The sequence below is a fragment of the Apium graveolens genome, chromosome 6 (assembly GCF_009905375.1).
Source record: "Apium graveolens cultivar Ventura chromosome 6, ASM990537v1, whole genome shotgun sequence".
Classification (NCBI taxonomy): domain Eukaryota; kingdom Viridiplantae; phylum Streptophyta; class Magnoliopsida; order Apiales; family Apiaceae; genus Apium; species Apium graveolens.
The window spans coordinates 273,284,544-273,356,632 of NC_133652.1; the positions used below are offsets into that span (position 1 = coordinate 273,284,544).

The 72,089-nt window shown below is 35.3% G+C and overlaps 3 non-coding genes across 3 annotated transcripts; 2 read left to right on the forward strand and 1 right to left on the reverse strand.

Annotated features, from left to right (window-relative positions):
• Nucleotides 1-1,755: 1,755 nt before the first annotated feature.
• On the reverse strand, nt 1,756-1,862 carry LOC141669263 (small nucleolar RNA R71). The gene has a single exon (XR_012553551.1). It is a non-coding gene; the product is annotated as a small nucleolar RNA R71 (small nucleolar RNA).
• Nucleotides 1,863-6,209: 4,347 nt separating this feature from the next.
• Nucleotides 6,210-6,316, forward strand: LOC141670250 (small nucleolar RNA R71). Its single transcript, XR_012554490.1, has one exon. It is a non-coding gene; the product is annotated as a small nucleolar RNA R71 (small nucleolar RNA).
• Nucleotides 6,317-21,818: 15,502 nt separating this feature from the next.
• Nucleotides 21,819-21,925, forward strand: LOC141670072 (small nucleolar RNA R71). The gene has a single exon (XR_012554321.1). It is a non-coding gene; the product is annotated as a small nucleolar RNA R71 (small nucleolar RNA).
• Nucleotides 21,926-72,089: the final 50,164 nt, after the last annotated feature.

Consider the following 72,089-nt stretch of genomic DNA (forward strand, 5'->3'; position numbering starts at 1 on the left):
TAAAATTAAAATTGGAGGACTTTTATATTGCTTAGGCTGCTATTTATATTCAAATAAGGACGTTTTCAAGGGAGAGACGTACCAGAGCACAAGGAGAGCCCTAAGAAGACCGTGTTAGCACGATTCAACGAAGACGAAGAAGATCTTGTTTTTACTTGTGAATCTTTGTTCTAAGTTATAACTTGGATGCTAGTTTTCTTATTTGTGAACCTTACTCTTGTTTCATACTTGGTTTTGTTATTTATTAAGTATAAAGACTACGTTTATTATACCATGCTTTCATCGGAACCCGCGTTGATGATGAGTGCGATTATGGGCTAATCGTTATCGTGGGGTTCTAGAGGATTTACTTATGGATTTCTTTAGTTAAATTATTTCGATGCCTTAGTGTGTAGTGATTGTATGATAACCTAGTATTGGTTGTGCTTATTCGTCTTATAAGAGTCGCAAACTTATAAGATAGCATGTTAATCTTTAATGAAGCGACTGTGAATTTAAGGATTTAGAACTTGCCATGCTAGCATAGGTTCATGTGTTATTGTTATGCATGATTCGTAGGTAATTTTAACCATCTTACTTGCCCTATGTAATCATGATAGATAACTTGTGCTTTAAACCTTTATGTTACCAAATTTTATAGATATATAGGATCTCAATATAATTGGTGTCTATTCAGCTTCTATCTCTTTTGTGGATGTCTGATAGTATGTTATTCGTGCAACGAAAGTTGGCATTTAGCAGTCTCGTGTTATCTGATTAGTGTCATCACCATTGCATGCTAAGGTCAAGAACAATAAGTCTATTAAATGAAGTATTTAATGAAGTTAGAATCCCATGTTTGTCTCATATAATATACAACTCTCTTTACTCTCTTATTTATAATTGTTAGTTTAATTCGTAGTTATAAAAATTTTCAATTTTTTATCGTCTTAGCATTGGATAATAACCATATCATCGGTGCATAAGTGCATAAATTACTTAGTTAACCAAAGCCAGTCTCTGCGGGAATGAACTAGAAACAATTCTATATTACTTGTGAATGAGTATACTTGCGTGAATTATTAGCGCGTGTTTAGCCCTAACAAGTTTTTGGCGCCGCTGCCAGGGACTGTAGTATTAACTTTTAGTTTATGTGTTTGTCATCAGTGATCGTTAAAGTTCATTGACTCAGACATTGTTACTAACCTACTCTTTTTCTTGTCATATTTCAGGTAATCTAGCGATCGTTTATGCAAACGCGTTCGCGAGTTCGTAGGAGAATTCTGGATAAAGACGAGGAAGAAGTTTTAGAGGATTGAATGGAAGATTTTGAGGACGAAGAGAAAGTAGTAGAAGAAGAGAAAATTGAAGAACCGCCTTTATTAGAGATGGGAGATTAAACAGATAATACTAAGGCTTTGATGGACTATTCTAAGCCTAAGATCAATGATATTTAGTCCAGTATCATCAGGCCATCCATCGCGGCTAACACTTTTGAGATCAAGTCAAGCACTATTCAGATGATACAAAACTCAGTTCAGTTTAGGGGTTCTCCTACTGAAGACCCCAATAGGCATATCAGGGATTTCAGTGAAATCTACGACACTTTCAAGTTCAACGATGTCTGAAGATGCTATCAAGCTGCGACTATTCCCATTATCTTTGAGGGATAAAGCGAAGTGTTGGTTACATTCTCTACCACCAGGGTCTATCACCAAATGGGAGGATCTTGCTCAGAAGTTTCTCACTAAATTATTTCCTATGGCGAAGACTGTTGCAATCAGGAATGCTCTTACTCAGTTTGCTCAGCAAACCGGTGAATCACTGTGTGAAGCTTAAGATCTATATAAGGAGCTGCTAAGGAAGTGCCCACACCATGGCATGCCTGATTAGATGATTATCAACTATTTCTACAATGGTTTAGGTGCACAATCTAGACATATGCTCGATGCAGCACCTGGTGGAGCCTTAGGGGCTGAAAGCCACAATGAAGCTTATGAGTTGATTGAGCTAATGGCAGCCAATGAATACCAGAATCCTACACAAAGGATGTTGCAAGGAAAGGTAGCAGGAATTGTGGAAGTGGAGCAAGCTACTGCTATAGCTGCTCAAATTCAAGCTTTGATGATGAAAGTGGACTCTTTGGCTAATTATGGTGTTAATCAGATCACTAGTGTTTGTGAACTTTGTGCGGGGGCACATTAAACTGAGCAGTGTGCTATATCTAGCGAATTAGCTCAATTTGTGAGCAACTTTCAAAGATCACAACAGCAAGCTCCAACCACTTATCATCCAAATAACCGCAATCATCCTAACTTTAGCTGGAGCAACAATCAGAATGCGGTGCAATAATCTTATCAGCCATATACAGCAAGGCAGTATAACCTTCCTGGTTTTCAGCAACCGCAATATGCATCGAAGCAATAACTTGAACTTCAGTAGTTACCTCAAGCTAATGAAAAATCTGAATTGGAGGAGTTGAGACTTATGTACAAGAGCCAAGCTATCAAGACCTTGGAGAATCAGATTGGGCAAATTCCTAATGCATTACTAAATCGTCAACCTAGCAAGCTTCTGAGTGATACTGAAGTGCCAGGAAAAGAGGAAGCTCAGGAGCATGTTAAAGCAATCATCTTGAGGTCAGGTAAGGTTGAGAATCCTGAACAACCTAAGACTCCAGATTCTGAAGTGGAGGCTAATGAAGAAGAAGTGCAGAAGGAAGCCGGAGTGGAACCAAGGAAGACTACTATTGAGCACACTCCTCCTGAGGGTAATACAGGGGAGAAACAGATCTATCCCCCACCTCCTTTTCCTAAGAGGCTGCAGAAGAAGAAACTAGATAAGCAGTTTGTGAAGTTTCTGGAGGTGTTCAAGAAACTTCACATCAACATACCTTTCGCTGAAGCTCTTGAGCAAATGCCTTGTTACGTGAAGTTCATGAAAGGTATTCTCTCTAGGAAGGTGAAGCTTGATGACTTAGAGACCATTGCTCTCACGGAGGAATGCAGTGCTGTACTGCAACAGAAATTACCTCCAAAGCTTAAAGATCCTGGAAGCTTCACTATTCCTTGCACCATTGGAAATGTGTCATTTGATAAGTGTCTATGTGACTTGGGAGCAAGCATCAATATGATGCCATTGTCAATCTTCAAAAAGTTGGACTTACCTGATTCAAAGCCTACATACATGACTTTGCAGTTGGCCGATCGTTCTATTACATATCCGCAAGGTATTATAGAGGAGGCCTTGGTCAAGGTGGATAAACTCATTTTCCCTGCTGATTTTGTAATTCTTGAATTTCGAGGAGGATAAGAAAATTCCCGTAATCTTGGGAAGACCTTTCTTGGCCACTGGCCGAACCTTGATAGATGTACAGAAAGGTGAGCTTACCATGCGAGTGATGGATCGGGATGTAACTTTTAATGTGTTCAATGCCATGAAATTTCCTACTCATTTTATATTAAAATCGGTCTGATTATTCATAAATCATTTTCATTTGACTGGGTTACTGTCATGGCAATTCGTTTGATTAGAAACGTCCAATCAAACAGATCAATGGTTAGACACTTTCAAGTCCCTTAATACCAAGATAAAAATTAATTATCGTCATTTCTCAAGCAAGCATTCGTCATAAGAAGTTCCAAAGACCAAGAAATCATCCATGAACACTTCTACATTATTTCCAATCATATCAGAGAAGATAGCCATCATACATCTCTGAAAAGTGGCTGGCGCTCCACATAGCCCAAAAGAAACTCTTCGAAATGCAAAAGTGCCGAAAGGACATGTGAATGTAGCCTTCTCTTGATCTTCTGGAGCGACACAAATCTGATTATAACCTGAATAGCCATCCAGAAAAGAATAGTAATCATGCTCAGCCAATCTATCAAACATTTAATCAATGAAAGGAAGAGGGAAGTGATTCTTCCTTGTAGCCTTGTTCAGCTTCCTATAATCCATACAAACTCTCCACACCGTAACTATTCGTGTAGGAATAAGCTCATTCTTCTCATTTTCTACCACAGTGATACCACCTTTCTCTGGCACACACTGAACTGGGCTCACCCAAGAACTGTCAGAAATAGGATAAATGATCCCTGCATCTAGCCACTTGAGGATTTCCTTCTTCACAACCTCTTTCATGATCGGATTTAGCCTTCTCTGTTGCTCAACTGTAGGGTTGCTTCCTTCCTCTAGCAGAATTTTGTGCATAGAATAAAAAGGGTCGATTCCCTTGATATTTGTTATAGTCCAACCAATTGTCAATTTAAACTCTCTAAGAATTCTTAAAAGTTTCTCCTCATCGGTACCTGAAAGGTCAGATGCGATAATAGCAGGCAAAGTAGATTCATCACCTAAAAATGCATACCTCAAATATTTAGGTAAAGGTTTAAGCTCAAGAGTAGGAGCTTCCTCCATAGATGGCTTGAGGCGCCTTAGAGAACTTTTTAACTCCTCCAATCCAAGAGATTCAAGTGGCATATCCATCTTTTGCTTCCAAGGAGAAGCATTCAAATATTGCAAGTGCTCATCACCGTCGTCAGCTTCACTATCAGAATTCCCCAATAAGGCTTTTTCTAAGGCATCATACCTTAGCAATTGATCGAGTTCAGAATTAACCACATTATCGACCATTTCCACCTTAAAACACTCCTCATTTTCCGTAGGAAATTTCATGGCATTGAACACATTAAAAGTTACATCCCGATCCATCACTCGCATGGTAAGCTCACCTTTCTGCACATCTATCAAGGTTCGGCCAGTGGCCAAGAAAGGTCTTCCCAAGATTACGGGAATTTTCTTATCCTCCTCGAAATTCAAGAATTACAAAATCAGCAGGGAAAATGAGTTTATCCACCTTGACCAAGGCCTCCTCTATAATACCTCGCGGATATGTAATAGAAGGATCGGCCAACTGCAAAGTCATGTATGTAGGCTTTGAATCAGGTAAGTCCAACTTTTTGAAGATTGACAATGGCATCATATTGATTCTTGCTCCCAAGTCACATAGACACTTATCAAATGACACATTTCCAATGGTGCAAGGAATAGTGAAGCTTCCAGGATCTTTAAGCTTTGGAGGTAATTTCTGCTGCAGTACAGCACTGCATTCCTCTGTGAGAGCAATGGTCTCTAAGTCATCAAGCTTCACCTTCTTAGAGAGAATACCTTTCATGAACTTCACGTAACAAGGCATTTGCTCAAGAGCTTCAGCGAAAGGTATGTTGATGTGAAGTTTCTTGAACACCTCCAGAAACTTCAGAAACTGCTTATCTAGTTTCTTCTTCTGCAGCCTCTTAGGAAAAGGAGGTGGGGGATAGATCTGTTTCTCCCCTGTATTACCCTCAGGAGGAGTGTGCTCAATAGTAGTCTTCTTTGGTTCCACTCCGGCTTCCTTCTGCACTTCTTCTTCATTAGCCTCCACTTCAGAATCTGGAGTCTTAGGTTGTTCAGGATTCTCAACCTTACCTGACCTCAAGATGATTGCTTTAACATGCTCCTGAGCTTCCTTTTTTCCTGGCACTTTAGTATCACTCGGAAGCTTGCTAGGTTGACGATTTAGTAATGCATTAGCAATTTGCCCAATCTGATTCTCCAAGGTCTTGATAGCTTGGTTCTTGTACATAAGTCTCAACTCCTCCAATTCAGATTTTTCATTAGCTTGAGGTAACTACTGAAGTTGAAGTTGTTGCTTCGATGCATATTGCGGTTGCTGAAAACCAGGAGGGTTATACTGCCTTGCTGTATATGGCTGATAAGATTATTGCACCGCATTCTGATTGTTGCTCCAGCTAAAGTTAGGATGATTGCGGTTATTTGGATGATAAGTGGCTGGAGCTTTCTGTTGTGATCTTTGAAAGTTGCTCACAAATTGAGCTGATTCGCTAGAAATAGCACACTGCTCAGTTTAATGTGCCCCCGCACAAAGCTCACAAACACTAGTGATCTGATTAACACCATAATTAGCCAAAGAGTCCACTTTCATCATCAAAGCTTGAATTTGAGCAGCTATAGCAGTAGCTTGATCCACTTCCAGAATTCCTGCTACCTTTCCTTGTAACATCCTTTGTGTAGGATTCTGGTATTCATTGGCTGCCATTAGCTCAATCAACTCATAAGCTTCATTGTGGCTTTCAGCCCATAAGGCTCCACCAGATGCTGCATCGAGCATAGTTCTAGATTGTGCACCTAAACCATTGTAGAAATAGTTGATAATCATCTAATCAGGCATGCCATGGTGTGGGCACTTCCTTAGCAGCTCCTTATATAGATCTCAAGCTTCACACAGTGATTCACCAGTTTGCTGAGCAAACTGAGTAAGAGCATTCCTGATTGCAGCAGTCTTCGCCATAGGAAATAATTTAGTGAGAAACTTCTGAACAAGATCCTCCCATTTGGTGATAGACCCTGGTGGTAGAGAATGTAACCAACACTTCGCTTTATCCCTCAAAGATAATGGGAATAGTCGCAGCTTGATAGCATCTTCAGACACATCGTTGAACTTGAAAGTGTCGTAGATTTCACTGAAATCCCTGATGTGCATGTTGGGGTCTTCAGTAGGAGAACCCCTAAACTGAACTGAGTTTTGTATCATCTGAATAGTGCTTGACTTGATCTCAAAAGTGTTAGCCGCGATGGATGGCCTGATGATGCTGGACTAAATATCATTAATCTTAGGCTTAGAATAGTCCATCAAAGCCTTAGTATTATCTGTTTGATCTCCCATCTCTAATAAAGGCGGTTCTTCAATTTTCTCTTCTTTTACTCCTTTCTCTTCGTCCTCAAAATCTTCCCTTCAATCCTCTAAAACTTCTTCCTCGTCTTTATCCAGAATTCTCCTACGAACTCGCGAACGCGTTTGCATAAACGATCGCTAGATTACCTGAAATATGACAAGAAAAAGAGTAGGTTAGTAACAATGTCTGAGTCAATGAACTTTAACGATCACTGATGACAAACACATAAACTAAAAGTTAATACTACAGTCCCTGGCAGCGGCGCCAAAAACTTGTTAGGGCTAAACATGCGCTAATAATTCACGCAAGTATACTCATTCACAAGTAATATAGAATTATTTCTAGTTCATTCCCACAGAGACTGGCTTTGGTTAACTAAGTAATTTATGCACTTATGCACCGATGATATGGTTATTATCCAATGCTAAGACGATAAAAAATTGAAAATTTTTATAACTACGAATTAAACTAACAATTATAAATAAGAGAGTAAAGAGAGTTGTATATTATATGAGACAAACATGGGATTCTAACTTCATTAAATACTTCATTTAATAGACTTATTGTTCTTGACCTTAGCATGCAATGGTGATGACACTAATCAGATAACACGAGACTGCTAAATGCCAACTTTCGTTGCACGAATAACATACTATCAGACATCCACAAAAGAGATAGAAGCTGAATAGACACCAATTATATTGAGATCCTATATATCTATAAAATTTGATAACATAAAGGTTTAAAGCACAAGTTATCTATCATGATTACACAGGGCAAGTAAGATGGTTAAAATTACCTACGAATCATGCATAACAATAACACATGAACCTATGCTAGCATGGCAAGTTCTAAATCCTTAAATTCACAGTCGCTTCATTAAAGATTAACATGCTATCTTATAAGTTTACGACTCTTATAAGACGAATAAGCACAACCAATACTAGGTTATCATACAATCACTACACACTAAGGCATCGAAATAATTTAACTAAAGAAATCCATAAGTAAATCCTCTAGAACCCCACGATAATGATTAACCCATAATCGGACTCATCATCAACGCGGGTTCCGATGAAAGCGTGGTATAATAAACGTAGTCTTTATACTTAATAAATAACAAAACCAAGTACGAAACAAGAGTAAGGTTCACAAATAAGAAAACTAGCATCCAAGTTATAACTTAGAACAAAGATTCACAAGTAAAAACAAGATCTTCTTCGTCTTCGTTGAATCGTGCTAACACGGTCTTCTTAAGGCTCTCCTTGTGCTCTGGTACGTCTCTCCCTTGAAAACGTCCTTATTTGAATATAAATAGCAGCCCAAGCAATATAGAAGTCCTCCAATTTTAATTATATTAGAATCAGGATTCTGTAATCCCGACCCGGCGCGGCCGCGATGGTAATTTGGGCGCGGGCTCGCGCTATCAAAGCGCGGGCGTGCTGACCTCTTGTATAAAAATCTGACTTCTTTTTCCTTGCTGCTTTTAGCCGGCTTTCCACAAGCTTTTATTCCAACAACACCTTAACACCAAATTAGCATCAAAATAATGCTAATTCACCTGATTACCTAGATAACGGCTGAAATGCAAAAATACTAGAAAACACATTAAAACACCAACAACTTGAGTACAAATGCATCAATTCAAAGCTTAATAGAGCATTATAAAGTGTCATAAATGCCACTCAATAGATATGATTGAGCACCTTCAAAGGATGTTTGAAGGATAGGCTTTTCAGAAAGATTTGACAATAAGAAGGCACCATACTTTTGTATTAATGGGAGAATGATATCCGGTTGGACCACATGTTCTAAAGATGATAGGTATATATACCTTGATATTTTGGGATTCAAGAATGGTCTAGAGACTCAGCTTGATTTGATCAAACAATCTTTGAACAACTTCTATTTTCAGTTTGTTAAGAACAAAATGAATGAGATAGACGGAACACTCACTGAGTTATTAGGCATGTTTAGAACTGCTGAAAATAACACGATAGAGGCATGAATTACGTCCATATTGATGGTGTACACATGGAATGAAAATGGTAAAGGAAAGTGGATAGGAAAGGTGAAGCTTTGATCTTATTCGGTGCCAACCCAAAGTCCAATCCCAAAGGGCTTTTGAAGCCTGATAGTGATGTTGCTAAAGGAGATGATTGTCACTTCTGTAAAAACAACTGGATGATTGGAAGTTAAATTATCGAGATTTTTTGGAAGATCTATAGAAGGAGACCAGAAATGGTCAAGCTTCAGATATCGGGTTAGAATTGGAGGAAACGTTGTTGCTCTAGTTGAAGGAACTCGATACCTAATTTTTCCTATAAGGCAAGATTGAGAACTTGATAAATTGTTATTACGTTCCTGCCTTCAGCGGATACATTAAATCAATTTCTTGACAGGACAAGAAAGGTTTTCATTTTAATTAAATAAACAATAGCTGTTCATTCTATTTTAATGATAAGGCTTATAATATTGCACAATTAGTTAACAATTTATATGTTCTACGATGACTCAAATCAAACATTACCTTTAGCATTGTCGTTAAGACATATTAATGAGAAATGCATTACTGAGTTACATATAGATGGATACTTGGATAAGTTTGATTTTGAATCATGCCAAAAATGCAAACTTTGTCTCATTGGCAAAATGACTAAAACTTCTTCTACCTGATCAGGTGAAAGAGCCACCGAACAATTAGGACTTATGCATAATGATGTATGTGGTCGCATGCGTATGATGGAAAGGGTTGGCTTATACTACTTCATAACATTTATTGATAATTTCAGTTGATATGGATATGTGGTTCTTATGAAGAACAAATCCGATCCTTTTGAAATGTTCAAAGAATATAAGGCCGAAGTAGAAAAGCAAAGAAGGGAAAAGTATAAAAGTTTAATGATCAGATCGTGAAGGAGAATACTTGAGCCTCAAATTCAAGAGTTTCTTGAAGGAGTGTGATATTGTATCACAACTTACTCTTTCCGAAACACCTTAAGGGAATATAGATTCTGAGAGGAGAAATCATACCTTGTTGGACATAGTGCGATCGATGATAAGTCAAGCGGATCTTTCATTCAGTTTCTAGAGTTATGCTCTAGAAACGGCTGCATATACACTTAACCAAGTTCCGGCTAAAGAGGTTCAATATGATCCATATGAGATATAGACTGATAAACGTCATAGCATGTCATTTATGAAATTTGGGGATGTGATGCGTTTGTAAAATATTTAGCGTCTGACAAGCTTGGACAAAAATTGGATAGATGTTATTTTGTGGGATACCCAAGTGAGACTAGGGTATAGTTTTTATAATCCTTCTGAGAACAAAGTGTTCGTTGCTCGGGCCGCTGTATTTCTTGAGGGAGAACAACTTTCTAAGAAAATCAATGGGAGGACAAGACATCTCGATGAAGATCGAGAACCACATGATAACATTGAACCAGAGTTGGAATAAGATCAGGATGTACATCAAAATGTTGAAAGTAATCATGTTCAGGAAACACAGGTTATTCGTAGATCTAGTAGGATTCACCATGAGTCTGGGATAAATTATGAATTTCTTTTGACTCAAAATGGTGATGTGATGCTTACGGATGATGATAAGCCTTTCACCTACCAAGATGCTATGAACAGTACAGACTCCAATAGATTGATGGAGGCCATGAAATACGAGATGGAATCCATGTATCAAAAAAAAGTATTGACTTTAGTTGATCCACTCAAAGGGGTAAAACCTATAGGGTGCAAGTGGGTTTTCAAGAAGAAAACTGACATGGATGGTAAAGTACAGACCTATAAGGTGTGACTAGTGGAAAAAGGTTTCAAACAAATTCTTGGTATAGACTATGATTAGACTTTTTCACTAGTTGCTATGATCAAGTCCATCAGTATTTTGTTAGCAATAGTTGCTTACTTTGACTATAAGATTTGGCAAATGGATGTCAAAACCGCTTTCTTATATGGGAGCCTTGAAGAGGATATATATATGATACAACCTGAGGGTTTTGTCGATCCAAAGTTTGCTAAGATGGTTTGTAAGTTGCTTCTATCTATTTATAGATTGAAGCAAGCCTCAAGGAGAACGGATATTCATTTTGATGAAATGGTCAAAGAGTTTGGCTTTATTCAAAACGAAGATGAACCATGTGTTTGCAAGAAGGTTAGTGAGAGCCATGTGACATTTCTAGTATTATATGTAGATGACATATAACAAATATTAAATGGCATACCTTCTCAACAGGCTATTAAGACTTGGTTGAGAAATAGTTTCTCGATGAAAGACTTAGGCGATGCTACATATATATTAGGGATCAAGATCTATAAATATAGATTGAAGAGATTAATCGACCTAGTTAGAGTACAGGCATTGATAAAGTATTGCATAATTTTATGATGCAAGAGACAAAGAAAATATATATTTCGATGTCTCATGGGATAGTGATCTCAAAAGATAATTGCCCCCTAAATCATTAGATGATAAGGACCATTTGAGAAAGTTCCAGATGGGTCAGGAATTGGATCTATAATGTATACAATGATATGTATTCATCTTAATGTTTCGTATGCTTTGAGCATAACGAGCAGATACAAGTCTAATCCAGGTGAGGGTCACTGGATAGTTTTCAAGAATATTCTTAAGTACTTAAAGAGGACTAAGGATTTATTTTCATGTATAGAAAAGATAGGGAACTAGTTGTAAAGGGTTACACTGATGCTAGTTTCTGAACCTAATTTTTGGACAGATAAGGATGATTATGTGTTTATATCTATTTTGTGTTTGTCTAAATATAAGTGATGTTAGCTGGAATAGTTCATAGCAAGAATATTGATAATTCTATAATGGAAGCCGAATATATTTATGCTTTCATAATAGCCAAAGAGACTGTTTAGGCATGTCCTTAAGCGATATCACCTTATATATGAGATTAATGATCAAGGAGATATAAATGTAAAGTGCATAGTAATGATAATGTTACAGACCCACTGTTAGATACATAAAGGATTGGCTCTAGTGCAAGCGGGAGGTTGTTAGTGTTTGTGCCCTAAAGACAACGCTATGATGTTTTAGTTTAAGACATTTGGATTATTAATATTTATGTTTTATCGATTATTCCTTTATAATTTATTAATTCTTAACTTACTGCGATATAAATGTTAAATTAATAAATGTCCTTGGAATATGATATAAATTCTATATCTCTCATTACGTGACTTAAAAATAAGATTATGAGAATAGTATCAATATTCTTAAAGGTCCCTAGTCGAGTATTATTATTAAGGGACAATAATATGCATTAAGACTGGTGTGTTTGTTGATTGATGAACACATCTCATTGATCATAAGTATAGTGATACTAAAGTCAAAAACACAGGCAGATGTAAATGTATATGGTGCTCGACAGACCCAATATGAGATTTTACATATATCTTCTGTCATAAGTAATTCTCACTGTGATAATGATGTACTGGTCCTTAGACTTGTAATCATTATATTTTTATACGAGAATTAATGTACTTTGATTAAAAGTTTCCTTTGACCGGGTAATGATAAAAGTGTATTTCGGGTATATTATGAATCATATGAGAAATATGAATGATCTAGAAAGGATTTAACTCTTCTAGTTTTAGGAGTGATATTATTGGCCTTTTGTGTGAGCTAGACTATGAAATATGTGGCCACACACAAATGTTGATTTGATATGATAGTCTACTCATTGATCAAGGAAACCTGGATTAAATATTGATGAGGATGATACATTATATGCCTCTAGTTTAATCTATAATATGTGATAAAATGGATTATATTAATTGTATGTTATTCACGGAAGGTTAGATCGATCACCGATTGAATTATTATTCAATGGGTTACAATGATGTATTACTAGATTCCACTCATTGTTTACCATTTTAAATTAGATTTAAAATTACCTGCCAATGTAATAATAACCTGTAGGGTCGCACACAAAGAATGCTTGAAGGATTATTTAATTTAAATTGGATTTAAATTATAATAAAGTAATTCAAATTATTTATAATATTAATTAAGTATGACTTAATTAATTAGATAAATAATGATATTCGAATTTACTAATATTAATTATAAAATTTAGTTGTTAAAAAATTAAGCGTGACTTAATTAATTATACAAATAGGAATTTTGAATTAATAATAATTCCTAATTAGTTAAGAGTTATAATTCTTTTTTCTACTCTCTATATAATATGCCTTGTGGCTGATTTTTAAGAGAAGACTTTTACTAAAACCCTAGCCAACAAGAGAGAAGATGGAGAGAACAAGAAGAAACGAGTTTGTGCTAGTACACATCCAATCCATGAGTTCAAGAATTCGTGTGGATACCGACAGAACGTAGTTCGCGAGAGCAGGATGCATGATGATTGAAAAATCTTTGTATCTCCATTATTCAACCAATTTGTAAAGCTTCTTAAGGTAAATAATCCAACCTACGAAATAAATATCTATTTTTTCCTGGATCCCACGGTAGGTTTCAAAAATTCTTCTTTTTTCACGTTTTTAATTATTGTTTCTGTTGCGTTTATGTGCTCGAAACCCTTCAGTTTGTCCAGCTTTCTGAAAGCGATTCTTTTGATTCCCATTTCAAGGCTTAAACTTCTAGAACTTCTGATTTCCTACATTCCTTCCAAACTTTCCTCTAAACTTGGAACTTCCCTGATCTTGTTCTGAATCCTCAAACTTCCTCTTCTTTCCTTCATTTTCCCTTTTTGTTGCTTCCCTTTCTCCTTCCACAATCATTGCTTTCTGCACTACAGCAGCATATGTCCTTATCTCGAGAAGAGCCACTTGACTACGAATTCATGGCTCAAGTCCTTGTTGAAATATTTTAGCTTTACCAGCTTCTGTATTCACGTACTATGGCACAAACCTTGCTAACTCCGAAAACTTCACTTCGTACTCCACTACAGTCATATTCTCTTGCTTTAAAACCAAAAACCTCATCTCTAACTGGTCTTGCATATAACACGGTAAATACTTATCCAGAAATAGTTCCGTAAACTTCTTCCAAGAAATAGCTTCTCCTTCTTCTTGCAATGCTTTGGTAGATTCCCACCAAGCTAGCCTCATCCTTCAAGTAATAACTTGCATATTTCGTCTTCTTCTCGTCCTTAACTTCTGCTAACTCAAAGCCTTTCTCCATTTCTCCTAACCAGGACTGAGCTTTAATCGGATCGGGAAAACCTACATATTTTGGGGGTTGAACGGATTGAAAGTGTTTGAAGTTTCCGATTCTCGAGGCTGGGGGTTGTTGTAGGAGTTGAAAAAAGTCAGTTCATCACATGGGTGTCTTAGTTTTGATCTTTGTTTTGGGGTTGCGTTTCTTCTTCAGGGTGATTTGATGAAGTGACCATTTTATGAACCTGATGAGCAGTTATTTAGCAATATGATAGCATGACATATATGATAATAATGATTCTTTTAGGAATAGTTTTACGGGTTTTAAATTTTACCCATTTGCTTATACAATCCTATTACTACATAATTCGCTCACCAGTTAGGGTTCTCACATGACATAAGATTTATTATTATAAAGGTGTTGAATACGATTTCTTGGTAAACATGTCATACAAATCAAAGAACAATGATAAGGAAATGGAGGTGCATAAATAGAGAATTCAGGTACAACAAGTTCTGAATACAAGGTAGAATAATATGGCAGGGCTAAACAAAGGAAAAACTGGAAAATATCTCCCTATCTTTCCCTAACTTCTACCTAGCTACTACTTATACATCCAACACTAAGTTCTAAATCAAAATACAACATAAAGGGATCCTGGCATCTGACCAAGTATCCCAAAGCCTACTGGCGTTGAAAAGAAACAACAACAACAACAACTACTACTACTATTACTACGTGCTCTACCAGATGTCCTGTCTGATCTCCCAATCATAACTACACATGGCGATCAAGAACCTCCTTCAACACAGAAAGCATCCAGCACACTATCTTATGAATTCTACGGTCCTCGACATCAGTATCACTGCAAGAAGGTCCCTCGTCCAACCTTCTACGGGAAACCTGCTCCCCCATCTCAATACGAACACATCACTCGGGCTCTGGCACCAACATCCGTAGCCTAGACTCTCGGGACAACCTATCTACTAAAGATCTCAACTCCGGTATACAAGTAAACACAAGTCACGGTCTCGAGCCAAATCATCACCAAAATGGGTAGGTACAAGCACAACATGAACTATATCAGGAGCCGGGGACTCAGGCTTTGGAGCTGGGGAATCTGCTCTAACCACTGGGGAATCAAGTACTGGTATCAGGGGAGAAACAGACATAGGGGTCCAGACGGATCCTCGTAAATATCTGAACTAATGTACTGGGGCTCCACAGGTGATCCCAGTAACAAACTATCCTCAAAATCAGCATCACTACCACTATCAGGGTCCTGAGATAAAATATAAAATAACAACCAAGAAACAACATTAGGGTTAAATAAAACCTCCAACTGACTCGACGCCCTAACTATAATTACCACCTTAACCTATTCACTTTACTTAGATTATACCTAATTATAGTACCCCGCATTTTTTTTGGTATATTATTTGGTGCAATAATTTAGTAAATATTTGATTAATAGATTTTACAATTCAAATTTATGGATAATTTTTTATTTAGATAATTGGCTGTTAAAAATTTGAATTTGTAAGCAATATTTTAGTTGCTTAAAATTTGAATATGAGTCAAACCACTAAGTATGTGATAAGAGAAAAGCAGATTAGAGTGTTTAAAAAAAACTAAAGAAGAATGTGGAGAAAATTGTGGACAATAGTTTTATAGTTTGTTGAGCTGCTTATTATATAAACAAAGTCACCCTATTAGTGCTTTCACACAAAACTCAACTTTGAGCGATAGCTAACAAAATGGAAAAATAGTATTATTATATACCTTATGAGTGAGATAGAAGTGTTGCTGCATAAGAAAGGAAGCTTTAGACCTACATGTGCAAGAAGGTCAGAGAAGAGCTAACTGGAGTGTCTCTATTAAATATTGGGTTATTAAAGATTAAGAGGAGGAGAAAGAGGTTTTTGGGTTATTAAAGATTAAGAGGAGGAGAAAGAGAATTACAAGGAAGCTAGATTAAGATCTGCCAAAACTTGCAAAACTTTCAGAGAAGTGTACATCTTGTGGAGGTTTAGTTAAATTTAATCACTACGTATATAGGATAATTATTATTTATATTGTATTCTAATATTTTATTTTCAGGTTTATAACTATTTGTACACATTTTTACATACTTATATCAAGCTCTAAATTTGTTATCAAATTATTATATTATTTGTTTATGTGTTTATATATTGTGTTAGGTTACTGTTTAATGCATGTTTAATTGATATAATTGATTAATTAATTGTTATTTGTACTGGCTATAAGGTGTTTATTTATTTAGTAGTGGTCTAATTAGTCATGTTACCTGTTGTTTTTGTTTTTAATTTTTATGTCATTAAGTTGGTTAAGAAATTATATGATTCTCAGATTTTTACATTTTATTAATTGGATGATATGGTACATTTTAATATTGTTAGTGTCTGGCTAGTTTTGTTAGTTATTATTTACTAGTTATGTGTGTGAGTCGTTCAAAATAATTATCATTTTATGTTATGCTAGTTTGTTAATATGTAAAAAAATTGTAAAATAAAATTTATTTTCACAAGATTTAGTTTATTGAGGTTTATTAAAATTGACAAATTATGTATTTGGGAGACTAATGATATATAAATATTTTATTTTACAGGACATATGTAGTCAAAGTATTTTATTTTTTAAGTTGAGTAATTAAAAATTGGTTGTTTGTTTATCTAAAACTAGCATAATAACCCGTGCGAAGCATGAATTATTTTCTAGAGTTTTTTTATGCATCATGTAATTATAATGTTTATAGAGCAATTCCAACAATATCCTTATATAGGCTCTTAGAGTCAAATTTTGAAAAAATAGAGATAAAATTTATCTTCAACAAGCTCTATGTCCCCCTCTATAACATGAGCTTCGAATGCTTCCTCACTTTTAGGAGTGAATATCCCCTCAACTATTATTATATTATATTTTTCTTACCTGTTATTTTATATTTAATGAATGAATATGAACAGGGTAGTAAGTGTACGTTTAAAATGAAACGATTAAATTTAATATGTAGAATGCCGTTAGTATGTTAAAAAATAAAAATATAAAGATTAACATATATGTTGAATACAGAGTTGACCAAAATCTTGAATTTTATTTAAATAAACGATATGTACTGCTCTATATCATTACTGAGTTCACTACTAACTTACAATTAACTTACTCAATTTAAAAAGATAAAAATGCATAACTGAAGTCAGAATGACTTGCAATCATAATATACAATAATGTAAAATTTATATTATTGTTAATATTAAAGTTGATTTTAATGAAAAATATTAGTTTTTGAAATTTAACGTATATATGTATGGGAAAATGTTAGTTTTTTATTTACACTACTGTTAACAAAGTAATATTAAGTTATATGTATGTGTGTGTATGTTAGCATGAAAATTATTGTATGTTACATCTCCTAGTAAATTACTATGGTTTCAATTATTTATATGCTAAATATCTGATTTATGTACATGTATAATCATTATTAACATCTAGTAAGATAATTGATCACTTAAATAACATACATTTATAATTATTCAAAAATTAAAATTATGTAATAAATAAATTGATATAATTTATATATGGTATTCATATTATCACTAACAAACAATCCATGTTTATTTTTTATGCAACCGGGTATCAATCATGGTTGTAACATAAAAATGAATTATATATTTTTAAGACTTATTATTGATATTCATGATTTTTTTTCAAGAATTCGAAAGAAAAAAATATATTTAAATCATTATTTAAACCATTTTTAAGTTTTTTTCATTACGACTCTAATATTTCTTCATATAATAATTTGATAACATTTTATACTATTCTTCTAAAATTAAAAATTTTCAGTTCGATAAAGTTTTTTAAATATCAGTTGAACTGGTTAATTCCATCAAATTATTGAAGAATATATGTTTTTCCTTAAATAATAAAAAATGTATTGAATCAAATGCTACAATATAGTATATATATAACTTTTATTTGAATAATTCAAAATATTAAAATAATTCTGTTATGGATCAAAAACTAAGATATATAATTACTGTATTTATTACTAGGGAACGTGAGCTTCGAGGCTCGATTTGACTGCTCTTGTGTTTCGTGACTCAATCTGCCTTAACAAGATGCCTACGTACCTTGCTGATTGCCAAGGATCAAGTCAAAAAATATAGTTCTGATTTGTGGGGTGAGACCCCTAATATACATGTTGGGAGTCCTTGAATTGGACTTGGTGTAGGAGACTAGTCAAGTCTCAGAATTAGAAGTAGAAAACTGATTCCTTATCCTTCTAGGTCCCTTGGAGGCTAATCTACAAGGATTCATGTCCTTATCGGAACTCTTCTCAATAGCTGATTTTTTTTCCTTATTAATTAATTACGAAATTAATTAATATTCAGGGTTTTGGGCCTTCTTTGTTTCATCAGGCCTGATCTGGTCCATCAGGCCCGATCAACGTGTTAACCTTTTTGGTCTGAATGTCATACATCTTTTTATTGGGCCTTGTAGCCCAAATGATGTGTAATTAATGCAATATTTAAATATGTAATAAGGATTTTTTTATTCCCTATCAAATTCAAAATATTTGTACAATATTATCTTCATCAATGAATTTTCCTGATCTAAAATAATTCTTTTTTAAAAATTTAGTTTTTTTTAAAGTGAAAAATGAAAAATAAATCGATTTAATATATCATCATAGTTTTAACAAATCTAGTGAGATCTCATTTCAAATTTCAAATATTCTTAAAATTGGGACAAATCCCAATAATAATGTGTTATCAGTGAAGTTAGTAATTTTAATATAAATAATCAATTGAATTGATCCTATAAAGACCTCAAACACATTAATTTATATTAACATAAGATATTAAAAAATTTCCCATTATTGGTAAGATATTCTCGCCGAGCTTGTAATTTAAATTTACTAAACATAGAATGTGACGTTGTTTTTCGGCCAGATCATGTAGTCAAAGTTCGAGTATTTTTTGAACAATGAGCCAAGTTCTTAAATGCATTGACTCATTATAATTCGAACTTATCTAAATATGTAATACCAATATAGATTATTTATATATAAGCGATTCTATTTCCAATATTTTTTAAAAATTATATATGTACATTTTATTACTTTTTATAATAAAAAATGTGTTAAAAGTGTATGAGATATATTTTCAAACTAAAAAATGATTAATAAATAATATAATAATCCATTTATGTACTATACCTAATTTTATATCTGGAATTCCATTCTTTAAAATTAACTGTACAAATATTCAACTAACTATCCTTTTTTTGTGGAATTCAAATAAGTATATTTAAAGTTAAATAAAATATTTATTTAGCACACTTACATATTATATGTATGATAAAAAGCACATGTGACAATATGGTGTAGTGGTAAGAAGTTCTATAGTTGAATGAAATAACTTGAGTTCGATTGCCACGAACCACATTTTTATATAAATATTAAAAACATGGGTAATTTAGTCTTTTCAATGAGACTTTTTAATCTCATGAAATTATACCCTTGTTCTCCTATATATAGAAGAGATTATAAACTCTTCACATTTGTTAATCATATTATGTTATTATACTTTCCTCATGCATAACATATTTGTTACTTTAGTCTCATTGTTTTTATAACCAATATGTTATTAATTATAATATCTAATGCTTGGGCATAATAATTTAAATTTTGTAAGTACTGTGTAGTATTAATGTGCCAGAGGTGGATTTGATAAATCTTGTCATTATGTTGATAAACAGAGAGCATACATGCTATATTTATTATTATCATTTTCTTAAATTGTTGTTACACTATAATGTCTTAAATTAATGTATAATTTATATTTGTCTACTTTTATAAAGTTATCTACTTAAAGATTTCTACATCACTTTTATAAATTAATACAATATCTTTTATATTTTATAAACCAGCTTGTATATTATTCAGATTATTTGTTATTTATATATTTATATTATATAGTGATCATTTGTGTTAAATGTGGCAACTGTATTAAATATTATAATTTTGTTAGCTTACTTTTTAGTGGTTTTAGGATTTTAGAGTTTGGCATTTATAAGTTATATTTTTGTCGATATTATAGATTGATTTGAAGATTGATTTGGACTTGTGGGAGCATTATTGAATATTTTAGACTCATTCTAGGTACGAGTATCCTCCATTCTCTCTTCATTTAAAATATATTTTCTTCCTCTGCACTTATTATCCTATCATATATATCTTATGATATTTTATTTTGTTAAGTTGTACATCTTGTATATGTACACTTGTTAATTTTTGCTTTGCCATCTTTGATCCATGATGTTGCTTAACCACTTTTGATCCATGTTGCCTATCCGTATACTTCATTTGTCACATGTAGCTTTTATTTTCAATACTATTGGAACACTTTGTAACCTATTTTATGGGCTCTTAAACTTATTTGTGTGGGTAAATCACAGACGAGACATATGGAGTTTTTGCAGTCTTTCGTGCTCTCGAAAGTAACTCGTATCAGTGCTGTGAGTATACGAGCATGTCTCTTGGGTATGATGCATGATTAAGATTATAATCATTTTGTTTGTTTGGGGAAATATTTCATATATTTCATTTTATCCTTCTTGTGGATAACCGGAGAAGGAACTGTTTTCTATGTGTTTTGCTTGGTGTTTACTAGCGAGCAGAGGTTTTATAAGATGCCCTTATTAGTACCCACCTTACTTGTTCTCAGCCATTTCTTTGATTTTTCGTATTAGTTTATTTCCTTGAATCTAAATATTTACTGTCATATTACTCATCTTCTTGCTAATTATTAATATCAAAAATATTCATTTGTTTTACATTTTAATGACATATTCAAACTGGGCATTTGGCTCACTAGTATTTATTTCTTTCCACAGGTAATCAAGGATAAAGCCGGGGTATGATGAGTGCTGCCCACATTTTATCTTCTTTATCTAGTTTAAAATAAAGTCAAGGACATGTTTTATTTCATATTATTTTGGATCTTATTATAGAACTTTATTTTGGAGATTTTGACAATCTGTTAGTTTAATAAATTATGTTTAGTTTGTTTTTGCTTCCATTATTAAATAAGGCTTAGCTTGTGTAGCATCTACTTGTTTAAGTGGGTGTTACAATGTTGGTATCAAAGCCGACTCTCGAAAGCTTGATGTGTCAATGTTAGGTCCAAAATTATCATAGAAGGGGGGTTGAATACGATAATCACTAAATTAAAAAATTCTTTCGAATCTTTTGCGGATATAAAATTTAGTGCTCGGTCAGTGGTTACGTGTTCTTGAGAGGAATAGTGTTTGGAACAATAAAACGAGGAACACAAGATATTCGGGGAAATATATATTCGTATATAAATCCTCAAGGGGTGTTGCTACACTCCGGTAAATGAATTAATCGACTACAATATAAAAACAAAAAAGTTCCTAACTTCTACAAAGATTTACAAATCAAATCATATACAATGATCTAGCTTTTGTTTGTACTATGATTTAATTACCGGGTAACGTTTAAAATGCCCTTAAGAATATACAAGAGTTAAACCGGGCATTATAACGTTACTCCAGTGAGAAGTTAAATGGATAAACAAAAAACGTGAAATTCTTTGTAAATTCTTTGCTTCCATTCTTCACCTCTTTTGGGAGAGGAGATGAACATAACAAACTCAATCTGAAGTGCTGAATCTGATTTGCTGCTTGTGTAGACTTTTTATCAATAATGTGTGGCTGAGGAGAGAGAGAGATCAGGGAATATTCCTTGTAACCTGCGACCTTATTATTTCCAGCCTGAGACTAACAAACTAACTGGAGACTAAGCTTGTTTGATTCTTATTAATACAACCTGCGACCAAATGTACACAAAACAAAAAACAAACAAACAAAACAAAACATAATAAACAAACACTCAACTCAATCTGCCATGGTGTGGGCACTTCCTTAGCATCTCCTTAAATCGATCACAAGCCTCACACAGAGATTCTCCAGTTTGTTGAGCAAACTGAGTAAGAGCATTTCTGATTGCGGCAGTCTTCGCCATGGGGAAGAATTTAGTGAGAAACTTTTGAGCGAAATCTTCCCAAGTTGTGATGGATCCTGCTGGTAGAGAGTGCAACCAACACTTAGCTTTGTCCCTCAGAGAGAATGGGAAGAGTCGTAGCTTGATAGCATCTTCAGTCGCATCATTGAACTTGAAAGTGTCGCAGATTTCGATGAAATCCCGGATGTGCATGTTGTGGTCTTCGGTAGGAGAACCCCCAAACTGAACTGAGTTCTGTATCATCTGGATCGTGTTTGACTTGATCTCAAAAGTGTTAGCCCTGATGGCTGGTCTAATGATGCTAGACTGAATGTCATTAATCTTAGGCTTAGAATAGTCCATCAAATCCTTCAGATTTTCCGCTTGATCACCCATAACTACTATAATTGGCTCTTTAACTTTCTATTCTTCTTCTTCTTCTACCTTCTTTTCTTCCTCAAAAACTTCCCTACGAACTACCACAAGTTCATCCTCAGCTTTATCCAGTGTTCTTTTACGAGTATGCGAACACGTATGCCTACACCCTCGCTAGATCACCTGAAATAAAACAAGAAAACAAATAAGTAACACTGTCCGAGTCAATGAACTTGAACGACCACTGATGGAAAGCACATAAATTAATAATTAACATCGCAGTCCCCAGCAGCGGCGCCAAAAACTTGTTAGTCACTAAACACGCGCTAATAATACACGCAAGTATACGCGTTCGCAAGTAGTATAAGATATAAATCAAATTCGATCCCATAGAGACTGTATTGGTTAACTATTCAACTCATGCACTTAAGCAACAATGTATGGTTATTATTCAATGCTAAGACGATAACAAAGTGAAATTATTTATTACTAAGAATTAAACTAATTATTGTAACTATGAGAATAAGATAGACTGAGTTAATATATATGACAAACATGGGATTCTAACTTCATTAAGTACTTCATTCAATAGCCTTATTGTTCTTAACCTTAGCTTGCAATGGTGATGACACTAATCAGATAACACGAAAATGATAAACGCCAACTTTTGTTGCACGAGTACCATTCTACCAGACATCCACAAAAGTGATAAAAGCTGAATAGGCACTAATTATATTGAGACCCTATATGTCTATAGAATTTGACAACATAACAGTTTAAGCACAAGTTATCTATCTTGATTACATAGGGCAAGTAAGATGGTTAAAATTACCTATGAATCATGCATAACAATACATGAACCTATGCTAGCATGGCAAGTTCTAAATCCTTAAATTCACTTTCGCTTCATTAAGAATTAACAAACTATCTTATAAGTTCGCGACGCTCACAAGACGAATACGCACAACTGTAACACCCCCAGATCCGGGGTCAGGGATCCGGGTCGTCACGGTCTTTTTTTCCACAATTATCACTTAACTTAATTAATAATAAACAACCTCAAGCTGTGACCCCACACTAACACACACCACCACACGTCATAGTCTCAGAGATGAAATTGAAATAAGTACAAGTCCTTGAATCCACAATTAAAAGTTATTACAACCCAAAATGATTACTTGATAAATTTACAGTTAATTGCCATTATATGCCACAAGTTATAGTTATACAATATTTGGTTCCCAAAAGTAGAATGTCTGATCTAAAGGTAGATCTACCTCTGCAGCTATAGCAGCTACGATCTCAATGGGAAGGCGCGGGGCGCTTCCCACGCGCTTGCGCTGGGTCTGCTGGAGCCTGGCCATCTTTCCTAACTGTTGTTGTGTGATGAAGAAATGAAGCAAGAGTGAGCATTACAGCTCGCAAGATAATATATAGTGATAACAACAATACAAGTATCTAAATGGATACTTACTAGAATCCTTTATCATGTGTAAGGTAATTACTTACTGGATATAAGTTTAAAAGAAGATGAAGTTACCAATTACTTCACTATACTTATACCATTTTTAGAAATCTACTTGAACAACTTCTGTTCAAAGTATAATAAGATTCAAGAGGTCATCCCATAGATGAGACCATAAATTAAAACTTGAATATATTCAATCTTTGAAATATTTTTAAAAGAAATGAAGTTACGAGATACTTCATTCAATGGAAACACCAATAAAACTATTTAACCCTATCAATGCTTCGGTAACCACCCATTTGTAGCCTTTCGATCGAAATGCTACGGGTAGTGTTGCAGAATTATCCAACTGGATGATGAACTCATTACGGGAGTTTGCCGCGCCAGGAAGACCACTTACGATGATCAGTCGTAGTAGTACAACCCCACCATTTTCTACATGTAGAGGAGAACCTATCGGATTTACTTTTCAATCGAAAACTGGCTCCTAAGGAATGGACCGCCTTAGCGGAACTTCCAGGCCATTTGGGCCAATATAATAAGGCTAGGCCGGCGCTACTCGACCACTTACGCCACTCCTAGTTCAGATGAAATCCATGACTCTGAAACGTAAAGCTCGTCCCCACTTTCCCCAAGTAGAAACTTGTTGATACGGCTCCACTAAGAAGTCGTATCTAGTTGGAAAGGAAAACTCACCGATATTTCCCAGGCGATGCCTGTTAATGGATTAACTTGTTCCAAGAATTTTACTTCCCGAGTATTGGGTAAGTAATCAAAAACTCTTTTATCAAGACAGCAACCTTGTTGCGAATATAAAACACACCACAGAGCCGAATCCCTCAGGTTTTGAGCGAGTATTTAAATCCCCTTCGAAAGGAGGATCTTAAATATAAAAATGAGTTTTGGGATCCGCTCTAACTTTTAAAAATCATTTTGAAGGCTCGCGAAACATTTTTAAGAATGTTCAGAGTGATGCTGATTTAGTAAAATAAATCAGTCCCAATATATTAGAAAATATCTGAATATTATTATTTAAATAATATTCCCATAAAGAATAATCTTTATAAAAATAATTGAAGTAGAAGTTGTAAAACTTATACTTGAAATGAGTATTAAATAACCAAAGATAAGTTTGATTATCGACACCTTATTCTTTAATAAAATAAAGAACAAATCTCAGCAAATAATCGGAGTCATAGATCCTCAAATGAATATTTAAATATTATTCAATAAATAAAATAAGCTGAGTCATAAGCCCTCGAATGAATATTCGAAATAATTTCATTAAATAAAATAAAGTTTTCGAATAAACCTTATTCGATTAATAGTTTTGAAAACTATAACCATATATATATAAATATATATATATAATCTACTCGGGATCCTCGACTCCCGGTTTTAGAAAATGTTTTCACCTTTGGGTCCCTATACTAAGGGTATATGCAAATTACCGCTATTCTCTAGCATAGGTATTATCAACTGAACCAACAGATATATATTTCAAGAATATGAAACAGGCATGCATATATACCATATCACATTCTACAATATATCGCAAGAATTTTCTAAATAACCATTATGCATCTATCACAAGATAATGCATGTACAAATGTATACATCACAACAACAGTATAACGGATAGAAAACTTTCCTGAGCGACTGGGGGTTACGAATGGCTCGGGACGAGTCTGGTAACCTATAAACAACAAGTAAGTTGGAATTAAACCAAAGTCACTTGTAAATCTATACTCTAACCAACTTAGACTCTAACACTCGTTTTGCGCTTACTGATTCTCTTAAGTCATTCGAGTACCCTCGGCTCCACCATTTTTAATAAATTACCCATTACGAGTTTTAAGGCGATTCCTTCGCGAGTGTCTTACCAACTGCCTAACACACTTAACATAATTGATTCATACACTAATTAACCCTTTTTAGGTCTTTAACCTATGTTTCAAAGTAAGGCGAGGGGTAATGTTTCGTTCGCGAAACGTCGTTACTTAAAACGGCCGTTTCTCCTAAACCGTACATCGGAATCAAACGAACCACATATCAAAACGAAGCTCGTAACACGAAGTATCTAAACATGGCAATGGTCAAAACCTAGCAGGGAGTTCTCGGTTCCTAATGTTATGTACAAAAGCAATCTAAAGTAAATCGGACATTACGACGGCTATGTTTACGCGATTTCCCAATTTTATACCATTCCAATTCAATCATCAAACAACCCCAATCCATTCATACAATCAAAGTCCATCCATATAACATTACAACAGCCCCAATCAACTTATTATTAACACTTATACTTGTTCCTAAAACTTGAATTTAAACTATACAAAATCCTCTAACCAAACCATAAGATTTCAACATCTCATTCACCACCATTCCAACCCAACTCTAAACCAACCATCATTTAGCTACTCTATTATCATAACAACCAAAATCATCCTAATATACCAAGTAAAGCTAGGGTTTGGAGATGATATACCTTCCTTGAAGTGGTGTGAGTAGCTAGGAAGCCTTAAGAAGCCTTGAGGAGTCTTAGGGATGCTTGGATCTTAAAGCAAAAACAAGAAAAGTCAAGTTAAAAACCTTGAAATCACTATTCATTGTCTTCTTCATTAATTTCTTGGAGAAGATTGAGAATGAATTAGAGGCTTAAACTCATAAGATAGCCATAACTATGCATAAGGAATACTAGAGAATTATCTTACCAATTTAGGAAGCTTGGATCTTGGATTTTTGAAATTCTTCTCTTTGAAAACTAGGAAAAGCCGAGAGCAAACCCTTGGTGAAGAGAAATAGAATTTTCTTTTGTTTTGATGAAATGATTTGTTTGGCTTGGTGGATGTAGTTTTGTTTTTGTTTTAGTTAATTACCTTATTAACCTTGAACTTTGTGTGGTTTTAATTTAACCACATCTCCTTCCCTTATGTCATGCTTATGTCATGCTCATGATGTCATCCTCCCCTCTTTGTCCTCTTCTCATTGGTTGGGTGACATCATCCTCTCTAATCCCTTTGATTAACTTCCTAATTGTTTGCCTAATGACCGCTGATCTGTTATACGGTTCGCTTAACTTTCATTTTCGTTTATCGTTTGAGGGATCATACCCGGGAGCTTATTACTTAGGTTCCCTTAACCTTTCTCAATATATTATATTCCTTTTATGATCCTCTCTTATAATCCTTTAATTTAAATCCTTTTTATCCTGTTACCTTATACTCAATTCTTTCCGTATCTAGTGGATTTCCGGGAAAAATCAAAGTGTTCGGAATTGGATTCTGACGATCTTTACATACACTTATATACCATATAGAGTACTAATAAAATCTCAAAATATCCATAACAGAACCCCTACATAGTGTGGCATGAAAAGTTTTCTCATTCAGCAAAAACACTATTCACAAGGGTTACAAAAAGTTCAAAATTTTGGGGGTTATTACAACAACCATAACTAGGATATCATACAATCACCACACACTAAGGTATCGAAATAATTTAACTAAGGAAATCCATAAATAAATCCGCTAGAATCCCACAATAACGATTAACCCATAATCGAACTCATTGCCAACGTGGGTTCCAATGAAAACATGATATAGCAAACGTAGTCTTTATACGAATAAATAAACCAAAGTACAAACAAGAATAAAGGTTCAACAAAACAAGAAACAAGCATCCAAATTACAACTCAAAACAAAGATTCACAAGAATAAACTAGATCATCTTCGCCTTTGTTGAATTGTGCCCAAAAGGTTTCTTGTTGTCTTCTCCTTGCTTGATTGTCTTGATATCTCTGAATATCCCTTAAAAAACGACCTAAGTTATGTTATATAGCAGGCCATGCATCCTAGGAGTCCAGCAATTCGAATTATCAAAGAATCAGGATTTGTTTATCCCGACCCAACGCGATCGCGCGCTTCACCCGCGCGGGCGCGCTGACTTCCTGTTCCCCCGGCGCGGCCGCGCGCAACACCGGCGCGGCCGCGCGCAACACCAGCGCGGGTGCGCCTACCTTCTGCCAAAAATCATTTTTTCCTTCTTCTTTATTCCTTGAAGCTTTGAGCCAATCTTTCAAAATTTTATTCCCGCACATCTTAAACACCATATAAGCATCAAAATAATGCTAATTGACCTGATTCCCAAAGTAAAGCGTGAAATGCAAAAATACTCAAAAACACGTTCAAACACAAATAACTGAGTACAAATACACCAACTCAAAGCTTATCAGAGCATAAATAAGTGTCATAAATTCCACTTAATAGTGGGCTAGTCATTACCCAAGTTGGCTATATTTGGGATAGTAGGCTTCGGCTTATTTTAGACTCGGAACTGGGACTTGACCCGATTTTTGAAAAAGGCTCAGGAGTTGACCCGGGTTGTTACACTAATAGTCTAACTGAACTCTATTTGAGTCGAACACTCTCGTAATATTCAATTACCCAAAATACCCTTTTATCCTAACTTGTTTCAAGGACTAAATCCTGTTGTTCTGACACCAAATTGTGATGCCCTCAAACTTGGGGTTAGGAATGAGGACCCCGAACACCAATAAACTAAAACAATAAGAGAAGAAATATAATAAACCCCATAGCTAAAGGATCTAAATAGGATAAAGTATGAGACAAGATTACAACTACCAACCAGAATAATATTATTACAACCTTTAATATAATTAAAACTAAATTATTCGATTCTGACTTGGAATCAACAGATAACCTAAAAATATCTGATTCAGCTACTACACTTCCCTCCAATTCTTGTCGCTTTCTCGCACATCATCTTCCTGATCTGGAAACTAAATACCTTGACATGGTAGGGACCTCCTGCAACGCTCTTACGAGCGATGCGCCTAAGTCTGAAAATCTTCCTGCTTAACTGCCACTATTAGATCATACAAATAAATGAGGAAAGAAGCTCATCAAGTAACTATATACATAGTTCTAATATCAGTATAACAACAATATCTGATGCATTCTATTCCCAATAAACTAGGTGGAAACATTATATCAACTTTCTGGACAAAGGGTTTCAAAAGAGTGTTTTAGGGATTTCAATATTCAGGTCTGTATAATCAACATTTTTCAAGATCATTCGATAGGGTTCTCAGAAAAGTTTACCCTCTAAGAGGAAATCATACCAGGATTTGAACATAAATATATGAAAGTAACGTGACAGGGTTCTCGAATAAATTTCTTTGAACTTCAAGGAAGATTCAATTCAAACTATTCAAATTCAAATCAAAAGATAAGCATTACGCCTGTTGCAACATTTATAAAACTTTTACTCTCGTTATCTAACAACAAAGAACCCTTGATTGAAATATCCATATTTAAAAAAAATATGGTGATCAGCCCGTACTGAACTCCATCTGGTCATTAAGGTACCTATGGCATTATTCCAGCCTTATATTGGAATAGCCCTGCTAGTTTCTTACGTGACTGGACTAGTCCCACCAGCCTCTTATATCTCTATCTAATCCTTTAGGAATTCATTTTGGAAAACCTTTATATTGGAATACAAGGAAGTTTGGCTAAAATCATTTTAACATTACCGATATGTGAAATCGTTTGGACTCATTCAAGTCGAAAGTCATTCTTAGGTTCAATTCAAGAATTAAAAAGAAATAAGCGAATTGGAAATTAAGGTATCGTAAGTGAGGAAGTGATCAATCGGCAAGTAAGAAATTATCAAGGCTGTTATCAGGATAGTTCAAAGAACGATATATAATTATGGCACATGATTGATCTCATAGGAATCTAGGTTAACAAGGTATGAAGTATGAAAGGTTTAAAACGTCGCTAGGGTCAATGATTACAAATATATCAAAATATTACAACATGGTATAAGTTATTGAAATAAGGGATGGATATCATGGTTTATCACAAGGATCAATAGCAACATTACGAAAATTCTTTACTCTATTCGTGCATAACATCAACAATCTCTCTATAATCCATTCATAATAGAAGGCATAGTTACTTGCCTCAAAAAGCTTTCCTGTTTTACAGAGTTCGAGTTACTGCCACCTAAGATCTCTTTTCCTTTTCTAGCCTGAATGCTTCCGCTCTCCAAATCTACAATACAAAACAAACCCTAATTAGAAACCTTATCAAATTCCTGATGTTTCTCATAACGCCTAGCTTTCTACCTCAATCGCACGCTCGCTTATCTTATGGATATATATCATACATAACACATAATAGGTTACACCTTTATACGCTTTGTATCATCAATTAACTCGATACTTTACACATAGCAAGTAATCACATATTCACGTAATCTGACACCAAATCCTATTAAATCATATCAACTATATTCCTTATACATATCTATTTACTATCTTCTCGAAAATCGGGCATGACGTCTTCGTATCTACGCCTACCCTTATCATACCAACCAGTCTATAACAATCAATTATAGTCGAATATTCATAATCACTTTTAATATTTGTTATTCCCTAACAATACAACAAGAATTACAGAAGGGGGTTGAATGTAATTCTGGCTTCTTTTTGAGATTTTTAAAACTGTTCTAACTCAATAATATATAAGTGTTCGATTTGTAAAGTGCGGAATGAAATAATTATATTAATCAAAACACAAGTAATAAAAACACAAGTCTTTAAAACTTTCTGATGGATTTGAATGTATCCACCATATATATATATATATATATATATATATATATATCGAGAGAACATTGTGAAGCTTGAATAGCTCACAGCTGCTTTTACAAGTGAACAAACAAACTACAAAGAAATTCTTAACAGTTACAGCCTTTTCTATTTCTCTTCTAAAATGTGTTTGCTTAGTTATTTGTTCTGCTAGCTACACTTGGTTTATATATCACCAAGTTTACATGGTAATAACCAGATAATAGAACAAAACCTATGTCACGCCCCCAAATCCGGGGTCAGGGGATTTGGTCGTCACTATGAAACCTCAATCCAAATCAACCTGTTTAATCAATAATTAAATGCCAGCGGAAGATATTTAGCACAAATGACCCCAAACTAATCCAAGATCTTTTAAGGTTACAGTTCTAGAAACAAGATATCCCAATTCCACAAATAAATTTCTCGCTTTCTTTTGAAACTCTTTTCAATAAATTCCAACTCAAAACTAAACCCACTAGTATACTTCGAAATGAAGTATACTAGGCCCAAATAAAATACAAAACTATAATATAATATAATATAAACAACTTTACACAATAAAATTTACACTAGCCCGCAAACCCTGGATCAACCACCTTCCAAGTGCTTCTTCTTTGCTTCCTCGAATTACGCAGCTAAACAGTAAGCTAATCCTCACTGGAGGTTAAATTTAAAAACAGGCAAGTATGAGCGGAAGAGATGCTCAGCAAGTTCATTATAGCATATATAGGGTCATTTTGATATGAAACCGACATCTGCTTCAGCGCAGAACATTTAAAATCATAATTGCTGAATCATAAAATTTTAGTTAAGGAATCCTAGAAATTGATTCCTTAATTGTATTCAAAACCATTTTGATATTCTTGAACGACATGCTTCAGCAATACTTTGAATCTTGACGAGAATAAAACTCGTAAAAACAGTGTTTACGGAAATATCGTAAACCACAATAACATGAAACAATGATCATGGAATGAATCATAAACTTTACTCAAAACTCAACTCTTAATATTAATACTTATTTTGTTATCATATCAAATTAGATATCAATACGAACTTTGATGCTCACAACACCCATACTGAAGTCAACATCAATCATCTATACTAATACCACCTTTGATATTTAACAACAACGTAAGTATCCACAAAATCAGAAACTGAATCAAAGGCACAATTCACTTTTAATCCAAAACAGAATCAGTTGATAAATCATTTATTCTATGAATATCAAAAATGATATGATAATTTAGATTAGGATCATCCTCCGACGGACGTACTATCACATGTTGATCAGCCCGTGTGATAGCACAAGGTCATGATTCGTAGAAACGTGACCCCAAAAACACGAGTACTCAAACAAAAAGGCATAACTAGCCTGTGGCAAAATGGTGTCATGATATTCATATGGCACTTAAAAATAGCCCTCCGCTGGACCGTCCGTCCCGGTCACTTACGCAATTATGATCCAATCTTAAAACCTTTTATTGAAATGGGGTCATAATAATCGACACCCGAAATAATTTTATTCCCCCAATTCTTGGGTAGGAATATTCGCAACCAAATCACTTTTCTCAAAATCCAAAACATTTATAAATTCGATAACTAGATAAGTAAAATCACTTGACTATTCTGAACATAGAATAGCAGATGAGTATTTGCATAAACATAATTATTTAATTCAGCGATATGTAAAACATCTATCTATCTTGAACTGAGAATAGGGAAAGCAATATTTGCATGATAAGATTTAAAATAAATATCACTTGAACAATAAGTGATGATAGAGATACTTGCATAATATAATTCAAAATTAACATCACTTGAACGATAAGTGAAGTTAGTGGTACTTGCCTTTGGGTTTTAGCAGTTAGTCACACTCGCAAACACGTATCTATTCTGACATTCTGTCTCAAGACATCACCGTCTTTCTTTTCAACACTTGACTGATATGCTGCTCCTGCAATCGCTAGAAGCCAGATACCCAATACCATTCCATCTCATTCTTTATCCAACGTCTTGTCCCGATCAACTCGAAAGATTCACATCTATAATTAAAAGATATAGCTTTAAACGTCTAATCGATAATTACTCAACGAATTACGCGTCAAAAGCCTATCGTCTACCCATACGATAATTCGCACATAAAAGAAACAGTCCAACACACAAGACCATTGACCCACGTATGCACATAATTCACGTAGCATGTAAACACATAACTCACATATCACATAATTCATATCACATATGACTCGGTTCGCTAAAAGGTTCGATTCGATACGTTTAAAATTGAAATCGGTTCAAAATACGATTTATCGATCAATAATCAATTCAGAATGATTAACAAATCAAACGACCTTTGGAAACAAAAGAATTTGGGTCTCAAAAGTATTTTTATTGAAATCGGAATATTTTTCTGAGTCTAGAGGCGTTCGTTTCGTATTAAACAGACGAACGGTTTATTTATAAAAATATCTTGTCCCCCCACACGTAATTAGGTTTCGTAAAATTTAATTATATATCCTCGTTCGACGTCTCCGATAATCGTAGGTTACGTTCCCGTATTTTCGGAATTAATTTCCCGAAAATCGGGCAGTGTCTCCTTTATTTATTGACCTACCCGTTGAACATCCCGACGTCAAAACACAACAACACAATCAATTGCAATCCCAAAATCCAACCACCAACTTCAGTTATTAACGTCAATTCGCAAATTCCCCAATACTAATTAAATTTAATTATTAATCGTTATCATTCATATTTTTATGTTTTAAACCGTATTTTACAATTTTTATTCGTATTTTGTGTTTTAAATAGTAGGACTCAGATCAAATCATCATAGTCCACCGTCGGCTCGCCAAGGCTCATCGCCGACGGCGGTAAAATTCGCGGGTTTCCGATTATCGGACATTCTTCGCGAACACCACCGATTAATTAATAATTATCTTTGCAGGATAAATTTTATTTCACGAAACCTTAAATCAATTAATTCCCTGCAGCAATTAAAATAATTAATCAACAAAATTTTTGAAACACCACTGTGTATAAACACACACACGAACAGGGCAAGCCGGAAAACGGCAGAAAATCAAGCAACGGAAGAGATACGAGAACATAAAAGGGCAGTAACCGGGACTAAGACACGCAACACAGCAATATATACATACGATATATACAGGTACGCGCCCAAATCACAGCAATCACCGGAAAAAGGCACGGATGGCCGGAAAATAACAAGAAACGGCCGGGAAATAAATCAACCCAGCAGCACTTACCGAACAGATACGGGAGGCACAACACAGGGGAAAAAGAAGTACGGGAGGGAATAAGAAAGGAGAAATCGAGGGAAGAAATTACAGGAGTGATCCGAGAGAGATAGTGAGGAGAGATGAAGAACATGAGAGATTGATGAGGGGGTAAAATGAAAAGGGAAAAACAAATAATCATAAACTAAATTTCTAAAAACAGGACACGTATAAGAAGTTTTAACACGTGTCCTCCCTCCCTGACTGGCCCCGGACTGAAATTTAACAAAATAACAAAATAGTTCACGGATCACAGTAATCCGGAAAATTACCGAAACACTTTTAAAAATTCTTAAAATAATTAACTACACATAAAATAAAATTGTCATAATTTTTAATCCATTTTTGAAACAAAACTCATGCCCGCGTTTAACGATTAAACGAAATAACGCGCGGGTAAAATTTATCCCAAAAATTCCCAAAATAATTTTAAAATTCCCGGAATATTCCCAACTTATATAAATACGAGTTTCGTAATTTTTGAAGAATTTTGGAATTAAATACAGATTTTACAAATAAATAAAATCAGAAAATCATATAGGGCTAAATAATTGATGAAATATTGATTTCTAAATTTTATAAAATCCCAAAAATAATTATTGTAATTATAAAGTCATAAAAATAATTTTTAAGATAATTTAAATATTTATAAAATTAAATTTTCAATAAAATCACTTTTAAAGACAAAAACAAAACGATATGACTCAGTAATTAATAATATAAATAATCCTCAATCACAACTGAGTCCCACACGATTAATATTACATATAACACATAGCAGACAGAATATCCATTCAATCCCTAATATTACTAAACGAACTCAATTTACCGATATCAATAAAATCGGCTTTGAAATAACTTTTGAAAATAATACATTTAAGCAAATATTTTCAGAAATTAAACAGGAATCGATATAACACTCAACAATTAGCACATTATCATTTAATAATACAAACTCGTCAAATAGGAATAAAATATCCACCATTTTATTCTTTAAATCAGAAAATCCATAAACATTTTCAAATAATAATAATTATTATTCTGAAAATACGGGATATCACAATCTACCCTCCTTATAAGGATTCCGTCCTCGGAATCAGCAGAAGAAAGCACTAAGGGATCTTCTAGCCAACTTTTCATTTCCAAATAACCTCAATTTTCCATAATCTCAAATAAATCTTGTATTCCTGGTATAATAAAACTTTTACAGGAGCTTCACTGTGTACCATTTTTCCGTCTACATCCTTTGACCAATTCCTCAATAGAATCACTTTTATTGATCACGAGAAAGAAGAATAGAAAGAAAGATAGAGAGAAGAAAAGAAAGAAAGATAGAGAGAGAAATAAAGAAATGGATTGACTTCGCTATGTGCCACTAATATTATAACCGCATCGTAGTCCACTGCTGCTCTTGGTAGTTCCATCACATAACCCTGCTTTGACTTGACAAAGATAACTCAGCTTAACTTGATTGACATACCTTCGAATGTTTGGATTGATAAAATCATGGAATTTCAAAAAGAAAAGAATCTGATGCTATAACGGGACCAAAATCTGAATTTGAGAAAAAGTATTGTTGAAATAAGAGAATAACTTAGAGTTCAATATGATCAAACGAACTTGGTATTGCGTGCCCAAATTAAGACACCACTAAAGGTTTTTAACCTTTATGTATTCACAACACACACAAGTGATGGCGTCCCATCCAACTCCTATCACACAGACAGGTATACCTTGTGTCCCCTAAAGTTAGGGTTGTTCATCTCAGTCGGAATAAAATTATCAAAGATCTCAAAATCAAATGAATAAAATTGAAAAAATTTCGAAGCTGATATTTCTGAAGAAAATGAAATCCAGAGAACAAAAATTCTAGCATAAAATGATTAAAAGAGTGTTAGGGAATATCCTCTAAAAGATACCTCTTTTTGAGAGATGACAAAAGAAGTTAAAGAAAGGGAAGGTATCGCCAAAGTCTTAATACTTATCTTCTATTTGAACTCTTCTGTTGAATCGTCATCCAACTCTAGACCATTCTTCATATTCTAAGGATATCGATAATCTTCATCGTCATCGAATCATAGTCTCGGAAGATTCCACAATAGAATTTGTAGCTTCCTGGAGTTCCATCCAGCTCAGCACAACCATCTCGAACGAATGTGCCTATCTTAACTTACTCGTTGGTACTATATCCAATAGTCCAACAGGAACTCGATATGAGCTCAAATGTCCTCACATAGCTATACACACTCCTACACACTCTCGTTTCTAGTTTACTATAACCTCAGCTCTGATACCAACCTGTCACGCCCCCAAATCCGGGGTCAGGGGATTTGGTCGTCACTATGAAACCTCAATCCAAATCAACCTGTTTAATCAATAATTAAATGCCAGCGGAAGATATTTAGCACAAATGACCCCAAACTAATCCAAGATCTTTTAAGGTTACAGTTCTAGAAACAAGATATCCTAATTCCACAAATAAATTTTTCGCTTTCTTTTGAAACTCTTTTCAATAAATTCCAACTCAAAACTAAACCCACTAGTATAACTTCGAAATGAAGTATACTAGGCCCAAATAAAATACAAAACTATAATATAATATAATATAAACAACTTTACACAATAAAACTTACACTAGCCCGCAAACCCTGGATCAACCACCTTCCAAGTGCTTCTTTTTTGCTTTCTCGAATTACGCAGCTAAACAGCAAGCTAATCCTCACTGGAGGTTAAATTTAAAAACAGGCAAGTATGAGCGGAAGAAATGCTCAGCAAGTTCATTATAGCATATATAGGGTCGTTTTGATATGAAACCGACATCTGCTTCAGCGCAGAACATTTAAAATCATAATTGCTGAATCATAAAATTTTAGTTAAGGAATCCTAGAAATTGATTCCTTAATTGTATTCAAAACCATTTTGATATTCTTGAGCGACATGCTTCAGCAATACTTTGAATCTTGACGAGAATAAAACTCGTAAAAACAGTGTTTACGGAAATATCGTAAACCACAATAACATGAAACAATGATCATGAAATGAATCATAAACTTTACTCAAAACTCAACTCTTAATATTAATACTTATTTTGTTGTCATATCAAATTAGATATCAATACGAACTTTGATGCTCACAACACCCATACTGAAGTCAACATCAATCATCTATACTAATACCACCTTTGATATTTAACAACAACGTAAGTATCCACAAAATCAGAAACTGAATCAAAGGCACAATTCACTTTTAATCCAAAACAGAATCAGTTGATAAATCATTTATTCTATGAATATCAAAAATGATATGATAATTTAGATTAGGATCATCCTCCGATGGACGTACTATCATATGCTGATCAGCCCGTGTGATAGCACAAGGTCATGATTCGTAGAAACGTGACCCCAAAAACACGAGTACTCAAACAAAAAGGCATAACTATCCTGTGGCAAAATGGTGTCATAATATTCATATGACACTTAAAAGTAGCCCTCCGCTGGACCGTCCATCCCGGTCACTTACGCAATTATGATCCAATCTTAAAACCTTTTATTGAAATGGGGTCATAATAATCGACACCCGAAATAATTTTATTCCCCCAATTCTTGGGTAGGAATATTCGCAACCAAATCACTTTTCTCAAAATCCAAAACATTTATAAATCCGATAACTAGATAAGTAAAATCACTTGACTATTCTGAACATAGAATAGCAGATGAGTATTTGCATAAACATAATTATTTAATTCAGCGATATGTAAAACATCTATCTATCTTGAACTGAGAATAGGGAAAGCAATATTTGCATGATAAGATTTAAAATAAATATCACTTGAACAATAAGTGATGATAGAGATACTTGCATAATATAATTCAAAATGAACATCACTTGAACGATAAGTGAAGTTAGGGGTACTTGCCTTTGGGTTTTAGCAGTTAGTCACACTCGCAAACACGTATCTATTCTGACATTCTGTCTCAAGACATCACCGTCTTTCTTTTCAACACTTGACTGATATGCTGCTCCTGCAATCGCTAGAAGTCAGATACCCAATACCATTCCATCTCATTCTTTATCCAACGTCTTGTCCCGATCAACTCGAAAGATTCACATCTATAATTAAAAGATATAGCTTTAAACGTCTAATCGATAATCACTCAACGAATTACGCGTCAAAAGCCTATTGTCTACCCATACGATAACCCGAACATAAAAGAAACAGTCCAACACACAAGACCATTGACCCACGTATGCACATAATTCACGTAGCATGTAAACACATAACTCACGTATCACATAATTCATATCACATATGACTCGGTTCGCTAAAAGGTTCGATTCGATACGTTTAAAACTGAAATCGGTTCAAAATACGATTTATCGATCAATAATCAATTCAGAATGATTAACAAATCAAACGACCTTTGGAAACAAAAGAATTTGGGTCTCAAAAGTATTTTTATTGAAATCGGAATATTTTTCTGAGTCTAGAGGCGTTCGTTTCGTATTAAACAGACGAACGGTTTATTTATAAAAATATCTTGTCCCCCCACACGTAATTAGGTTTCGTAAAATTTAATTATATATCCTCGTTCGACATCTCCGATAATCGTAGGTTACGTTCCCGTATTTTCGGAATTAATTTCCCGAAAATCGGGCAGCGTCTCCTTTATTTATTGACCTACCCGTTGAACATCCCGACGTCAAAACACAACAACACAATCAATCGCAATCCCAAAATCCAACCACCAACTTCAGTTATTAACGTCAATTCGCAAATTCCCCAATACTAATTAAATTTAATTATTAATCGTTATCATTCATATTTTTATGTTTTAAACCGTATTTTACAATTTTTATTCGTATTTTGTGTTTTAAATAGTAGGACTCAGATCAAATCATCATAGTCCACCGTCGGCTCGCCAAGGCTCATCGCCGACGGCGGTAAAATTCGCGGGTTTCCGATTATCGGACATTCTTCGCGAACCCCACCGATTAATTAATAATTATCTTTGCAGGATAAATTTTATTTCACGAAACCTTAAATCAATTAATTGCCTGCAGCAATTAAAATAATTAATCAACAAAATTTTTGAAACACCACTGTGTATAAACACACACACGAACAGGGCAAGCCGGAAAACGGCAGAAAATCAAGCAACGGAAGAGATACGAGAACATAAAAGGGCAGTAACCGGGACTAAGACACGCAACACAGCAATATATACATACGATATATACAGGTACGCGCCCAAATCACAGTAATCACCGGAAAAAGGCACGGATGGCCGGAAAATAACAAGAAACGGCCGGGAAATAAATCAACCCAGCAGCACTTACCGAACAGATACGGGAGGCACAACACAGGGGAAAAAGAAGTACGGGAGGGAATAAGAAAGGAGAAATCGAGGGAAGAAATTACAGGAGTGATCCGAGAGAGATGGTGAGGAGAGATGAAGAACATGAGAGATTGATGAGAGGGTAAAATGAAAAGGGAAAAACAAATAATCATAAACTAAATTTCTAAAAACAGGACACGTATAAGAAGTTTTAACACGTGTCCTCCCTCCCTGACTGGCCCCGGACTGAAATTTAACAAAATAACAAAATAGTTCACGGATCACAGTAATCCGGAAAATTACTGAAACACTTTTTTAAAAATTCTTAAAATAATTAACTACACATAAAATAAAATTGTCATAATTTTTAATCCATTTTTGAAACAAAACTCATGCCCGCGTTTAACGATTAAACGAAATAACGCGCGGGTGAAATTTATCCCAAAAATTCCCAAAATAATTTTAAAATTCCCGGAATATTCCCAACTTAAATAAATATGAGTTTCGTAATTTTTGAAGAATTTTGGAATTAAATACGGATTTTACAAATAAATGAAATCAGAAAATCATATAGGATTAAATAATTGATGAAATATTGATTTCTAAATTTTATAAAATCCCAAAAATAATTATTGTAATTATAAAGTCATAAAAATAATTTTTAAGATAATTTAAATATTTATAAAATTAAATTTTCAATAAAATCACTTTTAAAGACAAAAACAAAACGATACGACTCAGTAATTAATAATACAAATAATTATCAATCACAACTGAGTCCCACACGATTAATATTATATATAACACATAGCAGACAGAATATCCATTCAATCCCTAATATTACTAAACGAACTCAATTTACCGATATCAATAAAATCGGCTTTGAAATAACTTTTAAAAATAATACATTTAAGCAAATATTTTCAGAAATTAACAAGAATCGATATAACACTCAACAATTAGCACATTACCATTTAATAATACAAACTCGTCAAATAGGAATAAAATATCCACCATTTTATTCTTTAAATCAGAAAATCACATAAACATATTCAAATAATAATAATAATTATTCTGAAAATACGGGATATCACAATCTACCCTCCTTATAAGGATTCCGTCCTCGGAATCAGCAGAAGAAAGCACTAAGGGATCTTCTAGCCAACTTTTCATTTCCAAATAACCTCAATTTTCCATAATCTCAAATAAATCTTGTATTCCTGGTATAATAAAACTTTTACAGGAGTTTCACTGTGTACCATTTTTCCGTCTACATCCTTTGACCAATTTCTCAATAGAATCACTTTTATTGATCACGAGAAAGAAGAATAGAAAGAAAGATAGAGAGAAGAAAAGAAAGAAAGATAGAGAGAGAAATAAAGAAATGGATTGACTTCGCTATACGGCACTAATATTATAACCGCATCGCAGTCCACTGCTGCTCTTGGTAGTTCCATCACATAACCCTGCTTTGACTTAACAAAGATAACTCAGCTTAACTTGATTGGCATACCTTCGAATGTTTGGATTGATAAAATCATGGAATTTCAAAAAGAAAAGAATCTGATGCTATAACGGGACCAAAATCTGAATTTGAGAAAAAGTATTGTTGAAATAAGAGAATAACTGAGAGATCAATATGATCAAACGAACTTGGTATTGCGTGCCCAAATTAAGACACCACTAAAGGTTTTTAACCTTCATGTATTCACAACACACACAAGTGATGGCGTCCCATCCAACTCCTATCACACAGACAGGTATACCTTGTGTCCCCTAAAGTTAGGGTTGTTCATCTCAGTCGGAATAAAATTATCAAAGATCTCAAAATCAAATGAATAAAATTGAAAAGATTTCGAAGCTGATATTTCTGAAGGAAATGAAATCCAGAGAACAAAAATTCTAGCATAAAATGATTAAAAGAGTGTTAGGGAATATCCTCTAAAAGATACCTCTTTTTGAGAGATGACAAAAGAAGTTAAAGAAAGGGAAGGTATCGCCAAAGTCTTAATACTTATCTTCTATTTGAACTCTTCTGTTGAATCGTCATCCAACTCTAGACCATTCTTCATATTCTAAGGATATCGATAATCTTCATCATCGTCGAATCATAGTCTCGGAAGATTCCACAATAGAATTTGTTGCTTCCTGGAGTTCCATCCAGCTCAGCACAACCATCTCGAACGAATGTGGCTATCTTAACTTACTCGTTGGTACTATATCCAATAGTCCAACAGGAACTCGATATGAGCTCAAACGTCATCACATAGCTATACACACTCCTACACACTCTCGTTTCTAGTTTACTATAACCTCAGCTCTGATACCAACCTGTCACGCCCCCAAATCCGGGGTCAGGGGATTTGGTCGTCACTATGAAACCTCAATCCAAATCAACCTGTTTAATCAATAATTAAATGCCAGCGGAAGATATTTAGCACAAATGACCCCAAACTAATCCAAGATCTTTTAAGGTTACAGTTCTACAAAAACAAGATATCCCAATTCCACAAATAAATTTTTCGCTTTCTTTTGAAACTCTTTTCAATAAATTCCAACTCAAAACTAAACCCACTAGTATAACTTCGAAATGAAGTATACTAGGCCCAAATAAAATACAAAACTATAATATAATATAATATAAACAACTTTACACAATAAAACTTACACTAGCCTGCAAACCCTGGATCAACCACCTTCCAAGTGCTTCTTCTTTGCTTCCTTGAATTACGCAGCTAAACAGCAAGCTAATCCTCACTGGAGGTTAAATTTAAAAACAGGCAAGTATGAGCGGAAGAAATGCTCAGCAAGTTCATTATAGCATATAATTATTGTAATTATAAAGTCATAAAAATAATTTTTAAGATAATTTAAATATTTATAAATTAAATTTTCAATAAAATCACTTTTAAAGACAAAAACAAAACGATACGACTCAGTAATTAATAATACAAATAATCCTCAATCAAAAATGAGTCCCACACGATTAATATTACATATAACACATAGCAGACAAAATATCCATTCAATCCCTAATGTTACTAAACGAACTCAATTTACCGATATCAATAAAATCGGCTTTGAAATAACTTTTGAAAATAATACATTTAAGAAAATATTTTCAGAAATTAACAAGAATCGATATAACACTCAACAATTAGCACATTACCATTTAATAATACAAACTCGTCAAATAGGAATAAAATATCCACCATTTTATTCTTTAAATCAGAAAATCACATAAACATATTCAAATAATAATAATTATTATTCTGAAAATACGGGAGATCACAACCTATCAACTCTAACTCCATGCTGCTTCACTACTCTATTCCAGCATCTTTGAAAATCTTCATAACTTGCATGGAAATGGTAATGCTTCTTTGTTCTCATTTTCCTGCTAAACAGGCTGCCACATTTCTTTTGCAAACACCCAACCCATGTGACTATGTTGTCACTGTCAATAGATATTTGAATTGATCATTCCCATGTGACTATGTTGTCACTGTCAATAGATATTTGAATTGATCATCCGTCGGGTACTTTCTTGACATCCGTCGAGTAGCTTTGTTGCTCATCCGTCGGGTAGCTTTGTTGATCATCTGTCGGGTAGCTATTTGACACTTGACTCCATTTCACTTATGCAGAATTACAAGACATCTTATATTTACAATTAATCAACCTATCCTGCATATCTACTAGTAGTCAACATGACTCATATACTACTACAGAATCTACACAAAGTTGTTTGCAGAAATGTGCTGCTATACTTATTCTTACATAAGCTACTCACTCGATGGATATCAAATCATCATCCTTCGGGACTATATTGAATCATCCGTCAGGACTATATTTGTCATCCGTCGAGTGCTACAAAATACACTAAGTTAAATCCACTAATGTGTTTTGTTTGAATTAACATCAAGTTCACAACATATTCCTAACAATCTCCCCCAATTTATGTCTACTGGAATTGTAGCCATAAATTTAGAGAAACTTGATGATAACAAAACACTCTAAGAATACAAGTTGAAAATAGTAGATAAAACTGATAAGTGCTGCAATTTACTGAAAATTGAACAATGCAAAGTACACAAAGAAATTGCTCACAATAATTATCAAGGTGCTCCTCTAGTCTGAGCAGATAAATTTATTTCCTTGATTGTCTGGATTTCTTCCCAAGCCTTCTGTCGTTTTCTTCTATCTGGTTTTGGAGTTGTCTGTGGAATTCAAGTTCATCAGCTTCTGAGAGATTTAGCATTCCCTGCATTTCCAAAAGAGTCTTATTGCTAGAGATACTCAATTGGTCCTCCAATCTGAAGAATCTTCTAACTCCTTTTTAATCCCTGAATTCCATCAACCAATAGGGCCTCAGATGCACTCTCTTTCCTGTGAAGGGAATTGATAGAGTTTTTGGTAGTGCATCTTTGGTTCTATTACTCCTCAGCTCCTCAATCTTCTTTAGAACTAATATTCTTACTGTCACATTGTACCCAAAGTTCTTTTTGAATAAAGAGTAGACCTTTATCAAAATAGACTGGCTTTCTAGAAGGATCCTGTGAAGTGGCCATATGATCTCTTTTCCTCCCTTGTATTCAAACACCAATCTTTCAGGAAGATGTCTGTGAGCATCAATTCCTCTAACTTCATTCAATTCATTAAAGTAAAGGTTTATGTCAGAAAACTCCTTGATGTCACAGATGTACAACATGTCTCCCTTGTTGACCATAGATTTAGCTTTGATTGGAATCTTGGATTTGAGAATCACATGCTTCACTTTCTTGTTTGCTCTTGTGTTTGTCTTCTTTATCTTTTTGAAGATAGGAAAATTTAGCTTAGGATTTGGTAAACTATCCCAGTCTACTAGCTCATCCTTAGGAATTATGGGCTCACCATGAATGTTCCTTGTTGGATCAACCACCTTGAATTCTTCAAATACCACTGAGGGTTTGATGTCTGAGTTGTAGTTGTAGGCTTTTTAGGAATTTGGTCTTCCTTTTCCTCATTAATAAAGTCCAATTTTCTCTTGGAATGGAGCTTGTATCTGAATTTTCTTTTCTATTGTAGTTCCTGTTGCATTTTCTGATCTTGAGGTTCAACAATCACAGATTATTGTGCAAAGATCTCAGTTGAAGTCTTCACAACTTGAATTTGGCTAAGATAGCAGCTTGCTCCTCTATTTGTTTGATCTTCTTAGCATCTATGGCAGCTTGCTTCTTTTTTTGCCTTATTCTCTCTTTCTCTTCCTTTTTGGCTTCTACAAACTGAGGGTGTCCAGCCACCACACATATCTCTTTACCATTTCTGTAGATCTTTTCAATTCTCTTTTTAAGTGCTGAATCTGCCGGATCCTTGTAAAATGCAATTGATCTAGCCAACAGCTTCTTCTCATCTGGCCTAGGTGTCTCATACATAGTATCCATAGGATTTTTGTCTGGAAACTTTGGATAGTTTCTTTTAGGCTTCATGATGAAATTTGCTTTAGGAGATTTGATGCATGAAGTTTGACCCTTTTCCAGATAGTTCATGTTTATGCCGTTTACAGAGATTTTCATGACTTGAGAGTGATGACTGAAGATTTTATCTGGTTTCTGAATTGGCCCAAACTTTTGTTGTATATTTGCATCTATCTTTCTCCATTTTTCTTTTAGTTCCTTCTCTATAGCTGTAACATCAAGCATCTTAGGATTTGACTTTGACTCAAGCTTTTAAGCTGCTATTTGAATTAGATTAATGTTATCCAACACTGGTGGCTTTGGGAAAGCAATTGTTGGCACAATCACTTCGCTGACTTGTATGTTTTGTTGTAGTTCCCCCTTACTTGAGCCTTTCTCCCCCTCCCCTTTACTTGTGCTTTTCTCCCCCTTTTTCTTATCATTAAGTAGAGTGGATGATGAAGATTGTGCAGCCACTAGTTGTTGTAGCAATTGAGTTTGCTGAGCTTGATGTAGATGTATAGCTGTTAAAGAAGCTTCCATTGCAGTCATTCTGGTATCCAAGGAATCTATCTTTGTGGCAAGATTAGAATTCTTCCTGAGTTGTCTCTTAATATCAAGCATTGTAGCCTCTGGAAGTTTAGAATCCAATCTTTTAGAAATATCCTTTTTCATTTGATCAATTTCACCTTTGATAGAAGTGACATCCTGAGTGTTTTAAAAACCTTGGATTTGTTGTAATTGAAGAGAAGCAAGGTGTGCTTGTAGGAGCTTTTTGGTGCTAGAATTTGTTGTGGATTGAAGAGCAGATTTTGTTTGGCTGATGCGTTGAATGAGGGTTGTCTTGAAATAATGTTCATCACATTGCTTTGAAAATGCCCAAGATGGCAGTCCAGATCTGGAGCTAGGGCCTACTCCTCACCCTATGTCCAGTGACTCTCCTTCACTAGCATCACCCTCATCACCAAAGAATTCAGCTGACCCACCAGTTTCATAATCTATGTCATCACCAGCTGTAGAGGGCATAGCTATGATGACATCTTTTGCTCTTTGCATGGATTCAGTAGTGTGCACCAGATTCAATATCCTTTATGTATTTTCATTGCCCTGTCCAGCCAAAAGTTGATATGCTGGAACAGGATGAGTAATTGTCTCTGCATCTAAAGAGGTGGATTATATAACCGCTTGACTATGCTGAAAGAGTTCCTCAATGTTTGCTTCATTGACATTCATTGACTCACTAACAATGATGTCCACCCTTATTTCTCCTGTACCTACCTTTCTCTCATTTTCTCTCTGTTTTTGCTTCAAGGGCTCCCCTTGGCTTCCCACCCTCACACCCTCACCTTCACCATCTAAGGTGAGACTCCTCTCACTCACTTTTGCCAGTCCTGAAGAAATGGACTGCATTGGTTCACTCTTTTCCTCTCATTTTTCCTGGAAGCAACCCAGACTCTCACTCAATTCACTCCCTTCCCTCAGTCCTAAGAGTGATTGTACTACTACTAAGTCTTCTGCACTTGTAAGAATTGAAGAAATTTGAAGTTGTGCAGAGACACCCGTCGGATGATGAATATCCATCAGGTTAGTAATATGGCTATCCGACGGATGACTGATGTTAGGCTTATCCGTCAAGATACAATCACTACTCGATGGATGATGAATATCCACCGAGATAGTAGAAATGAAAGAGTTTGGAGTGGAGACTATTGTAGACTCTGTGCAGATTGATGAAAATTTTGGCACAGATGTCTCAACAGTCTCAGAAAGGAATGGTAAATGAGCCAATAAATCATCTAAAAGATGATACTCACTTACTTGGATTTTTGGCTTCTCCAAGAGAGTTAAAGATGGAGAATTTGGAAGTGATGTATTGATAATGTCAACATCTAGTGAGTGTGTGGGAGAATTTGGTGTATCAGGTGCTTCAATTATGAGAGATTTTGGATGTGACTCTACATTTATTGGAGCCACATCAACCTGACTTTGAGAAGGTACAGTGACTGGGTCTTTAGCACCAGTTTGCACTAAGTGTGTGCCCTGTATATCCCTAAGGGTTTTTGGTTTCATCTTTCTGATATAGATTTGGGGTGAGCTTGTGTCCCTTACCCTCTTGGCATGTGCTCTTGGCTGAGAGCTTTGTTCAATGGTCACATCCTTTTGGGAGGATGCAACTAGTAATGAGCTTAAATCCTTTTCAAGCACTGCAGTTTGTTGAGAAACTATAGTGTGGCTAGGTTCGGAAACAATCACCTCTCCAAGCTTATTCTTAGGGCTTCTTTGATCTTCACCTTGTCCCTCACGTTTCTTACCCTCCTCACACTCCCCTCTTTAGGTTTAGTATATTTTACAACTGATTTCTTTTGAAAGAAATCAGAGGGGGCTTTCTTAGCTTTGGATTTTGGAATTTTTCTTTTGGCAGCTTGGGTAGGCATCTGTTTGGTCATTGGCATAGATGCCATGGCTACACTAGAAGGCAAAGAAATGTGTGAGGTTGGAAGAGTAGAGACAGTAGAAATTACCTCACTTACCTGAGGTCCCTCCATTACTGTAAAATAGAATAAGGGCACCTCCTTGTGATGATTTGCTCTATTTAAATCTGTAATAATCCTTCTTTCTTGAACCCAACAATTCTGCTTGTTGGTTGGGTTCTTAATCACAATATTTTCAATAAGATGGTTAGAAAGCATCATAAAGAATCTAGCATAATAGACACTTTTACCTCTCTTATTAAGTTCTCCTAACTTAAAGCCTAACTCAAACAAAACCAAGTCACTGAAATTGAAATACTTATCAGTAACTAGCATGTAAAGCATGTTGAGCATGGATATATTGATAGAATCAAAATTGCTAATCTTACCGGAAAACACTTTAGTTACCACATCACACAGATAACTCCATTCTTTCCTAAGACCCAACCTTCTAATTTCACTTAACTTAGAGGTAGTGAGTGCATAGCCCATAGAGTTAAGCATGTTAACAATGCCAGTTTCTGTGTGTGAAGCAGTTTCAATATTATCAGGAATCCTAAAGCATGCTTTGACAATATCACTATTTATGCAAAACTGCTTACTTTTAGAGTGAAAGTGATGGTCTTGTCTGTTGAGTTGTACACTGCAGTTGTCCACATCTCCTTTACGATCTCACAGTAAATGGTGGGTGATTCCAGCAAGGCATAGTTCAGTTTGCAGTTCTTCACAAAATCCATCATTTTGTGATAGTCACCAGACTGTTGAATCTCCTTGTTTACTAAAGCTAAGAAGTTGTTTTTCTCATAGATGTAACTGGTTTGAGACATGATTTTCACTACAGGTGCCATTGCTAAAGGTTTGAAAGTTTGCAGGGAGAGAATTTGCTTTTGAGAAGAAAGAAATTAGAGCAATTGAATCTTGAGAATGATAAAAGAAAAGAATGAAAAATAATTTAGCTTTTATACTATCTCAGAGATAAAATGACAAAAATGATAAAGTGAAATAAAGGATCAATAAAAATTGCCCAAAAAAGCCGTGTAAAAATGAATAAACTGTAAAAATTCCGTCACTTATCCGTTGTGTCATGCTTACAAACTGTAAGTATACTCGATGGATAATGTTTAAAGAATTAACGGCTAGGATTGAGACAATTCGACGGATGAAGATAAAACAGTTATCCGTCGAGTTATAAAATATTCCAAAAAAATAATTGATTTTTATTGACAAATTGTATTCTGACGGATGATCAAACTCGATGGATAATGATCATCCGTCGGGATGTAAATTTTGACTTAGCCAAAATTTCATCCAAAACAGAAAAATCAATTAAATTTCTGGCTACATTGCAACTTGCAAAAATATCTGAAATGATTTAAGAAAAATTAAGCATACCTAACTCACTTACCAACCTTGAAAAGATGGATTCATCAAGTGGCTTGGTAAATATATCTGCAAGCTGCTTTTCACTTAGAATAAAATACAGTTCCACAGTACCATTCATCACATGTTCCCTTATGAAGTGGTACTTGATGTCTATGTGCTTTGTTCTTGAATGTTGTACTGGATTTTCAGTGATGGAAACTGCACTTGTGTTATCAGAGAAAATAGGAATCCTATCCACTTGTAGACCATAGTCCAACAATTGGTTTTTCATCCATAAAATCTGTGCACAACAACTACCAGCAGCAATATATTCAGCTTCAGCTGTAGAAGTAGAAACTGAATTTTGCTTTTTACTGAACCAGGACACAAGTTTGTTCCCTAGAAATTGATAGGTTCCTGTTGTACTTTTTCTGTCTATTTTACAACCTGCATAATCTGCATCTGAATAACCAGTTAGATCAAAACCAGAATCTCTAGGGTACCAAATACCAAGTTTTGGTGTTCCCTTGAGATATCTGAAAATTCTCTTAATAGATACTAAATGAGATTCTCTGGGATCAGCCTGAAATCTAGCACAAAAACAAGTAGTAAACATTATATCTGGCCTACTAGCTGTTAAGTACAGAAGTGAGCCAAACATGCCCCTATAGCTTGAAATATCCACATATTTTTCAGTAGTGTTTAATTCAAACTTAGTTGCAGTGGCCATTGGAGTTTTTGCAGATGTGTAATCCATTAGTTCAAACTTCTTTAAAAGATCATGAATATATTTAGTTTGACTAATAAATATTCCATCACTAACTTTCTTGACTTGCAAACCAAGAAAGTAAGTTAGTTCTCCCATCATGCTCATTTCATACTTACTTTGCATCAATTTGGCAAACTTTTTGCAAACTTTTTCATCTGTAGAGCCAAATATAATATCATCTACATAAAATTTAAATAATTATACTAGAGCTATTAACATTTCTGAAGAATAAAGTTTTATCAACAGTACCTCTTGTGAAGTGATTTTCCAAAAGAAACTTTGATAAAGTGTCATACTAGGCTCTAGGTGCTTGCTTCAGTCCATAAAGTGCTTTCAAAAGGTAGTAAACATGATTTGGGAAGTTTGGATCTTCAAAACCAGGAGGCTGACTAACATAGACTTCCTCCTCTAAATCTCCATTCAGAAATGCACTTTTGACATCCATTTGATAGACCTTGAAATTGGCATGAGCTGCATAGGCTAAGAAGATTCTGATGGCTTTAAGTCTTGCAACAGGAGCAAAAGTTCCATCAAAATCTATTTCTTCTTGTTGACAATAGCCCTTACCAACCAATCTAGATTTGTTCCTTACTACTATGCCATTTTCATCCATCTTGTTTCTGAATACCCATTTGGTATCAATTGGATTCTTTTCTTTAGGCTTGGGTACCAACTTCCATACTTTATTCCTTTCAAATTGGTTTAGCTCCTCCTCCATAGCTAAAATCCAATCAGGATCTAACAAAGCTTCTTCTATCTTCTTTGGTTCTTTCTTAGATAAAAGATGCTATATAGACATTCTTCTTGAGTTGCTCTCCTTATTTGAACTCTAGAAGACACATCACCAATGATGAGCTCAAAGAGGTGATCTTTTGTCCATTTTCTTTGTTGAGGTAGATTAGCTCTAGATGAAGAGGCCTCATTATTGTCTTAATGTGTGACTGAGTTTTGATTATTAGAAACTGCCCCTGTGTTTGTGAATCTTTGACTTGAGAAAGGGGAATCTTCTGTTAGTGATCTATTCTGACTTTCAGCACTATCAAAAGTCATGAGATATGTGGTGTGAGGAGTAGTGAGACTACTGTAAAAGAATAGAGATATTAAGTTTATTTGCTATATGTTTGCAGATGCTCATAGTACTAAAGGAACATATGCTGAACAACAGTCTGTTGACTCTCAGGAAAACTCTGATGTACCAAAGGCTATTAATCTCCCTGCAAGTCTAAGTACTGATACTTTCTTGCAGTCCCTACATTCTACTATTCCACCACATGAGATAATCCTTGTTTTTGTTGAAAAACAATCCATTTATTCTACTTTTCCATCACCAGAAGAAATCCCTGTTGTTGCTGAAGATGTAGTAGCACAACAGTCCATTCATAAAGATTCATCCATTTCAGAATCATCACAACATTCTACAAGAACTGAGCTCCTGGAAGTTAATCTTGAAGCTCCAATTCATTTATCTACAATACTTGAAGATGTGGAGTTAATTGTTGAAGGTGTGGAAGCTTCTAAAGCTATTAGATTATATACTGCACCAATTTCTCATTCTATTCTACATGCTGAAGCTAGTGATAAAGTTCAACAATTAGTGCAAGATCCAGCTGCTATTGAAGAATCTAATGATGGTAAAGAAACTCATGTATCTAATGCTATTTTAGATCTTGAGGATGATCTTTTCTTTCCTGAAGATATTCCCATGCATGTGAGATAACAGAAAATGAAAGAGTTGGATGCTAAGAAGAATTAGGATTATTCTGATAATCTCTGGAATGTTTATTGGAAAGATGATACATATTCTATTTTCAGAACACAAGCAGTTGACCATCTGGAAACAGCATAACAGAAGATTACAAATCCTGATGTGCTGAATCATCTGAAAGCATCAACTTTAGTTGTCAGATCCTTACACACAGCTCATGAAGCAACTACTACTCAAATAAATCAGATAAAAGAATCATTGATTATTTCAAAGCTGCTTACTCATCAGGAAATTCAGAAAAAAATTCACCAATAGTTGTCGGACAAACTGCAATTGAAGCGATTCAAGCTAGATTGGAAGCTCATCAAGCTCAAATGTCTGATCAACTTATAGAAGTACAGAATTCAATGGAGTTGATTCTTTCTCTATTGCTTGGTGATGATGCCAAAAGGGGGAGAAAATTGTTAAATATAAATGCAAGCAGCTATCATTGATAAGTACTGATGACGAAAATCCTGATGGAGGTAAAAAGGGGGAACAGAAGGAAAGCAAACGGAGAAGAGGTGACGAGCTAGTTGGAGTTAGTGGTTCATCAAAAGCAATCACTAAATTTCAGTATAGACAGGGAAGAGGAAGCAAGAGGAATGAAAGAAGATTTGATGATTTGACTGTGACTACTAAAATGCAATAATCTTCACAAGTCACAATTGTTGCTGATGAAGACCAAGGTATTCTGGAGAGAGAAGCTGGTGTTGAAGCAAGCCAATATCTTCAAACTCTGAAAGTTAAAGGAAGAAAGACAACTTTGTTCTACAAGGATCCAAAGATTTAGTTATTTGACTCTGAGGTGAGTAGAAGAATATTTGTAAAAGAAAATCCTGGAGTTGATTTTGAACAGCTAAGGAAAATGGATGAAGACTTTAAAAATTCTATGGAGACAGTAAATGCTGATATTACTGTTATTTCTCAAGTACTTTATAAAGATGATCCTTCTAACAGACCAACCAGAGGTATAGTTATAAGGGAAATCAGTCAGGCAGAAGATGAAAGATCTCTCAGATCACAAACTATTAGAACTGCTGACAAGAAGCTTAAAGGAAAAGAGAAGATAGAAAAAAAGTCAAGGATTTCAAAGTCTAAAGCCAATGCTGGAGATAATATCTAAGGAATCTAAATCTCAAACTCTGATAGATCCAATCTATACAATAGTTCAAGCTTATGATACTGAAGAAAATCAATTTGAAGCAGAAATCATCCAAGTTTGTCAAAGAAGGAAGATTTTTGGAAGTTTTCTGAGCTGAGGAAGTGGAATTAACCTCTGACATTGCTCAAGTTAAAGAAGCAGTTCAGGATGAAGAGTTAAAGTCTGATATTCACTGAAGCAAGATTGAATATGAATACTTGATTCCTGCATTTAGGTAGTTTTGACATCATCAATTGGAACTTGCCCATATTTACATAATGAACAAGTTGGGGGAGATTGTTAGGAGCAATTGATGATATCAAACATAAACTATCAAAAGTTCACATCAGAACTCATATATTAACGGATGCTGATGACATCAACGGATGATGAAATATCAACGGATGATAGGATATCAACAGATGATGATTTCGACGGATGATGATGTCAACGAATAATGAAATTAGTATTTGTCACATTAGTTGACCTTCGAGGAGGAAAAGCAAACAGGAACTCAAGGTGGTGAAGGACTTTATCTGAGAAGCAATTCTATAGGTTTCCTTTGTATTAATAGAATAGAATTCCTTATACATTGGTAGTTGTGCTCTATATAAATCACATATTAGGTTCATGATATATGCATTACGATATTATTATATCTTTCACATAACCTAGCAGCTCTCAAGGATAATTGTAACGCCCTCCAAACCTTGGTCAGAAGTTTGGGGTCCACAACACACACACACCATATTTAAACCTGTATATAAAATATTATATGCATTAACCCTTCTTTACACAACCACGGATCGCAACAGGTTAAAGTATGAAAATAAGCCACAACCTTAACCTTTATTATATCGTACCAAATCCCAACTAGTTCAACTTACACTTGATAATTATATCGTTCTTACAATTTTGCATAACTCATCTACAATATAAAGCTCCTGCTAGCTCGATCTAACTTAACCTGGAATCCTAGCTCGCACACTGGACTGGGAATCCTCGTTACCAACAATTTCCTTTTCAACTGTTGAAAATATAAAAAGGTTTGCAAGAGTGAGCTAACTAGCTCAACAAGTCATAATAGCAATAACTAAGGTTAAACAATAACCAATTGAAATGATTCAAAAGGATCAAGTTTCTGAATAAGCAATGATTAGAATTGGATATTCACTTTTCATATTAAAAACCAAGGTTAGGCTGCTGATCAGTCACGCACTAACCCCGAGCAAGACTCCCAGCTTTGTTCTATATACTGGATCCAAGGCACGCATTGGCCTATTATGACCACGAATCTGGTCCACATTTATAAAACCATCCAATTCTAAAATAATTCAATATGATAACCAATATAATTCAATAAGCTGAATCATAAACAACATTTATTTTGAAATATAGGGTGATTCACAATACCATGAAGGTATAACAAGGAATTCAAGAAAATATTGGCTTTCAATCAAGGAAAGAATTAGAAAGTAGAAGATCAAGGGTTCAAGGGTTCCAAGGATTGGTCTCTGATTTGATTAGCAGCTTGAACTCCAAAAGAAAGAACAATCAAATCGATTTTAACACAAGTATGTAACAGTAATCAAGTATATTCAATAAACTCTGTTACAATAGAATAGTTGTTCTCTCTTAGTGATAAACAATATCACTAAGAGCTGCTACGGTTACAAAGAATAATATTTTCGATAATGATAACACTTATAGTGTAAACCCTAAGCTGTGTTTATATAGTACACGGTTACAAGATATCTTTTAATTGATATGGAATATAATTATGTCTCCTAAAATATATCAATCAGATATTATCTTCTACAAGTCTTCTAGTCTTCTAACTCTTCATGTATATCTTTTATTTTTTAGTCACGATCCTTTCCTGTAAATCAGCTGCTCTCCTTATCTGAAGTACCCGCACTTAAGTCCTGATATAAATCCTGACGACCATAAGTTCTGATATAAGTTCTGACTTCAGTAAGTTCTGATTTCCAGTAAGTCCTGATATTAAGTTCTGAAACTAAATACAACAGATTAGACATGGCATCTCAATTAAATCTAACAATCTCCCTCAACTTGTAAATTATGCAAAATATACAAGTTAATAGATTTGATTATGTCCAAAACATTTAAGTACAAATGCAATGAGAGTTTAGCTAGACAACTAACTATAACTTACAGTCCTTGTAGGTTTTACCAATCTTATTGAGTCAATCTGAATCCAAAATGATTCTTGAAAAAGTTTGATATCAGCTTATCTTCTTTATTCCTCGGGACTTGAGCTAATGTAGCTTTGACTTGCTTCATTTCTTCATCTTGACTTCCAATCTGATAGATTGCAGTCCTAAGTATTAATATATGATTTCTTTACAATCCATCACCAAGTCTGATTACTCTTGGATGAGAAGAATCTTCATTATAGCACATAAATTTCTCTTTCAAAATAACTTCAAGTTTAGCAGAATCCTTCTTCATTGGAATTTCACTTCCATCATCTCCAACTGTATTTGGAATGAATTATGTAACCCTTGATCCAGAGATTCTGGCTTTATCTCTTATGGTCTTCATGATGAAATTTGACCATCTCCTGGTAATATCAGACTTTATCTCCAAAAGATAATGAAAGAATTAAAGTTTTTTCAGAGACTTGTTCAGCATATCTGATTCTGACATTCTATATGTTCTTCCATCTTCAAAAAACAGAATCAGATTTTTTTTGACATTGCTTTTATCATTAGCATCCAGTACCACTTGAACAGATATAACCTTGTCAAGGTGTTTCTATGTATCTTCTTCAAGAGGTTTGTCAGTCAATAAAAATGGATCTCTTGTAAGTACTTCAACTTCTGTTTTGATTTTGGCTTCTTCAGAACCTAATCCAGCTATATCTCTTGTTTCTCTGGCTTTCAATCCAACAGCCATGAAATTAGATAACAGTTGACTTTTCTTAGGATCTGATGGATTAACATTCTTCCATAGGAGTTTTCTCTTATCAGTAACTGTCAATTTGTTCAAATCAACTTGAGCTTTGTCAGAGGTTGATGTCTTGATGACTTGATCGGAATTTGTTATTTCTTTTGTAGCTTGCTGTTCTTCACTCTGAACAACTTGATCTATGTCAGAGGTTGCCTTAGATTCTTCAGTTATCTTCCTTCTTTTCAGAGTTTCAGTAGTTTTATCTTCAGCATCTGTATCATCAAAAACTTGAACCATTTTGCACACTGGTTTCATTAGGATTTGAGGAATCTTTATCTCCTGTGTCTTTGTTGGTTCATCAATCTTTCCTTTCCCTTTTGCCTTGGGATCAATTTGAACTTGTGATCTTGTCTTGGCCTTTGATGCCTCAGAAGTTGACTTCTCCTTGATCACAATGCCTTTTTCCTTAGGCCTTGGAGGTTTCTTTTGCATTAGAAGCTTTAGACTTAAGATTTGTTTTCTCAGCTGCAAATCTAGCGTCTTTCTCCTTGAGACTTTCTAAATCCATTCCAGGATTATGTTTTAGAAATAGTCTTCTAGCAATTTCTTCATCAATGGGATCTTTATAATAGACTGTAGTCTACCTTCCCTTAAGCTTCAGAGTTTACAAAAATATCTGAGAGTCTTTACTTCCTCCTTGAATGAGAATATCAGAACTTGATATCAGATTTTGATTATCAGAGCTTGAGCATTTACAGCTTCAGAACTTTTCATCTTCTGTGTAGAAGATTTGCTAGAGTCAGAGATTAGTTTCCTTAAAGAAACTTTGCTGCTTTGCCCTTGACCTTGACCCTTGCTAGGGTTTCCCTGGTCATCTTCTCTATCATCCTTCTTCTTCAGTACTTGACTAGTAGAGCATTTGGACTTCACTACCTTCTCCCCCTTTTTGGCATCATCTGGGAGGAGTAGAGATAGAAGAAGATCTACTAAAGATTGGATTTCATTCAGTTGAGCTTGTTGAGAAGCTTGATTCTCCAAGACCTCAGTCAGTTGGGCCTGTTGTTGTTCTTGAACCTTCTCAATTGCTTCAACTTTCTCTTTAATAGGTCTGATAAACCTATTTTTGTCAAGCTTGATCTCCATATCTATCTTATCCACTGATTCTTGAAGTTTATCAACCTTGGCTTGAGTTGTAGAATGTAGACCTTGAAGAGACTTGGTACTGAGAACTGTGACCTTGAGTTGTGTCTTGAAATCAGTATTTATCAACAACTCATCAGCTTTTGACATATGCTCTGTCAAAAACTTTAGAGCTTAGAATAAAATCAGATTCATTCCACTTCTTGGTCCACTCAACTCCTCTGTGAGTTTCTTCCCAAGGAACAGGAGCAGCTTCTTCAACAAACTTTTTAATCAGTGCTTCTTTCCAAGAATGGGAGCTGGAGTATTGACTGGAGTTGACTCTCCAGAACTTGAAGAAAACTCATCATTTTCTGACAACACAAGAGTGTATGAGGCTATAGGAGATTCTGGTACAACTTCATCTGCTCCCACATCCAGAGATGGAGTAGTAGGAATGTCGGCATTTAGTGGAAATACAGGTAGAGTTGTCACATGTCCTTGTGGTGCTTCCAGAAATAGCACTGTTGGAATGTTCATCCTGTGAATATCAATTTCAGGACTGAATCCTGAATCTTCATCTTGAACATTTTCTCTGATAGGAGAGAGAGGAGGTGTGATCACTGGATCTGGTAAAGTGCCTTCAGGTACAGGAAGGGCTTCAATGATAATTGGTTCTTGTGAGATCAGTGATTCCTGATCCCCTTCCTCAGCTTCTTGAGTATCCTCTGAGTGAGGCTGTGCCATATATCTTCCTGCTCTGTTGTTCTTTAATCTTGATTTTCTTGATGAAGAAGAGACATTTTTTGAATCAGAGTTTGATAACTTCTTTCTTTTCTGAAGACTAGAACCCTCAGCTTCAGTCTTTTTCTGAGGGGTGACCTCTTCAGCTTCTACCTCCTTTTGAAGAATTGATTCTTCAGCTAATGTCTCTACAGGTACTGATGTGGGAACCTGTACCTTTTCATCTTCATCAGATTCATCCCTTAGGATAATCCTTCTTTTTATCCTTGGTGGAGATCTAGGCACAGAGATATTCCTTTTAGGCCTAGAAGATGAGGGTCTGATTGTAGGTGTTGATGGTTGTGGTTGTGAAGATTGTGCTGGTTGAAAATATGTTCTGATGGTAGGCTGTGGTTGAGGTTGAGAGGATTGATCTGGTTGTGTATTGGTTATAGATGCTGATCTAGGTTGAGCTGGTTCTACATCAGGATAAATGGTACTGGACGTGAGAGGATCATAACTTACCAAGAACTGTTTTACAGCTTGTGGAATTTGGAGGGGTCTTAATATGTCCTTCTTATTATCAGCAGATAATAAGTTTGTGAAAGCCCTTTTAGCAAGCTTAAAAGGTTCAAATGTCTCACTTAAATTCTGAGGTGCATCAGAACAACAGTAACTGTGTTCCTATCTTCTGTCAGCCTATCACCTATGAAACCTAGAACAGCACTGGCATAATCAAAATTAGTTTAATGAATTAGAGCATACCCTATTTGCTGACTCATTATAGGTATAGCATCAAAGTTGGAGCACTTGTTGGCAAAATCTTTTGTAATACAGTCAAAGAAAAAACTCCACTCCCTCCTGATGTGGGGTCTCTTCAATTGTCCCAGCTTTTCCAAAGACTTTTCATAACCCAAATTTGCCATCATTTATTGAAGAGCTAGCTCCTCAACTGGTATCATGAAGGTGCAGTCTTCTGGAAAATGTAGTGCTTGTCGAACAGTTGACAAGGTCACCACATGCCCATCCTCCCCTATAGTAAAGATAATACTTGGGGACCCAGCATTTCCACCATCATCTGTTAGATCACACACACTGTAGGAGGGGGTTGAATATAGTGTTTATCACAATCAAATTGAATTAAAGAACTCAAGTAACAGAAAACAAACTTTATTAAACTCTGTTACAATGTAGAACTTTCCTCTCTCAGTGATGAACAAATATCACGAGAGCTGCTAGGGTTACTGTTATTCCTAGTGGACTAACAATGAGATTTACAGAAGGGGGGTTGAATGTAAATCTCAAAACTTTTTCAAGTTTTGAGCAGTTTATAAAAGCTGTGTGTTCAAGATGAACAAGTGTGTGAATTGCTTTAAGCTAATACAGACAGATATATATTCAAGCACAAATGTAAAGAACACAACAGAGCTTAAAAACTTTTCTGATGGATTTGTTGTTCCACCAGAGATGGTATTTTAGAAAAATCTGTGATTCAACAATGTTGATCACAGCTGCGTCCTAGTACAAACTAGATGAATTTTCTCTCAAGATTTTTCTAAACAGCTCTGGAAAATTTCTTATCTAATTACTAGCTGCTGCTTGGTTTATATATTACCAAGTGTACAAGTGAAGACCAATATAAAATACAATAATAAAATAAGTTCTCCACTTGTTTCTTCTCCTGTTCACTCCAGTACTTTGTTGACTATTGCATCTTTGTACTAGAGTAGAACGGCTGCTTTTTCTGTTGTTCCTGAAATTAGGCTTCCACATTTCAGTTGTCTCTGTCAACCCATGTGCCTCTGTTTGTAGGTACAACTACCACTTATAAACGGCTAATCAACAGAACATCCGTTGAAGCCTTCATCCGTTGATGCACTCATCCGTTGAAGGATGTTATCGGTTGAAGCCTTCATCCGTTGATGACTTTATCCGTTGATGCTCTCATCCGTTGAAGGATGTTATCCGTTGAAGCTTTAGAGACATCTGTTGAAGCTTAGCTTCTCATCCGTTGAAGGTCTTTAAGTCATCCGTTGATACCACTTCATTTATACAAGATTACAAGGCATGAAATATTTACAATTGGCCTTCCTATCTGCATATCTTCTAGTAGTCAACATGACTTATAGTTTTTTTCAACTTCTAAGAATTACATCTTAAATACAGAGACTGAAATATGCTACAACACTAGACTTATTTCTAAGTAAAGCTACACCATCAACAGATAGCCAAAGTGGTCTTATTCGTTGAGGCTACAGACACTAAATTTCTACTTAAGTGTTTTGTTAAACATATCATCAAACTAATGCACATATATTCCTAACAATCTCCCCCTATTTATGTCTATAAGAATTGTAGGCATAAATTCAGGGTTAACTTGATGATAACAAAACACTTAACAGATATATGAATTGAAACTAAGTAGAAATTTAAAAATGCTGCAAAAGTGTGATGTACTAGGAGGTAATTGAAGATTTACAGTATTTCCAAGGATACTCCTTTAGCCTGAGCAAATCATCTTTTTCTTCTTTGTTCCCTGGTTTTCTTTCCTAGCCTTTTGTCATTTTCCTCAATTTGGAGTTGGAGTTGTCTGAAGAATTCAGCTTCATCTTCAACACTGATATCCAACTTAGATTGCATTTCCTTGAGAGTTTCATTGCTGGAAATCTTGAGTTGGTCTTCAAGTCTGAAAAATCTTCTGACTCCTTTATCATCTCTAAATTCCATCAACCAATGAGGTGATTTATGAATTGTAATTCCCCTTTCTTGAATGAGTAAAGTTCTGGGCAAAGCATTGGGCTCCCTCCAAGTTTTCCTTATATTGGCAATCTTGTTGAGAATTTCAGTCTTGGCAGTTCTGGTAAAGCCAGAATCCTTTTGTATGGCTGAAAAGACTCTGATCAAGGTAGCGTAGCCTTCATTCAGAATCCTGTGGAGAGGCCATGTTCTTTCCCCAGTTCCTTTGTATCTGAACACTAATCTCTCTGGTAGCTGTCTGTAAGCAGCTATTCCTCTTACATCCTTCAGCTCATCCAGATAGAGTTCAATATCTGAAATTTCTTTTATGTCATAGATGTGAACATAATCATCTTTAGAAATGGGTGGCTTAGGCTTAGGTTTTTGTTTTTGAGTGAATTTCTTAGAGGTTATGGGAGGTGTAGATTTGGGTTTTCTTTTCTGTTTCTTTGGTAGTGGAAGAGTGGTTAGAAAGGTAGGAAATTTGATGGTGTCCCAATCAATAGGTTCCTCTTTTGGAATGATTGGTTCACCATGGATGTTTATAGTGGGATCAGCAACAAGGGGTTCAGGTATGGAGGGTAGTGGTTTAGATATTGTTTTAGTTACTTCAGTGTTATCTTCACTCCTTCTATGTGCCTTGGCCTTTCTTCTGTTTCCCTTCTACCATTCCTCTCTTTCTTCCATACTCTCACCAAATATACTTCCAAAAACCTCATCTAGGTTTGCAATCTTGTCTTCACCCCTGACTTCAATTCCTTTCTCTTCTTCAACTAGACTTGACTTTAGCTGTTGTTCAAGTTTTGCTTGTGCTCTTTTGTCAGCCTTTAGCTGCTTGGCTTCTTCCTTCTTGGCTATTGAGAATTTGGGATGTCCTTGCATCACACATATGCTCTTTCCCTCTCTAGAGATAATAGCCCTATTTCTCCTTACAGCCTCATCCATTGTCTCTTTGAGATATGCAATACTCCTACCTAAAAGCTTGTTCTCATCAGCTTTTGGAGGAGGAAAATCCACCTCTTTTAAAGGATTCTTTGTAGAGTCCTTATTGGATCTTTCATTGGGCTTGAGAATCATAGATTGTAGTTCTTTGGAAGAAGCTTCTCCATCCTTATGTCTCCCTACTGGCTTGAGCTCCATGTTGATTGGTTCAACCTTTGTGCTATGTTTCACAGATATTGATTTATCTTGTGTAGAGCCAAACAACAGTTGCAACCTTTCATCAATTCTCCTCCTTTGATCTTTCACTTGAATTTCAGCTGCTGCTAGCTGAATCAAATCAATTCCATCAGGCTTTCCTTTGATTTGAATGATTGGAGAAGTAGTGATGGCAGGAACTAGCACTTTAGATATTTTGATTTTTGTAGATGGCTCTCCTTCCCCTTCCCTTTTACTCTCCCCCTTTTTGTTATCATCAAGGAGAGGGGTCAAGCCTTGTGCTTTTTCCAGCTGCATAAGTAGACTGGTTTGAGATTGTTGGTTGTGAAGAATGGTGGCCACAGAATCTTCAATAACTTGAACTCTGTCTTCCAACTTGGCCAGCCTCTTTTCAGTATTTGATTCCTTTTTCAATCTCAAAACTAGGTCCTGCATTGTACCATAGGGCATGATTGAATCCAATTTTTCAGAATTGTAGGATTTCAAGTCAGCAATATCCTTTCTGAGATCATCCACACTCTGATTCTGTTTTATTTGCTGCAACTTCATGAGATGCAGTGAGTCCAGGTGAGCTTGAAGGATAGCCTTGATACTTGCATGGGAAGTGTTCTGAATGGCCTGTTGAATAGTATTGATTTGTTTGACTAAGGAGACATTGAATTCCCCTGATCTATACTCCTTTGTCAAAGCCCATTCAGGTAGATTTGGAATTGAACTAGGGCCTTCATCTCCCCCTAAGTTCATGCTTCCATCAAAAGAAACAGAGTCATCATCATCAGAATTTACTCCAAATTCCTCAGATGGTTCACCAGCTGTAGAAGGCATCTTGTTAATAGCAGCTTTATCCCTTTGAAGAGATTCTATTGTATGTACTAGATGTAGTGTCTTTTCTGCCTCCTCATTGCCCTGAGCAGCCAACATTTGATAGGCTGACACAGGATGAGTAAAAGTGTCAGCATCCAAGGAAATGTTATCAATTACAGCTTTGTAATGTTGCTGAAATTGTCTTTCCTTTTCAGCATCCTCCACAATCATTGACTCACTTGCAATGGCTGGTTCCACCCTTATATCTACTGTACCTGCCTTTCTCTCTTTTTCTCTATTTTCTTGCATCAGGGGCTCCCCCTGGCTCACACAACTCACTCCCTCACCTTCACCTACTAAGGTGGTACTCCTCTCACTTACTTTTGCCATGCTGGAAGAAATAGCATGCATTTTTGAGCTCTCAATCTCTCCTTTTGCCTGGGAGCAACCCAGCCTCTCACTCAAATTTTCACTTCCTTCCCTCAATCCTAAGAGTGATTGCACAGTATTCATGTCTTCCACACTTAGAATTGATTCAGTTATATGTGTAGAGACTATCAACGGATGTGGAATATCCGTTGAAGGTGAAACTGATGTTATCAACGGATAACTGCTGTTAAGCTTATCCGTTGAAGAACAACCACTTATCAACGGATGAGTGATATCCGTTGAAGAAGGAAAAGAAGTTGAAATTGAAAGTGATATAACTGTTGAATCTGTGTAGATTGATTTGAGATTTGGTGACACAGATCCTTCAATTATATCTGAAAGAATTTGCGGGTGATCCAACAAATCATCTAAGAGATGATGATCACCTGTATTTGAGTGGGGCTCCTCCCTGAGTTGTAAAGAGGGAGAATCAGGAATTGATGGGAATAACATATCCACATCCAGAGATGGTGATGAAGTGTTTGGTGATTGATGTGTGATTATTGTGAGAGAATGGGGCTGTGACTCCACATTTATTGGAGCCACATCAAACTGAGTTTGAGAAGGCATAGATACAGATGGTTGTATCTGTGCAGTGTGTGCACCCTGTGTAGAAGATTGGGTTCTAGCCCTCTTTCTTCTAATAAAAGCTTTTGTTGGTGAGTGTTTGGCTTCAGTGTCCCTCCCTCGTTTGTTCTGTGTTCCTGGTTGGGAACTATTTTCAATAGTTATATCCTTTTGAGAGGATGCAACTAGGGATGTGCTAGATACCTTTTTAACCACCACAGCTTTTTGAGAAACTGTGGCTTGGCTAGCTTGGGAAGCACTTAACTCTCCTTCCTTATCCTGGGGGTTTCTTTGATGTTCACCCCTCCCCTCACCACTCACACCCTGTTCACTCCCCTCAGGGTTAATGGTAGGTGTTACAACTGTTGTCTTTTGAGAAACAACAGAGGTGGTTTTCTTTGTCTTTGATTTTGAAAGTTTAGTTTTTGTGACCTGGGTAGAAATCTGTTGGGGCATTGTCACAGATTTCATGGCCACACTAGAAGATAAAGAAATAGAGGGGTTGGAAGAAGTAGAAGTTGTAGAAGCAATTACCTCACCTACCTGAGGTGCATTCATGATTGGTAAATATACCAATGGCACACTGCTGTTGAGATTCATTCTCAATAAATCTGCAAGAACTCTTTTCTCTTGTGCCCAGCACTTGAGTTTATTATTCTCATTGGTTATGACCAAACCTTCAGCAACATGGTTAGCCAATAACATAAAGAATCTAGCATAATAGATGTTATTAGGTGTATTAGCTTTGTTGCCTAATCTAGTACCCAATTCTAGCATCACATAGTTGCTAAAGTTAAAATACCTATCAGAAACAAGCATATAGAGCATATTAACAAGAGATGAAGTTATGGCATCAAAATTACTAATTTTCCCAGAGAAAACCTTTATAAAGGCATCCCCAAGAAAACTCAATTCTTTCCTAAGGCCTCTTCTTTTAATACTCCCTAAACTAGCAGAGTTAAGAGAATAACCTATGGAATCTAACATGCTGGATACATCATTATCAGTGTGTGGTGTCATGGCATTGTTCTCAGGTAATTTAAAACATGCTTGTAAATCATCACAGTTAATACAGTGATTTTTACCTTTGAGAGTGAAGGAGATAGTCATATCTATGGAGTTGAACTCAGCAGTTGTCCAAATCTCCTCAACTACTTCACAGTAAATCGTTGGGGCTTCCAGCATTGTATAGCTAAGTTTACAGTTTTTGATGAAGTCCATCATTTTTTGATAATCTGAGTGGGCTTCATTCTTTTCTACCAAAGCTATGAAATTGTTCTTCTCATAGATGAACCCAGATTGAGACATAATTTTCACGACTGGTGCCATTGTTGTGAGTAGAAATTGCAGAGAATAACTTGAAGGTTTTGCAGAGAGAAAATGGTAAATGCTTGAAATTTTAAGAAAGCGTAAAGTAGAAATGAAAAATTAGAAGGGCTTATATGCTTTCTCAAAAAAAAATAAAAGATTAATCAATAAGTATGTGTTAGTGAATTTCAGCCGTTTAAGAATAAACTGTAAGTATTCTAAAAACTACCTTTAAAACCAATACATACAGATGTATGTATGAGTATCAACGGTTAAGAAAATAGAATCAACGGCTGTGAAATACCTGAATCGATTGATGTGACATTTCAACGGATAAGGCAAATTGTCATCCGTTGAAAGGTATACAGTTTTATCCGTTGACGGATAAAAATTCCAGAAATATATTTGTCTTTCAACGGATAATAAATATCCGTTGATAGAGCAATTTTGACTTTCAACGGATAGGAAACATCCGTTGATGGAATAAGCTGTGTTAAAAGTCAAATTTGTTCTAGCAACTAATATATTTCAGGCTTCATACAAATTGCAATAGGGACATGAATCTTTAAGAGTAATTAAGCATACCTAGCTCACTTACTAATCTTGTGAATGTTGATTCATCAAGTGGCTTGGTAAATATGTCTGCAATTTGTTGTTCACTTGGAACAAAATGTAGTTCCACTGTACCATTCATGACATGTTCCCTAATGAAGTGGTACTTAATGTCAATGTGCTTGGTCCTAGAGTGCTGCACAGGATTCTCTGTTATGGCTATGGCACTTGTGTTGTCACAAAAGATAGGAATTCTATCAACATGAAGTCCATAATCAAGGAGTTGATTCCTCATCCATAATACTTGAGAGCAGCAACTTCCAGCAGCAATGTATTCAGCCTCAGCTGTAGAAGTAGAGACTGAATTTTGCTTTTTACTAAACCATGATACAAGCTTGTTTCCCAGGAATTGGCAGGAACCTGTTGTACTTTTCTTGTCTATTTTGCAACCTGCATAGTCTGCATCTGAATAACCAATTAGATCAAAGCCAGATTCTCTAGGATACCAAATACCTAAATTTGGTGTACCCTTGAGATATCTGAAAATCCTCTTGATAGCAATTAAGTGAGACTCTTTAGGATCAGCTTGAAATCTAGCACACAGACATGTAGCAAACATTATATCTGGTCTACTAGCAGTTAAATATAAAAGTGAACCAACCATGCCTCTGTAACTTGTAATATCCACAGACCTTTCAGTCTTATTTAATTCAAGTTTGGTGGCAGTGGTCATGGGAGTTTTTGCAGATGAACATTCCACTAAGTCAAACTTCTTTAAAAGATCATGAATATATTTAGTTTTACTAATGAAAATTCCATCACTAACTTGTTTAACTTGTAAGCCAAGAAAATAGGTTAGTTCTCCCATTAGACTCATTTCATATTTACTTTGCATTAGCTTAGCAAACTTTTTGCAAAGTTTATTATCTCTAGAACCAAATATTATGTCATCTACATAAATTTGAACAAATATACTAGAGCCAACATTCCTAAAGAAGAGAGTTTTATCAACAGTACCTCTAGTGAAGTGATTCTCCAAAAGGAATTTTGATAGGGTTTCATACCAGGCTCTAGGTGCTTGCTTCAGTCCATAGAGTGCTTTCAACAGATAATACACATAGTCTGGAAAATTTGGATCTTCAAATCCTGGAGGTTGACTTACATAGACTTCTTCCTCTAATTTCCCATTTAGAAATGCACTCTTGACATCCATTTGATAGACTTTGAAATTGGCATGGGCTGCATAGGCTAGAAAAATTCTGATGGCTTCAAGTCTTGCAACAGGAGCATATGTCTCATCAAAATCTATTCCTTCTTGCTGAGAATAGCCTTTAGCAACCAATCTGGCTTTATTCCTTATGACAATGCCATTTTCATCCATCTTGTTTCTGAATACCCATTTTGTGTCAATAGGACTCTTGTTCTTTGGTTTGGGTACCAGCTTCCATACTTGGTTTCTCTCAAATTGGTTCAGCTCTTCCTACATAGCTAATATCCAATCTGGATCCAATAAGGCTTCTTCCACTTTCTTAGGTTCCTCCTGAGATAGAAAACTACTATACAGACATTCATCTTGAGTAGCTCTTCTTGTTTGCACTTTAGATGATGCATCACCAATGATCAGTTCAAAGGGATGATTCTTGGTCCATTTCCTTTGAGGTGGAAGATGTGCTCTAGATGAGGTGGCCTCAGTATTATCATGATGTGAGATAGAGTGTTGATTAGTTGAAACTCCCCCTGAGTTGTTGGTCCTTTGCAGGGAACTTGGAGTTCCATCAATTGATGATGTAAATTGATTATCCGTTGATGAGCTATGATCAACGGATGCTTCATTATGTACTTCAACGGATGATGCACTATGTCTTTCAACGGATACTGCATTGCCTCTATCAACGGATGCAGAACTTTGTGCATTATCCAGGGGCAAATTTTGAATCCCTTTTGAAGTGTCGTCTCCATCAATCTCTTCTTCACTATCATCACAGTATATTTCAATGTTGTCAAATTTGAGTCTCTCATGTTGTCCCTCATCTGTTAGTCCATCAATCTTTTTATCATCAAACACAACATGCACAGATTCCATAACAATGTTGGTTCTTAGATTGTAGACCCTATAAGATTTTCCAGCTGAGTAACCAACAAATATCCCTTCATCAGCCTTTGCATCAAACTTCCCTTTATGGTCAGATTGATTCCTCAGTATAAAACATTTACATCCAAAGACATGAAGAAAGTTTAGAGTTGGTTTTCTTCTCTTGAACAACTGATAAGGAGTCATGACTTCAGCTTGATTGATCAAAGAAATATTCTGAGTGAAACAGGCACAATTAACAGCTTCAGCCCAGAAATAAGTTGGTAACTTTGATTCTTCAAGCATTGTTCTAGCAGCCTCAATTAAAGATCTGTTCTTCCTTTCAACAACCCCATTTTGCTGAGGTGTTCTTGGAGCTGAGAACTCATGCATGATTCCATTTTCTTCACAGAACAGCCTCATTGACAAATTCTTGAACTCAGTTCCATTGTCACTCCTGATATTTCTAACCTTCAAGTCAGGATGATTATTGACTTGCCTGATGTGATTGATAATGATTTCACTTGCTTCATCCTTTGATCCAAGAAAATAGACCCATGAAAACTTTGAGAAATCATCTACAATCACTAAGCAATATCTTTTTCTTGCAATTGACAATACATTGACTGGTCCAAACAAATCCATATGTAGCAGCTGTAATGGTTCATTAATTGTTGTTTCAAGCTTCTTTTTGAATGATGCTTTCCTTTGTTTGCCTTTCTGACAAGCATCACACAAACCATCCCTTGAGAATTCAACTAGAGGGATTCCTCTAACTAAGTCCTTTTTGACTAGATCATTCATTGTCTTGAAATTCAAATGGGATAGCTTCTTGTGCCATAGCCAACTCTCAACTGAACTTGCTTTGCTGAAGAGACAAGTAATAGATTCTGCATCTGTAGAGTTGAAGTCAGCTAAGTACACATTTCCTTTTCTAACTCCAGTTAGAACCACTTTGTTGTCTTTCTTACTGGTGACAACACAGGCTTCAGAATTGAAGGAAACTGTATTCCCTCTATCACATAGTTGAGTGATGCTCAGTAAGTTGTGCTTGAGACCATCAACTAATGCAACTTCATCAATGATGACATTCCTTGTTGAAATCAAGCCATATCCCATAGTAAACCCTTTGCTGTCATCTCCAAAGGTTATGCTAGGGCCAGCTCTTTCCTTAAACTCTGTGAGCAGGGAGAAATCTCCTGTCATGTGTCTTGAACAGCCACTGTCCAAGTACCATAGATTTCTTCTATTTCCCTGCACACCATAAAATCAATCAATTTGATTTTGGTACCCAAGTTTCCTTGGGTCCATTCTTGTTAGCCTTTCTCCTAGACTTCATTCCTCCTGCATCTTTAGACTTAGGTAACCTTGAGTCAACCTTGGTCTTAGATGTAGTTGGTTGAGGTGTAGGGTTAGTCATAGAATCATTTAACACATTTGTGATGTTATAAGGCATGGATTGTGCAAACATGTTATTCCACATGGGCATATTGTATGGCATTTGAGGCATACAAAATGCAGCAAGATAAGGATTGTTAAAATATGGCATGTTTGCAAAATGTGCATAAGGATTTTGTTGAGACATAACAGGCATAGCATGCAGAGGTGATGCAGACATGTTAGGCATGGAAGAGGGTACAGTTATGGGAGTTTTCTTAATAGATTTGCAATTAGCAGATAGATGATTAACACTACTACAATGCACACAGCTTTTTCTAGGAGCATACCTATCAGGTGTGTAATTGTTATGTTTGTTAACTCCTACCTTCCCATTTCTGTTAGATTTTCTTTTAGTTTCCTTTTTATCCTCAACCATCTTGAGCCTATTATTTAACTGTTCTAAGGTCATGTGCCCTATATTCACCTTACTGACATCTTTGGATGTGCTTGCTTCTTCTTTGACAAAGTTCTTTGAAGTTGAACCAAACTTTTTGTTGAGTTTCTTTAGATTTTCTCTTTTAGAAACATCTGCCTGTTTTAATTGAGGAACCTTCAACGGATGCTCCTTTTCTTCCTTCAACGGATAACTTTCATCATCCGTTGATTCCACATCCGTTGACAGCCCATCAATTAATTCCAGTTTCTTTTTATTTTTATCCCAGGCAGTTTCACAGAATGATTCAATTCCTTGGACCTTAGCAATTTGAGCACTTACATCCCTAGATGTCTTCCAGGCTTTAATCACCTCTTGCTCTTTCTCTAATTGATTGGAAAGTATTTCTACTTTCTTAACAGATTCAGCTAGTTCATTCTCAACAGATATACAATGCAACTTGGTTTTCTCTAGGTCAATCAACTTATCTTCTAACATAGCATTTCTATTACTTAAAAACAGATTGTTCTCTTTAATCCTACTATTTTCTTTAGCAAGAGATTTAAGAGACACACGCAAATGATACAATTCAGTAGACATGTCATTAAAAGCATCATTGCACTCTTCTTTAGTAAGCTGTGTTACATCAGTAGTGATTACCTGAGTGATTACCTGATTGCTTGATGAACTAACTTCATTTTCTTCAGAATCAGCCATGAGAGCTAGGTTGACATACTCCACATCTTCATTCTCTTCCTCTCCATCAGCTGCCCAGTCTTTTTCTTGAGTAATGAAAGCCCTTTCCTTTTGCTTGAGCAGATCAAAATATTTCTTTTTGTAATCTACTTGTTCAAATTTCTTCTTTTCAGAAGTTGGCTTTCTGCACTCACTTGCAAAGTGTCCACTTATACCACAATTGAAACACTTGAACTTGGATTTGTCCACCATGTTCTTATGAGGTTTAGTGGCTCTAGTGTTTTTCTTAAATTTCATCTTTGCAAATCTCCTGGACAGAAATGCAAGATGCTGATCAATACCATCAGAGTCATCTTGGCTGGAGTTGTCTTTATTCTCAGCAACTTGCTCTTTACCCTTGCTTGATTCCTGATTTCTTATACCATCTTTGGAGTTTGATGTAGATCTCACAGTTTCTTGTCTGCATTCCCTCTCATTTTCAGCTACCAATGCAACTGAACTTCCTTTCTTTCTCCCCTTCTCCAATACCTCATCCTGTTCCAGCTCTAGTTCATAAGTCTTCAGGATTACATATAATCTTTCAAGAGTGAAGTCCTTATAATCTTGAGAGTTTCTTAAGGAAACAGTCATGGGTTTCCATTCCTTTTGCAAGGATCTTAAGAATTTAAGATTTGAATCCTTCACCTGGTACACTCTACCATACAGCTTCAGTCCATTCAACAGCTTTTTGAATCTATTGAATGTGTCATTTAAAGATTCATTTTCTTCAAAATGAAAGTACTCATACTGTTGAATGAGAAGCTGCATTTTGTTTTCTTTCACTTGTTCTGTACCTTCACACAGTAGCTGAACTGTGTCCCAAACCTCTTTCGCAGTTGTGCAATTTATCACATTATCAAACATATCCTTGTCAAGACCATTAAACAAAATGTTCATAGCCTTCTTATCCTTGTGGACTTCTTCTGTGTCTTCCATTGTCCATTCTGCTCTAGGTTTTGGAATGGATTGACCAACAACAACTGTGGCTGTAGCAACTGTGGCTACTTTGTGGGGAATGTGAGGACCATTCTCAATGCAGTTTACATAACCTTCATCTTGAGAAAGTAGATGAAGGTGCATTTTCACCTTCCAATGGTGATAACTGTCTTTGTCAAGAACTGGGATTTTTACTCCAATATCCTTCTTACACATCTTTGTTAGTTTCCAAGATCTTTAAACTCTTTGTGTGTCAAGAGCTTGCTCTGATACCAATTGTTATTCCTAGTGGACTAACAATGAGATTTACAGAAGGGGGGTTGAATGTAAATCTCAAAACTTTTTCAAGTTTTGAGCAGTTTATAAAAGCTGTGTGTTCAAGATGAACAAGTGTGTGAATTGCTTTAAGCTAATACAGACAGATATATATTCAAGCACAAATGTAAAGAACACAACAGACCTTAAAAACTTTTATGGTGGATTTGTTGTTCCACCAGAGATTATATTTTAGAAAAATCTGTGATTCAACAATGTTGATCACAGCTGCGTCCTAGTACAAACTAGATGAATTTTCTCTCAAGATTTTTCTAAACAGCTCTGGAAAATTTCTTATCTAATTACTAGCTGCTGCTTGGTTTATATATTACCAAGTGTACAAGTGAAGACCAATATAAAATACAATAATAAAATAAGTTCTCCACTTGTTTCTTCTCCTGTTCACTCCAGTACTTTGTTGACTATTGCATCTTTGTACTAGAGTAGAACGGCTGCTTCTTCTGTTGTTCCTGAAATTAGGCTTCCACATTTCAGTTGTCTCTGTCAACCCATGTGCCTCTGTTTGTAGGTACAACTACCACTTATCAACGGCTAATCAACAGAACATCCGTTGAAGCCTTCATCCGTTGATGCACTCATCCGTTGAAGGATGTTATCCGTTGAAGCCTTCATCCGTTGATGACTTTATCCGTTGATGCTCTCATCCGTTGAAGGATGTTATCCGTTGAAGCTTTAGAGACATCCGTAGAAGCTTAGCTTCTCATCCGTTGAAGGTCTTTAAGTCATCCGTTGATACCACTTCATTTATACAAGATTACAAGGCATGAAATATTTACAATTGGCCTTCCTATCTGCGTATCTTCTAGTAGTCAAAATGACTTATAGTTTTTTTCAACTTCTAAGAATTACATCTTAAATACAGAGACTGAAATATGCTACAACACTAGACTTATTTCTAAGTAAAGCTACACCATCAACAGATAGCCAAAGTGGTCTTATCCGTTGAGGCTACAGACACTAAATTTCTACTTAAGTGTTTTGTTAAACATATCATCAAACTAATGCACATATATTCCTAACAGTTACAATAAATAATATTCTCGATAATGATAACACTTATAGTGTAAACCCTACGATTGTATTTATATCACACAGTTACAAGATAATCGCTAATTGATATGGAATATAATTCTGCTTCCTAAAATATATCAATCAGTTATCTTTTCTTCCAAGTATTCCATTCTTCACAGAATTCCTTCTTCATGCATATCTCTTCTTACGTTTGTCTTGATCTTCTTTCCTTTCAATCAGCCGCCTTCCTTATCTGAAATTTTCCTTTAAGTCCTGATATTATCTCCTGATAAATATCTCCAGAACCTTAAGTACTGATAACTTAAGTTCTGACTTCAGTATAAGTGCTGATTTCAGTTAAGTACTGATTTGTCCTGTTTAAGTAAGATTTGAAAGCTAAACATAAATCATATTAGACATGACATTATCAAATATATCTAACAATCTCCCCAACTTGTAAATTAGCATAATATACAAGTTTAACAGATATTTGATGATGTCAAAAACATTAAGTATAAATGCATGAGAATTTGACTAGATAACTACAATTTACGGTCCTTAAAGCTTTACCAACTTTAACTTCTAATAACAACTTCAGTCTATATACATATCAGAATTTGAGCAGTTGTAGATCTTGACTTGGCTTCACTTTCTGATCTCTTTGATGTCAGAAGTTGTTCTGAGATAGTTCTTTAACAAACATCTCTCAGCATATCTGAGTTCATCAATCATCCTCTTTTTAGCATCTTTGAGTTCTGCAGTATCTTCACCAGTTTAGAAGATAGCATATCTGAGATCATTAATTTTTGCTTTTCTCAACTCCTGATCTAGTCTTATGACATAGGCTTTGTCAGACTCTAGATTGAATTCAAGTCCCTTAATACCAAGATAT